This window comes from Electrona antarctica (genome assembly GCF_951216825.1).
Source record: "Electrona antarctica genome assembly, chromosome: 17".
Classification (NCBI taxonomy): Eukaryota; Metazoa; Chordata; class Actinopteri; order Myctophiformes; family Myctophidae; genus Electrona; species Electrona antarctica.
In genome coordinates, this window is record NC_136798.1 from 7,385,165 (window position 1) to 7,457,253 (window position 72,089).

General features: G+C 45.0%; 3 protein-coding genes across 4 annotated transcripts; all 3 read right to left on the reverse strand.

The window, feature by feature from the left end:
- Nucleotides 1-17,681: 17,681 nt before the first annotated feature.
- On the reverse strand, nt 17,682-35,760 carry LOC306941409 (calmodulin-1). The gene is made up of 6 exons (XM_079526861.1): nt 35,626-35,760; nt 28,189-28,219; nt 24,838-24,981; nt 19,694-19,800; nt 18,882-19,017; nt 17,682-18,075 (listed from the first exon to the last, which is right to left on the reverse strand). The coding sequence occupies exons 1-6, from the start codon at nt 35,626-35,628 to the stop codon at nt 18,047-18,049; spliced, it is 450 nt and encodes a 149-aa protein (XP_079382987.1). The 5' UTR covers nt 35,629-35,760; the 3' UTR covers nt 17,682-18,046.
- An 8,904-nt stretch (nt 35,761-44,664) lies between these two features.
- LOC306941404 (26S proteasome regulatory subunit 4) lies at nt 44,665-53,078 on the reverse strand. The gene is made up of 11 exons (XM_079526847.1): nt 52,944-53,078; nt 52,403-52,456; nt 51,884-51,980; nt 51,048-51,172; nt 49,674-49,859; nt 49,214-49,342; nt 49,016-49,112; nt 47,512-47,701; nt 46,250-46,401; nt 46,003-46,157; nt 44,665-45,021 (listed from the first exon to the last, which is right to left on the reverse strand). The coding sequence occupies exons 1-11, from the start codon at nt 52,944-52,946 to the stop codon at nt 44,887-44,889; spliced, it is 1,323 nt and encodes a 440-aa protein (XP_079382973.1). The 5' UTR covers nt 52,947-53,078; the 3' UTR covers nt 44,665-44,886.
- An 8,266-nt stretch (nt 53,079-61,344) lies between these two features.
- On the reverse strand, nt 61,345-71,191 carry kcnk13b (potassium channel, subfamily K, member 13b; the record flags this gene model as incomplete). 2 transcript variants are annotated; one of them, XM_079526856.1, is made up of 5 exons in its annotated part: nt 61,345-61,500; nt 65,056-65,295; nt 66,163-66,294; nt 67,600-68,006; nt 70,855-71,191. In XM_079526856.1, the coding sequence occupies 5 exons, from the start codon at nt 71,189-71,191 to the stop codon at nt 61,345-61,347; spliced, it is 1,272 nt and encodes a 423-aa protein (XP_079382982.1). The 2 variants fall into 2 exon arrangements, with proteins under 2 accessions (XP_079382982.1, XP_079382981.1); XM_079526855.1 differs by having other exon boundaries at nt 65,056-65,298.
- Between the last annotated feature and the right edge of the window lie 898 nt (nt 71,192-72,089).

Here is a 72,089-nt window from a genome sequence, read left to right on the forward strand (position 1 = left end):
TCCATATGTTGATCTGACCTCATCGCACCCTGTACACTCAAGACACGCTCCATATATGGCCAGTGCACGCAGTATTTGTATTTGTATTTATTTATTCAGCACAGTATAAAAAATCACACCCGTGTGAACTGAGTGGTGTAAGGTTTTATATAGCATGATCAGCTGTGGTCTGACGTAATGTCTGACGTAATGAAATAAGGTAAGGTATTATGTAGCCTGATCAGCTCTGATCTGACGTAATGAAATCACACCCGGATGTGATTTCACAACTGGCTTTTTCTGTGCAGAGAAAATGACCATGGTTGCTACGGTCATCCAGTTCACCCGGGTGTGATTTAATTACGTCAGAAATTATTTTGAACATAGCAACCATGCTCATTTTTTTCTGCACACAAAAGCCAGTTGTAGGAGTGGTTTACACCACTCAACACAAAAGCCAGTTGTAGGAGTGGTTTACACCACTCAAAAAACAACAACACAGTGAACATATAAATATAAGAAGGGTAAAGTGCTAGGCTGAGGCAAAAAAGCCCAAGGGGCTTATACGAGGCCTCTACCTATGTAAAACACAATGAAACATTGTACAACAGATATAGAATATCCAGAAAACATGATTGCAGTATGATTGCAGCACACACATTTTCCAGTGCAGGCGTCTTACTGGACTGATGAGACTGTGTGTGCATGTACAGTCTTCACAGCTGGCTGTCCCATCCCCCACAGTCCCCCACAGTACAGTGTACTGCTCCCCCAGTCATCATGTACAGTCTTCACTGCTGGCTGTCCCATCCCCCACAGTCCCCCACAGTACAGTGTACTGCTCCCCCAGTCATCTGTCCCATCCCCCACAGTCCCCCACAGTACAGTGCTCTGCTCCCCCAGTCATGTACAGTCTTCACTGCTGGCTGTCCCATCCCCCACAGTCCCCCACAGTACAGTGTACTGCTCCCCCAGTCATCTGTCCCATCCCCCACAGTCCCCCACAGTACAGTGTACTGCTCCCCCAGTCATCTGTCCCATCCCCCACAGTCCCCCACAGTACAGTGTACTGCTCCCTCAGTCATCTGTCCCATCCCCCACAGTCCTCCACAGTACAGTGCTCTGCTCCCCCAGTCATCCCCCTGTCCCATCCCCCACAGTCCCCCACAGTACAGTGCTCTGCTCCCCCAGTCATCTGTCCCATCCCCCACAGTCCTCCACAGTACAGTGCTCTGCTCCCCCAGTCATCTGTCCCATCCCCCACAGTCCCCCACAGTACAGTGCTCTGCTCCCCCAGTCATCTGTCCCATCCCCCACAGTCCCCCACAGTACAGTGTACTGCTCCCCCAGTCATCTGTCCCATCCCCCACAGTCCTCCACAGTACAGTGCTCTGCTCCCCCAGTCATCCTGGCTGTCCCATCCCCCACAGTCCCCCACAGTACAGTGTACTGCTCCCCCAGTCTTCACTGCTGGCTGTCCCCTCCCCCACAGTCCTCCACAGTACAGTGCTCTGCTCCCCCAGTCATCTGTCCCCTCCCCCACAGTCCTCCACAGTACAGTGCTCTGCTCCCCCAGTCATCCCATCCCCCACAGTCCCCCACAGTACAGTGCTCTGCTCCCCCAGTCATCTGTCCCCTCCCCCACAGTCCTCCACAGTACAGTGCTCTGCTCCCCCAGTCATCTGTCCCCTCCCCCACAGTCCTCCACAGTACAGTGCTCTGCTCCCCCAGTCATCTGTCCCATCCCCCACAGTCCTCCACAGTACAGTGCTCTGCTCCCCCAGTCATCTGTCCCATCCCCCACAGTCCCCCACAGTACAGTGCTCTGCTCCCCCAGTCATCTGTCCCCTCCCCCACAGTCCCCCACAGTACAGTGCTCTGCTCCCCCAGTCATCTGTCCCCTCCCCCACAGTCCCCCACAGTACAGTGCTCTGCTCCCCCAGTCATCTGTCCCCTCCCCCACAGTCCCCCACAGTACAGTGCTCTGCTCCCCCAGTCATCTGTCCCCTCCCCCACAGTCCCCCACAGTACAGTGCTCTGCTCCCCCAGTCATCTGTCCCATCCCCCACAGTCCCCCTCAGTACAGTGCTCTGCTCCCCCAGTCATCTGTCCCATCCCCCACAGTCCCCCTCAGTACAGTGCTCTGCTCCCCCAGTCATCTGTCCCATCCCCCACAGTCCTCCACAGTACAGTGCTCTGCTCCCCCAGTCATCTGTCCCATCCCCCACAGTCCTCCACAGTACAGTGCTCTGCTCCCCCAGTCATCCCATCCCCCACAGTCCTCCACAGTACAGTGCTCTGCTCCCCCAGTCATCTGTCCCCTCCCCCACAGTCCTCCACAGTACAGTGCTCTGCTCCCCCAGTCATCTGTCCCCTCCCCCACAGTCCTCCACAGTACAGTGCTCTGCTCCCCCAGTCATCCCCTCCCCCACAGTCCTCCACAGTACAGTGCTCTGCTCCCCCAGTCATCCCATCCCCCACAGTCCCCCACAGTATAGTGATCTGCTCCCCCAGTCATCCCATCCCCCACAGTCCCCCACAGTACAGTGATCTGCTCCCCCAGTCATCCCATCCCCCACAGTCCCCCACAGTACAGTGCTCTGCTCCCCCAGTCATCCGCAATGAAGCGCTTAAGCGTGAGCTGCAGCGCTTCAGGAAATTAGCACGCCTGTTTAGAACCAGAGTCACCATCAATGTTAAACCGGGACTCCAGGACTGGAGATGATGGCTGAGGCCTGTCAAACAATGTAGAGATGGTTGAGCCCTGTCAAACAATGTAGGCTCATTTGTGGCAGTTGTGGGGAAAATAGTACTCAAATGTTTTACTTGGGCTATGTAGAGTAAATACAAAGGTATTGGTATCAAAATGTACTTAAAATAGCAAAAGTAGATTGAGCAGAATGTCCCATTTTGGCTATTTTCAAATAGCCGAAATGGCTGTACTTACGGCTGAAGTGGTTAATGTATATGGTATGTTTTGTAATAATAATCAAAATCTACAAGTAACTAGTGGTTTTCAAATAATTGTAGTGGAGTAAAAGTATAATATGTGCATCTGAGATGTAATGGAGTAGAAGTAAAAGCACTGGAAATTAGGAATACTCCAGTAAAGTAAAAAACACCTGAAGTGTACTTAAGTACAGACTTGAGTAAATGTACTTAGTTACCCTTTGATTTTTGTCAGGCGGTCGGTTAGTGCCTATGCCCGAAAATTGGTTTTCGGGTATAGGCGCCAGTGCCATCGGTGGCAGGCATTACTCGATCGATCACCCACGGGTCAAACCATGATGAATATGAAACTGAATGATTCTGAGTCAGAATGGTGATATGTACAGATCACACACATCGGAATAGAATAAATATTTATTTGCATGAAACATTTGCAAAATCTAAAAAAGTGCGAGATGCTTTTTGTCTTTGGGCTGGAACATGTGTTTATTGTTTTGTTGTTGAGAAAGCTGCACCGAGAGGAAGCTCGCTCTGTCCTAATCAAGAAAGGGAGCTGCACCGAGAGGAAGCTCGCTCTGTCCTAATCAAGAAAGGGAGCTCCACCGAGAGGAAGCTCGCTCTGTCCTAATCAAGAAAGGGAGCTGCACCGAGAGGAAGCTCGCTCTGTCCTAATCAAGAAAGGGAGCTGCACCGAGAGGAAGCTCGCTCTGTCCTAATCAATGAAAGGGAGCTGCACCGAGAGGAAGCTCGCTCTGTCCTAATCAAGAAAGGGAGCTGCACCGAGAGGAAGCTCGCTCTGTCCTAATCAAGAAAGGGAGCTGCACCGAGAGGAAGCTCGCTCTGTCCTAATCAAGAAAGGGAGCTGCACCGAGAGGAAGCTCGCTCTGTCCTAATCAAGAAAGGGAGCTGCACCGAGAGGAAGCTCGCTCTGTCCTAATCAATGAAAGGGAGCTGCACCGAGAGGAAGCTCTCTTTGTCCTAATCAAGAAAGGGAGCTGCACCGAGAGGAAGCTCGCTCTGTCCTAATCAAGAAAGGGAGCTGCACCGAGAGGAAGCTCGCTCTGTCCTAATCAAGAAAGGGAGCACTGCAAAAAGGAAGAACATAAATAAGTAAATAAACAATGAGAACAGTTTGTCTCTCGTTCTCGTGCCTGTTTCGGTTGTTGATTATTTTTCTCATTCTCTTCTTTAATTAGTCTAGCCTTGTATAGTGTATGCAGAGGTTGGTCCTTGAATATTAATGGCGGGAGGGATAGGTTTTATTTAGTGTTATTATATCAACGGAAATCAATTTGATGTTGTCTTCCATCAGGAAACAGTGACAACACACCCCAATTTGGATAATGAGGTGGACCGGAGCTAATGGTGGAAGGGTCCATATTTTCTCAGCAATGGAACAAGTTTCAGTGCAAGGCGGTAGCAGTGCTCTTTTCTCCTATAGTTTACTGCAGGGGTTTTCAACTGATTGAGAACCAGGGACCACCACCTTGACTAAGAATCAACCTGGGGACCACTGTTGTGTTGCAATGGGATATGGGCTAAGATTAGTGCTTTCGTAACACTTGCTATGGAATACTGTTTCTCAAACGATGGTCCACGGATTTAACAGATATAGTACCGATACATGTGGCCCTACTGTATATCTTGGGCGTGCCTTAACCTTTATCCCTAAACCTTTTTGCCATATTTTCTATCTTGAAAAATATTTTAAAATAGTTCAACTAGCCGATCTACATCCACACATTATGATCTTGTAGATCGGCTATTTGAACTATTTTAATAATAGTAATATATATAGTAAAAATGTCAAATACGTGCAAGATATAGCACATGATGACATGATTATATGGGCACATTTCCTAATAATGATGACTCAATGAGGTAACTGGTACACTTACCCTTCTTGAGATTCTATCTTTTCTGTGGAATTTCTTAACCTCAGACTTCCCAGTAATTCTGACAACATTGACACACTTCCACGGAACAGCGCACAAAAGGTTTAGTGCACTGTTCCGTGGAAGAAAATACAAAATCTTCACTTTGCTACATTACCAAATGCATGGTCAGGGACCACACGCAATACCTTCACGGACCACCAGTGGTCCACGTCCACGGACCACCCTGGTTTAGTGGGTGAATGTGATTTCTGACACAAATAGTGATATGTAGAGTATGGTAGTTCAGTCAGGAACACTATTGTTGTAGAATTTAGTAATTTATTTTATTGTATCAAATGGAATATGGAATACAGCTGATGGCTCCACTCATTTAGACCTGATGCCAATTCTACAAAATGTCTTTTTTCAGTTTTCTAAAAAAAATCTTTCTATGTCAGTGGTTCTCAAACTATTTCATGTCAATGACCCCAGAAATTATATGTAATTGGCCGCCGACCCCCATCTGAAAATATGTTGTTCCAGGGACGCCCCCAGAAGCAAAGATTTGAGTTAAAAAAATTCGCTCTGAAAGAATATATATTCAAAGATGGTGTGCCACATTTTCAAGATTTCTCAAAAATAGCAGATCTACAAGCTCGTAGTGCAGCACTCGGTGCCGCGCTATGAGCTTGTATATCAGCTATTTTTCAATAGCTAAAGTATAACATAATGCTTAAAACACCAAAAGGGGTTCCCGCCCTGAATGGGTTTTAAGATGCACCCTGAATTATCCAACAGCATGGAAGGCTATAAAACAGGGAGCGTGATGCAGAGCAATAGTGGGCCCAAAAGAAAGACAGTCACTGAATTTCAGTCAAATGTTTGAGCCATCATGTAATGAAGGTGGAGGCTGGGGTAGTGCAGCCAAAGCTTCGCTAGCAGCAGTGGTGAGTTTAAGCAATATTACACTTGAGGGGGGTGGTTTAACGTCATTAATTACTTTTTTTTTTTCTCCATAGATTCATGCCATATTTTATTACACACTACAGCGTCACAGCATCAAAAGTAGCAGATCTGCAAGCTCAAATTCTCGCTTTGAGTTTGTCGATTTGCTTTGATTTGAATCCTGAAAAGTGACAGTTTTGGACATTGATTGACAGTGATCGATAAGTAAGTGTAAGCGATTCCCAAACCAGCTCATTTTTGTTTCCTTCAACGTACTGCATTTTAGGCTCTTGAGTGTAGCCTGAGGCGTATCGTTTTAAAACCTTGGTGAGCATACAGACCCCCACAATATGGAACTGTTTTTAGATCATTTTGAAATTTGTTTTAGTTTTACCTTTGTATTTGTTTTAACCTGTAATTCACATGTATACCTTTTTGTTTTTCTTTTCCTGATCTTCTGATGTATTGTGATGTTGTTGTTCTTTTATGTGATTGTATTACTCAACGACACTGAAAATGAGTTTGATTACTCTTGATTACTTAATTTCGAGAATAAATAAAACTTGAATGAATGAATGAATGAATGACTATGCCGTCCCGTGTCCCTGCATGAACTAAAGCAATGCTTTGTTTTCATTTCAAGCTGAGATCTCTGATGATAGTTGTTTTGTCAATATAGTATTATCCTAGTGTAGTGTCTGAATGTTAGACATTGAGCTGGGGCAGTTTGAGACTGTAAGAAAGTGGCGTAGGCCTATTATGCATTAAAGTGCCTCATTGAGAAATGGGTAACTATTTTTCGGAATAATGGGAGGTGGAAGATTGTGACAGCTAACGGCACACCTTTGCACATGGGTCACCTATGTTGGGTGACTTTTAGCTTATTAGGGTCTAGGTGGTGTGCTCTGTTCAGTTCAAGATGAGATGTGTCTTTTTGAAATATCCTTTGTGTGTGTGTGTGTGTTTGAGCAGTGCACGAGTGCATGTTTTATTTAGTTCATAGGGATATAGACTATTAAAGACAGTGCTCTCTTTCTCTATCCGTCTCTCTCCCTTTCTCTCTCTGGTGCTGTATTCTGATATAGAAGCACTGCTGCTGACACTGACGCAATCTGCTGTCACTTGTGTGTGGGAGAGAATGTTTGTAAGAGCATGTGAGTGCTTGTTTATGCCAGACAGTATGAGTGTGTGTGTACACGTGTGTATCTCCATGTGCATGCATGAATGTGTCTGTGACTGTGTGTGTGAGAGGGCTGTCCACTAAAGCCCTCCAAGCATGCATGGCATGCTTTACTGGCCCTCTCAGTATTACGTTGACAATGTCTCCCATTCCAGCCCCAGCCCAGACAATATGCTGCTTTCAAAGGAAGGGGTTAGCACAGCAGAATGGATCGGCTGCATGGTCACAGGCACTGTAAGGCGAACAGGGCCCCACGGCGCAGCTAGGTGGTGGCCCACAGTGCAGGCGGTGGCCCCCCGCGTGGCAGGCGGCGGTGGGCCTTACGGTGCAGGTACTGGGCCCCACGGCACAGCTACGTAGTGGCCCACACAGTGCAGACGGTGGCTCCCCACATGGCAGGCGGCGGTGGGCCCCACGGTGCAGGTGCTGGCCCCACATCGCAGCTACGTAGTGGCCCGCCACAATGAAGGCGACGGTGGGCCCCACAGCGCAGGTGCTGGGCCCCCTTTACTTGAGTATTTTTCCAATCTCCAATTCTACTACATCTCAGAGGCAAATATTGTACTTTCAAAGAGTAGACATGCGTCACCACCCGCCACCCCACCGGGGGGAGGAGGAGAGCCCCTGTGTGTCCCTGCATGGCTGTGTTCCGTGTTGACATTTAGCTCTCAGAGTCATGCCGGGGGTCACAAACAGTGGCCGTCCTCTTGGCCTGACCTCACAGGGCCTGACCTCACAGGGCTCTGCGCCAGTGACGGTTTTGAAAGCAAAATGATGTTTCACTTTTTCGTTGACAAGATATTGTAAGATTTTAGTCTCGGTTGAATGTTTTAGTTGAAATGGCTGGTTTTCACTTTCTGCTGCATCATGCCGAAAAATAGCCGATCTACAAGCTCAGATCGACCGCTTGTACAACAGCTATTCTCTGCCTGTCTTAGTTCTACTGGATCTCTTCTCCCTTCCCCTCCCTAACATTTTTTCCAGGTGCTTGAAAAGCGCCTGGACTACATTTGCACGCACCATTACTGACGACCGTAAAGCCGACCGTACTGGACACTTTTTCATGATTGGTTGCCTCTCTAGGCTGTCTTTAAGACAATGGGAGACGTACCCATAAAACCCATAGTCTGAACGGCATAATTAAAAACCCATACCCTGAACACCACAACGTGGAGCGAGTGGCAACAGAGCTAAAGTTATGAGCTAACTGGAGCTACAGGAAAGCCATAACAAAACACAGTGAGTGAACCGAAAATGTCAGAAAATAACTAAAACGGGCGCTATAAGAGCTTGTTGCACCTGGCAGTTATGACTGAGTCGTTCTTGTTTAGTCTTTCGTTTTTATTTGTTGTATTTGACTATTTGTACATAGTTGTCTTTCTATGTACAAATCTTTCGTAGTCTTTCGTAGTTTCGAAGTCTTTCGTTTTTAAGTGAAAAAAGGCAGTCGACGCACATATTTCGTCATAGCTTTAGTCGACACAAAAACTATGACACTGCTGTGCGCGTGATCACACGCGGGGGGGTGGGGGGGGGGTGCTACTCCTACTCCCACAAAGCTGTCTGTTTGTCTTTGTCATTAGTGTCAGTCTCGTATCATCACTGCTGAATACTGCATGAGAGCTTCTGGGAGGTGGCGCCAACTGTCGTCGTCCTGACTACTACATAATAATATTTCACAACAATCATAATAGATAGATGGGTGTATTCTTCTGGGTAAATGCAGGTCGGAGTTTGTGTGTGTGTGTGTGTGTGTGTGTGTGTGTGTGTGTGTGTGTGTGTGTGTGTGTGGGGGGGGGGGGGGTGGTTGTGTGACAGACAGTGACACTGATGCTCCATAAAGGGAGCTGGTGGAGTAGAGGTGGGAAAGAAAAAGACGACGAGATGAATGATGGGAGTCCATAAAGATGCAAAAATGCAACGTAAGTCGAATGACACCGTCAGTAGAGAGAGTATACAAGTTAATGAGGAGAGGAGAGAGAGAGAGAGAGAAACAGAAAGTGAGAGAGTTATTAGCAAGAGAAGGAAGATGTGTGTGTGTGTGTGTGCCTGTGTGCCTGTGCACGTGCGACGTGCGTGTGCATGTGCGTGCATGCACGTCAGATGGAGCTATGAGAGAGAGAGGGAGAGAGATCGAGCAACAGTGCTCCCAGTAATTGAAAAGGCACAGGGGGTTGATTTAAGGAGGTATATTCTGCCAGCTATCCGGGGTTGGCCTGGGACAGGATGGGTTGAAATAGGATGGGTATAAAATGAGGTGTTTGGTGAGGGCGGGGTGGGGGTAAGGAGGGGGAGGGGGGATAAGGAGGAGGGGACTCGCTGCAATGCAGCAGTCGGAGCCCCCCTGCAGTGCTGCGCTGCTCCAGCAGCCCAGAGTCATCATTAGCACAACATGGAGGGAACGGAACGGCCCTCCACGGCCCTGACACTAATAAGCCACCCGGCTGCAGCAGACATTATGGCTAAATCCATACAACCTAATTACTGTTGGGGTGTCTTATGCCATTCTGGGCGGGAAGGGAACCCCTTTTGGTGTTAGCATTATGTTGTGCTTTAGCTATTGAAAAATAGCAGATCTACAAGCTCATAGCGCGCCACCGAGTGGGGCGCTACGAGCTTGTAGGTCTGATATTTTTGAGAAATCGAAGAACGACTGACATAGAAACATGGCTTTTTCAGAAAACTGTCAGGATGTAGAAGACATGTTTAGAATCTGATCTCAGGTCAAAATGGGTTATGCCACCTATGCATAAATATTTCAGGGGGAATAAAAGCCTGGGAACGCGAGAGAGAGTGTGTGTGTGTGTGTGTGTGTGTGTGTGTGTGTGTGTGTGTGTGTGTGTGTGTGTGTGTGTGTGTGTGTGTGTGTGTGTTGGGGGGGTGTTAGAGAACATTAAAGCGATTAAACAAGAAGAAAGTGGCCCAGACAGTCATTAGACACAATGTGTGCCTGCGTGTGTGTGTGTGCACGCGCGCGTGCGTGTGTCTGTGCATGTCTGCGTGTGTGTCTGCGTGTGAAAAATTCCCCATTTCTTTGTAGCATTTTACTGATAGCTTGGCTCCAGCGCCTTCATTTGGGATGAGAATCCGTCTCTCCATTGTTGTGTTGTCTCTCTCTCAGCCACTCGGAGGCACGAGGAGCGTCCTGACATTTGAGAGAGCCGTGTTGTGTTCCAGTATGTCTGTCCCGTTGTGTTGTATGTCTGTCCCGTTGTGTTGTACAACATCCACAAAGGTTACAGCAACCACTGCGGGACCAATATACAAGACAGGTGCATGATGTGGGCCTTCTGCAAAGGGTGTGTGTGTGTGTGTGTGTGTGTGTGTGTGTGTGTGTGTGTGTGTGTGTGTGCGCGTGTGTGTCACATTAGAAACAGCTATACTGTATAAATGCCTGTTATAATAACAGGCATGTTATGAAGTGTGTCTAAACACGCACACAAGCATACACACATGCTCACACACACACACACACACACACACACACACACACACACACACACACACACACACACACACACACACACACACACACACACACACACACACACACAGTCACACACACACACACACACACACACACACACACACACACACACACACACACACACACACACACACACACACACACTATAAAAGGTTGAGAGACGCACACACTTTTGATAATCATGCGGTACCACACAAATATCATTGCACGCACGCACACTCACAGGCACACATTGTACATATAGGGCTTCAACTATCGATTGTTTTCTTGGCAATTTTTCTATCGATTACTTTTCTAATCGAGAAGCACATTGCTTCTCGAAATGTCATGCAATAATGGGGAAAATAGGAAACAGATTGGCTGTTTTCACTATACATTACATTTGATTTGATTTTTACTTATCTTATCTGTAAAAACATGCCCAAAATTGATTACTTTATTAAATGATCAATTATCTATTGAGAAGAACTGTTTATAGGCAGCAATCGTCCCAAGTATCGTGGGGTCAAGGCGACTCCTCTCGTCAGGTGGATCTTCCCTACAATATTAAAGGACCACTTCACCACTTTTCAACCTATCTTCATATAATAGGTCCTCACTAATAATCATGATAAAATGGCCCCATTTTTTTCTACTAGGTCTGTGTCTCATACAGGGGTTGTGGGCAGTTCAGAGACCCGTCCACCAGTGACATCATCGTTAGGCAGATTTTTTTACAAACATTTTTAGATTTTTATTATCGTGAGAACGATGGCTTCCATTTTCGCATTGCAACTTTTAGAAATAGAAAGCCTGCAGTTTCTATTAGCTTGGATTCCCCATCGATGATGTCACTGGTGGACGGGTCTCTGAACTGCTCACAGCCCTCCTATGAGACACAGACTGAATAGAAAGAAATCGTGCCATTTTATCACGATTATTAGTGAGGACCTATTATATGAAGATAGGTTGAAAAGTGGTGAAGTGGTCCTTTAAGTCCGATCTAGCGTCTTTTAGAGGTAGATTAATGAGTAATCAATGTGGTGCGGCAGAGTTGAGTCGGTTGGGTTTATACGGTCTTGGAATCTTACATTTCCTCAGGGTCAAAGTCTCCTCATTTCCTCTTTCTTTAGTGCCGATATGAATGAATCTGACTGTTCTATCATTGACTGTATGACTAATTATGCTATAGGTTGACCCTGCAGGCGATGAGTGGACACATGATCACACGTCATTCATATCGCTGCTGTCGAGGCAGAAACCTCTCATCTCATAAATTAACACCCTACTGGATCACACAAAAGCATGAAAAGCAGCAGGTCACCCTTCCTCTTCTCATGGTCGAAGTCCAAAGCTGTTTTGTTTTTGTTCCCCTCAGCAATATTGTAAATACTTTCGTTTCTTGGTTGTTGTGGTTTTTTTTGTCTTTGTCTTTTGTCTGCCCACTCTTTCTTCTTTTTCTCCTTCTGAAATGTACACTCTGAAGCGATATTGCCCTTTGCCCCTGTTAAGTGTTGACTTGATGCCATATGTAGTCCTGAAGAAAACAAGGATGTTACAGAGACACTGGAGATGGAGTCACTTGGAGGGGGGAGGGAGGGTAGAGGGGTGAAAAAAAAATCCTGGGAACTGCACTTGTGTCCTATGTATATATATTAAAAAAAAAGAAAAAAAAAAGCATGAAAGATCTGTTAGGCCTACTTATGCTATTTTTTTTAAATTAGAATCCTGAAAAGTAAGTTTTGGACATAATGAGGTTTCTGCCCGACAGAGGCGATCTATATTCCTTCTAAGGGAATTCCCAGACATCACGAGTGGAGGGGGATTCTCTAGCTCCTTTCTAACATATCAACTGTTGCAGCCCTTAACCCACTGGGAGCTGAGACCAGATTCTACAAATGTCTTCTAAATCTGTTTTCTGAAAACACCTATGTGTTTCTATGTCAGTGGTTCTCAAACTATTTCATGTCAAGGGACTCTGTAATTCCAATATGTAATTGGCTGCCGACCCCCATCTGAAGATATGTTGTTCCAGGGAACCCCCAGAACCAAAGATATGAGTTAAAAAATGTTTGCTGTTGTGAAAGAATATATATTCAAAGATTTGCGCACACGTTGCTGCTATTTTTCAACAGCTAAAGTTAAAAAATAATGGTTCAAAGCTACGGTGACACTGAGACGTTCCAGGTCTTAATGGATTAATGCACATACTGTACATATTTCTGCACACACACACACACACACACACACACACACACACACACACACACACACACACACACTCTCTCTCCCGCCGTAATTCACACAGGGGCCCATCCGTCCGTGGTCTCTAACGTGTGTCAGATCTTTCCAGAGGCGGTGACACACGATCAGGGCCTCCGTCTCTCTGCCCGCTCGATCCATCTCGCCTTACTGCCTCCACCACACACACAGTGTGCTGCTTCGTTTACATGTGAAATATTGATGTGCTTAATTTAACCCCCAGGGTGCTCAGGTATCCCTTCCTCCCCCCGAGGGGAGGGGATGGGGAGGGGGGGTCCCAGGCCATTTGTCAAACATTACAAAAACAGTAGAGCTACAAGCTCACAACATGATGACGATGCAACGTGTTGTTACTTGTTAGCTTGTAGATATGCTCTTTATATATATATATATGTTATACATTTGAAAAGTTGAAACGAAACATTCTGCATGAGTACTTTTCCTTTTCGTATTTCGACACCAATACTTTTGTACTTTTCCTCGAGTACATATTGAAGTTTTTTACTTGCAACGGAGTATTTCTATATTTCAGTATTGATACTTTTATAAATAATAATAATCTAAACAAGCAAACCCCACTTTAAATCAGACCTGAACTGTCTGAACTGTACTGTACTGTACTGTACTGTACTGTACTGTACTGTACTGTACTGTACAAGCCCTCCTCCCTGGCCCCTCTGTGTGTGTGTGTGTGTGTGTGTGTGTGTGAGACGTAATGGCTGCTAAAAACTCAGCTTCCCATCATGCACCTGTGCAGTGTGAAGCTCAACAGCGCCACTTTGTCACCTGTTGTTGGTACCCTAAACAGACATAGGGACACCCATTGCTGGTCATTGGAGTGGGCCCGCACCACTCACAAAATAACCAGTAAGGCTCAGTGGTCCAGGCACCTTGGTTGGTAATCCAGTCTGGCAGTGTGCCGCGGGTTCGACTCCTGATCCCGACAGCCTTTACTGCATGTCACCCCCCCCCCCCCCCCAATTCCTGTCAGCCTACTGTCTGTCCCTCCATAAAAAATATAAAATAAAGGCGAAAGCCACAAAAAAACATAAAAAGTAAGGAGAACAAGTAAGATGCAGATCCGACACACCAAAGGTCCGACCTGTGGAAATCACCTGTCGCTACCGACAATGCGTTGGTCCGATATACGTTGCGGCGTGCAAAAACAAAACAAAATTAAAAAGGAAAACTATGTATAATAACCTTGCTCTACTGCAGCGTTTGGGCGTGGCTGGTGTGCCGTGTTGGGTTGTGTAAGCATGACTTCCTATACACTGCAGGCGTCTGGATTTAACCCTGCATGGGCGTGTATGTCACTGCATGCATGAAACCTTGTTTTGTAGGTGTGCGCTGTGCGAGGGAGTGACTGTGAGCGAGGCTGACTTGACACTTTTGAGAACCTGTTTGCATACAAGTGTACAATGTCTGTACAGTGTCTATCATGCCTACAGTGTGTGTGGGTGTCTTCAATGGAAGAGTGCAGTGCAGCTATGTGGGGTGGCTAATGTCATGATCCTGGGCTGAGGTGAGAGGATCTGACTGAGAGCAGAGGTATCAGCGGCAGGCGGCACACCTCTCCCGGAGCTACTTAACATTTAGCGGGAAATGTAGCTGACGCCGCCGTCTCATCCATCCGGGATGACCTGACAGGTGCAAACCCAAGAATGTGATTTCAGGCGCTTTGCCTGTGCTGCATCGTCACGCCAGTGTTGTTGACTTTGTCAACTAAAGCCATGACGAAAAATGTTCGCCTACCTTTTGCTGAAAATATGTGCTGCGGGGCGTTGTGACTTGTGAGCTTTAATATCGGCTATTTTCAGCATGCAACCAAGTCTAAATTCAGCCATTACAACGCCATCAAGGCCTGACAAAATAACGTTTTAGTCGACTAAATCAACTGTAGATTGTATCGACTAAAGTCTTATGATATTTAGTCAACTAAAACTAGAACAAGTTTACACACTGAACACGTTTTAAATCTGCTATTCTTTCCGTTCTTGAGTGGTGGCATATTATATTGTCACCACCAAGTGTAACTGTTGTGCAGCCTAACACACACACAGAGACACATTCACAGAGGCCAGGGAGGAGAGCTTGTACAGTACAGTACAGTACCACTCACTTCAGACAGGTCTGCTTTTTTAAGCCTGATTAAGAACGCTGTCAAAACGTTGCTATTACATAAATCAGTCTGTATTTTTTTTACATCAGAGCTATGAGTGTGCGGCTGCTCTCGTCGCATTACGGTGCAGGGGAAAAATGCACACCATTGTTGAGGTGGTGCCGAGTGCCGAGTGCTGGCCACAAGGCAAACTGTGGACGTGTGAGCTTGAAGTATACCACCATTCACACTCGCTGTCTTCGCACATAAGCCAACTGCCAACATTGAACTGTTTTTAGCTAAAGGCATCTCTCCAACTACTCTCCCGGATCCTCATCCTTGGTCACCGGTGGTGATTAGTGGACTCCTTTCTACACTTGTTCACTCGGTGCTAATGAGGAGAGGACTGGTGGTGTCCGGGATCCATTGGCTCAGTCTAAATGCCATGTGCTGTATGTGTGTACATGATGGATAGCTTTACAGCATGTCAAACTAAGACAGGGGCGTGTGTGTGTGTGTGTGTGACACACACACGTACGTGGAGACTTTCCATACTTCATTGAAGTTCATTCCCAAGCTTGGTTAAATCACTGTCCAAATATGGTCAAACAATGTGCCAAAGTCACGAGACCTTTTATGTAGCATAGTGATGGTATTTAGCCTAGACTAGATGTGCTCAACTGGCCTGGCTTGTAAATCAGACAGTTTTCTGAAGAAACAATGTTTCTATATCAGTGGTTCTCAAACTATTTCATATCAAGGACCCCAAAAATGATATGTATTTATTTGGCCACCGACCCCCATCTGAAAATGTGTTCTAGGGACGGCCCCCAGAAGCAAAGATTTGAGTTAAAAACGTTCGCTCTGAGTCTGAAAGAATATATTCAAAGATTTGCGCCACATTTTTACGATTTAAAAGAAATAGTAGATCTACAAGCTCGTAGTGCGGCACTCGGTGCCGCGCTATGAGCTTGTTAGATCTGCTATTTAAAAGTATAACATGATGCACCAAAAGGGGTTCCCGTCCAGAATGGGTTAAGGTGACACGTTGGTGTGCATCCAATGACTTTGGATCAATGCCTTTGGCATCAACACAGTGCCGTCAGTACAGACCAGTATAGCCTGCTTTAAATTGCCTTACTAGGAGAAGCACAAGCCAACATGGAGTCATCACCGGCAGCAGGAGGGTTTATTCAAACTCCCACTTGTATTATTATTTTTTTTACCCCCCTCCCCCACCCCCCCGTTACAGCATGCTTCTGTTGCTTAGCAACCAGCTGGGCCTTGGGAGAGCTGGATAAGTGTCACTGTTGTGTATGTATATCCACGGATCAGCGAGAGAGCAAACAGTGCTCTCTCTCTCTCTCCCGCTGCTCCCATCACCCCACTGTCACTAGCTGAGCTGAACCTTATCTACCGTGAAGCCCCCCCGATAAATACTGTGCGCCTCTGCGGTGTGGTGGTTGCACTGGAAATCTACAAGCTCATAACCAAGTCGTGCCGTAACACATTGTGAGCTCGTTAGATCTGCCATTTTCAGGTTGCATCATGACACCGAATAGGACGCGACACATGAATTTTCAGGTTACGACATCGTCCATTTCTTGCTTCAAATGTTAAAAACATTCTTGAGAGCAATGTTTAGCTGTAAATGACTGTGTGTTTGTTAACATGGCTGTCATGCTGGATACAGGATAAAATCCAAGCAGCGCAGCCAGGTGCCCTGAGGCTTTGGTTAGGTCATTATCAAGAAATAACACACCGCTGAAGTCAGCGATGGACCAAGCATTCAACCAAGCCGTGTAATAAACACCAGTAAAGCCCTTGGCTGACAAACGACATGTGTAACAATGGATGGCACGTCCTAAAGGATATCCTTGACAATCAGGAATGTCGAGACTTCAAACAACCCGAGACACGACGATGATGCTTAGAACAAACATGACAATACAGACACGGTATATAAAGTTTACGGTCTTTTTTTTTATTTGAAAAAAAAAAAAAAAAAAAAGTAAAATAAGGACTAGCATGTACAACTTGGAATGAATGTAAACTGAACTCGGGTTCGAGCGGTCGCGAAGGGCCCGTGCACGGACCCCTCGGGGCGAGCGGTCGCGAGGGGCCCGTGCACGGACCGCGCACCTCTCCTCCATCCTCCTCACTATGCTCGTGTCCCGAGTCGAGAAACAGAAGAAAAAAATAAAATAAAATAATAAGAATAAGTGAAGGCCAGTGATTCTCTCTCCTGCCAGAAAGAGGACACTCTTCCATCTCAGCAAAGAAAAAGAAAAGAAAAGAAAAAATCACCATAAGACTTTTGAAGCCCCGCCCCCTCTTTTAACAGGGCAAGGACACACAACTAGAAGATGGCTGCCCAAAGAACATTAAAAAAAGAAAGAAAATTACATGCCAAACATTTGAAAATGTCTTTTTTTTTTAAACTCTTTTTTATCTAGCATACAATTAAGTCCCATTCCACCTCCCCCCTCCCTCCCCCCCCCCCCCCACCCCCACCCCCACAAAACTTGGGTCAGAACCGGATTATATTCTCGTCTGGTTTTAACGGATTATGGGGGTGAAGGGAGGGAGGGGGAGGGGGGTGGGGGTTTCCTCTCCAAATACCAAAAAGAAAAAAAAAATCTGTACCAAACCAACAAGAGGACAGCTTATAGTGGAATCAGCACGCTCTGGTTACCCGGAGGGGAGGGGGGAGGGGGGGGGGTAGTGCTCTGGCCTCAAGCTGCATGCATGGAGAACAGAAAACAGAGAAATAAGTAGTAGTAGAACCGAAGAGATGACCAGCCCAGACATTTACCACTAGCAGATGGAACTGCACAAGAGTTCACCAAATGCCTCCGCTTCAGTTTGAAGGTTGTTGTTGTTGTTACATGGTTTTTGTGTTTTTACAGTTTAGTTTGAGTGTTTGTTTTTTTCTCTTTTTGCTGTTGTTATTGTTGTTGTTAAGTACTGATGCTATAAACAGAGGTTAAAGGGAGGGGTGGGGGGGACAGGATCACTAACCATTGTTTTCATGCAGATATTTTTTGTATATTTTTCTCATTTTTTTTTTGTTTGGTTGTTTTGTTTATCCTGTGTGGACAGAAGGATATTTTAAAATTTCAACATTCAATTATTATCTATACAGAAACAGTATGAATAAATGAACATTTTTCTTTTTTTTCCCAAGAGGTAAGTAAAACATTTTTGGATTTTTTTTGTTTTGTTTTTTTGTTTTGTTTTTCTTTTTTGTTGTCTTCTAAGAGGGGACAGGACAGGGCAGGCAAGCTTCACTTTGCGGTCATCATCTGTACAAATTCTGCAGAGAGAGAGAGAGAGAGCGAGAGAGGATCACAGGAGAGAAAGGACAAGATAACATTAGGACAGGAGTAGCAGGGCCAGTCACCTGCTAAATTGTTAAATGCTTTGTTAATTTTTTAATCAACTCGAGCAGGTTCGGAAACACGCGTCCTAATTAGTGTCCCCTTTCCTAACAGCTTCCGTGTCCATCTCATTAAGCCCGTTTCATTTTAAAAAGGAAAGGAAAAAAAAGCTGCTGCTGCTGCATGGTAGTCACAGCAGTCGACTATAATGACACACACGATCAATCAGAACGGCTTTAATTGCAAAGACCATACCAGTCCATAAGTATGGAAGTGAGGCGCATTTATCAACTATCGACGCCCTGCGAGAGAATGAGAGCATCCCCTCATGTGATGTGCCGACTGCCGAGAGAAAAGATATAGGAGGGGGGTTGAGTGTATGAGTGTGAGAGTGTGTGTGTGTGTGTGTGTGTGTGTGTGTGTGTGTGTGTGTGTGTGTGTGTGTGTGTGTGTGTGTGTGAGAGAGTGAGAGAGAGAGAGAGCGCGCGCGCCATGGCTCTTGGCAATGTGATGTAATACAGAAGGACGTCTTTCTCCCATCTCTACATTTAGTATAGCCTCCATCTATACCCTTCATCCAATAGGTCGATATTACGCGTGGCTGGCTGTCTCTTTCTCTTCATGTACCCGTATATATAGCAGAGTCAAGCCAGTCAGTGCAGTGGTCTCGAATATAAAACTATCTGTATTGTGGGTAAATTTGAGCGTACAGTATGCAAATATTTAGTTGATCGTTCATTACCTTCGTAGTTGACCTGTCCATCTCCGTCAATGTCTGCTTCTCTGATCATCTCGTCCACTTCTTCGTCCGTTAGCTTCTCTCCCAGGTTTGTCATGACGTGACGGAGCTCTGCGGCACTAATGTAGCCATTTCCATCCTGGTAAAACACAGGTGAGAAAGCCAAGGTGAGAAATACAAGAGTGGGGGGCGGGGGGGGTGTGGGACGCTGCTGGGTGACAAGTGGCAAGGCGAAATTCCCATCGGCTTGGTTAACGAACCGACATAGCAACAGGTGCGAAGCTAACAGCATGTTGGAGAAACACCTGGGCATATTTGTGTGGCAGGGTGTTTGTTCTCGAGTAGTAGTAGTTGTGACCTTTTTGTATACAACTGGTTTGTTGGGTTCTAAATAACAGCATACCAGTTTCATTGTCTATTCGCAGCGTCTCATGGAGAAATAAAGCCGAGGAAATGAAGTACAGGAAGTACATGTGTTGCCCAGCCAGCTGAAGCTTCCTGTAGTCCCATACATTCTTTCGGCACTAGGTCTTGTGCTTATCCAGCCTATGCCAGACCATTTGTATCGTCCGATTTCACCTCATCGGTCATCATGCTGCAATGTTTCTTTGTTTATTTAGTATTAGCTGATGACACGGTAGTGTCACACATAAAATGAAAAACAAAAAAAATAATAATGCATTTAGTAATTGCTAAAATTGTAATAAGGTTTAGAACAGGTGTGGTTGGTAAGACACATCATCACTGTTATTAAGAAGGTCACGGCGCTGTGTCAACTCGCTGTGACAGGCACTTTAAACATTGACGCGGGTTACCTTGTCAAATACCCGGAACGCCTCGCGGATCTCCTCCTCGCTGTCTGTGTCCTTCATTTTTCTGGCCATCATGGTCAGGAATTCGGGGAAGTCGATGGTTCCATTACCTGGAATGAGAGATTACAAAATGAGCACCTTTAATCAGAGAAATTGCTCTTGCGTAACGGATAAAAATAAATAAATGAGCGTTTAGGTGATTAGATCAATATTTTAATTTGGCCCGCCCGCTTGCCTCTTATAATCATGAACTGATTAAGCCTAAAACTTCTAAATACGTACAAAAAAGGCAAAGGGGTTTCTTCAGGTCCTTGAGAGGCTTTTAACACACACCAAGAGGCAAGCAACTTGAGACCTGAGTCATCGTGGCCCTCCAATGGTGAAGCACTCAGCCCTACTGGTTAGAGCGTGAACTGCAGTCGGACCCGTGGATTTATGACGAGGAAACCCCGTGCAGCTGGGGTTTAACATTGAGCGCTCGTTTGCACTTCCGCATTTGCCAAGCAAAATTTGGTTGGCAAATGCGGAAGTAGACCGTTCTTCTGGGTGCTTCAAAACGCCACTGAGCAACTTCCACTGAAATGAATAGCAGGGGGCAGGGCTGTCGCTCCGGTTCGGTCTCTATCCTTTTATAACTATGGGAACACCCCTCAAATCATTCTCTGTACACAGCTTCCTTCCTGCCTTCCTGGCCTCGCCGCAGGCACAGAAACAGGATTTATATCATTGCCGTTGGGCAGAAACTTTTATCTCCATATTTCATACCTTCAATGCGCTCTTTCTAATCATACCAGTTTCACACAAGCAAAAATGTTGGAGTGAAAGTGGTAAAGTGTGTCTGTGGATTTTATACATGTTGAACCAATGACGGGTATTAAGAGCTTGTGACGACAAAAAAAGTTTGCACGCTCTTAATACTTTTCATTGGTCCAATAATCATTGGAACGCACGTTTTTCCCCCCCCTCCCATTTCCTGAAAGGTAACCGTTTGAGATAAAAGGTTTCTCTGCCCGACAGGTGATGATATACACATCTCTTAAGTAGTAGGTGGTAGTGGTGGTCGTTACACAGGGAGCAGCGGCATGGCATGGCAGGGAGGACGCTGAGCAGGTCATCCATAATGCAGACATACGGCCCGGCCTTCTTGGAACTTCCATAAATCAAAAGGGCTCATTGCCCCTGCTTCCCCCGTCAGGAGAACCTGTTTGTATAGCGGCATCTCTCTCCAATACATCCACCCATGCATCCCCTTTCTCTCTCTTCCTCCACCCAATATGTCCATCCCCCTCCCCCCTTTTTCATTCTGGCATTCCACTCTTTCTACCCTCTTCATCAACACCTATAGCTTCTCTGTTTTATCCGTCCCTATTCTCTTCTATTCCATTCATTCCCGGCACCTAGCTCTATCCCTCTTTTCATCTCCATATCCCTCCTTCATACCAGCCGTCGCCCCTCGTTTTGTTTTGACCCGCTCTGCACTTTGTTCACTCGTGTACGTTTGGTACGTACTGAATGTACGTGCGCCTGTGCGCACGTGACCTTAATGTGTGAGTGGGCTGGAAAGCATGGGAGGATGTATAGGGGATCAGTGGTGCTGGTGGCCACTGCTGTGCTGATGGTTGGTGTGTGTGTGTGTGTGTGTGTGTGTGGTAGGATCGATATCCATGTTGCTGTTGTCAAGGTGGGATTAGCCAGGGATCAGGCCCTGTAGACACAGGGCAGGACCAGTGATCTGCACAGCTCCCTGAAAGACCCCCCCATGGATGGAAGCTAAATCAAATGTGCGATTTGTGAAACCACACACTAGCGTAGTTTCCTAAACAATTAACCCATTTTGGGCGGGAACCCCTTTGTGTTTTAAATATTATGTTATAATTTAGCTATTGAAAAATAGCAGATCTACAAGTTCATAGCGCGCCACCGAGTGGCGCGCTACGAGCTTGTAGGTCTGCTATTTTTTTTTAATCGTAAAAATGTGCCTCAAATCTTTCAGAAAATTGTCATGATTTTGTTTTTTTTTGTTTTTTTTTCAATGTCAAGCCTGAATTTGTTAACACAAGATGCAACATTATGATGTTTTAGTAATATTGCCCCATGCTGTTCTACATACGGTACTGCCAACCAGGTGAAGAAATCACAGACTGGGGCCAACCTTTGCTTTTATATGAAACATCCCAGACTAGTAAGATTGTATGGCTTCCATAGAAGACAGGCTGGCTCCTATGGAATCAAAATGACTGAAATCAGTCATGGCAGGCAACTGAGAACTATAATCCATACCCCTCACAGACAGGAGGAAGTGGGCAGAGGTGATGGGTGGGGTCATGGGGAGGGCAAATTAGTTATGGCACACTAATCTAATGCCTGACAACCTGGAGTACCTGGTTTCCCAGCCGGCCAGACCATTTGTTGCACGTCACTCCCCTACTCTCTCACTCAATGTTTCCCTCCCCTATACAGTGCATACTTGTATCAGGAACGGGGCTAAAGAATGGTTCAGAAGCTGCATTCACGTTCACTCTTCCATTGGAAATAATAAGACTTCCGGTCTCCGAAAAAAAAAAAGGAGGCCACCTACTAGATACAGGAAGTAAACTGGAGATGGCATGTCTTTCTTTTTTTGTGTCTTGTCTAGAGATGCTCTACAGTAAAATCCAGAGGGTTAATTTTACTTGTGTGTACAATCAGGGGCGTAAGACCAAGATAATATATGTTGGGATTATAGGGAAAGGTCAGGGACAGCGAGGTCAAAGGACCCAGTGGGATTAGAGAGGGTGGGACTAGGATTAACCAGCAATACAACGCACCGCAAACAGAGAGAGAGAGAGAAAGAGGTGGTACAATAGATATCAATAGGAGAGAGAGATAGAGAAAGAGGTATATAACAGACATATTAGAAGAGATGAGAGAGAGGGGGATGGAGGGAGGTGTGGTGATGGGGCAGATGGTGATCTAATGGCCCACGGTGGTGATCTAAGGAGCTATTATCTAACGCACAGAGACAGTCGGCAGCATCGAGGAAACACGTGCTGCCATTGGGGATGGGGGGGGGGGGGGAACGATAACTAGAGAAGAAGTGTGGGCCCAGGAGTTGTATCTGCTCTGCTGCTCCACTAAAGCCTGGGGCTCAATGCTACTGCTTCAGTCACTTGGAGAGGAGAAGATGGGGGAGAAGGGGAGGGGGGGGGGGGGGTGGGGGGGGGGTAGGAGGAAGGGTTGTTGGGGGGGGGGGTGACTGAGGCGAGAGAAGAGGTGGGAGGGAAGGAAGGAGAGCGACGTTGTCAATGAGTGAGTGAGTGGGCGAGATGAGCTGGAGTTGGGGAGAGATGGAGATGCTGAGAGGACGAGAGTACGTAAGGAAGGAGCGAAACGTGTGGGAGAGAGTAGTAGGACGACACATGAAGAGAGAGAGAGAGAGAGAGAGAGAGAGAGAGAGAGAGCGCGCTGACGCAAAACTAGACAGGGCTGAAGCATCTCAGTGGATTTCTATATGTGGTCATGGAGTAGAAGGCGAAGAAAGTATCGTCCAACCATGATGAATGCTGTAGTGTGGGGGCTAAAAGCTACTGTAGCTAGCTACCTTGATCTCTCGGACAGACCTAAGCGAAATAGCTGTTGAACCCATCGTTCAGTATCATAAAACATCATGAAATAAATTGCATCTTCATACAATAAGCTGTAGTGTGTGTACTCCACTAATACTGACAGAACTAGTGGTACACGCTGAATATTCCAACCCATAATCAACCCGTAAGTGCATTTGCCTGGTGAAGCAAAGGCAGGCTGCATTTTGGGCAGTTGTAGTTATTGCCAGTCTCCTAAAAAGGGGGTTTCTGGGTTAAACAAAGGGTTCATTGCATAGCCCAATAAGTCATTCCTCATCTTCCTCAATTCTTCCTCTGTCTAAAAGCAAACTGTACCGTTTCTCATTCGCCATCAGTCATTGGCTCTCCGTGGTTGGTAAATAAAGCTGATGTTCAATGGCCAGCTGCCATCCTATTGCTTCCTATGTGGGCACTGGATGTGCAAAGCCTGGAGAGGCCTTATGTAACCACTTTTATTTTCCATTACTAGCTTCATTGCTGTCTGACCTAGATTGCATCAGCCAGGGGAGGCAGAGGCAGAACAAGAGGAGGTTAGCAGTGGTTTGTGTGAGCGCGCGCGCGCGCGCATGTGTGTGTAATATGTGCATGCATGCACAATTGAGTGTGCGTACTTGCAGTCAGCTGTGACAAGAGGGGGGGGGAGTTGGCGAGAGCGACGATAGTGGGAGGACATTTCAATAGGGGCAGCCGAGCCGCGGCGCAATTGATTTCTCCTGATCAATGTGCTCCCCATTTACAGAATCCTATAAGCTGACAGAGCACCGGTGAAATACAGGCTGGCTTTGACAGTTCCCATTCCCCTACCTTACAGCCCAAGGACAGACGGCCAGCTGGCCTGCAGGCATGCTAGCCAAGAAGCAAACACTTGCCTCCTTCTCTTTCTCTGTCCATCTTTCTCCATCTCCATCTCTGTCTCTCTCTCTCTCTGTCTCTCTCTCTCCGTCTCTCTCTCTCTCAGTGCAATTAGAAGGTCCTACAGTAAAGGGACTCAACATTCTCAGAGCATGAAGAGGAATAGAGGAAGAACGCGTCTGTCTGTTTGTGTACGTGTCTGTCTCAGTAATGCCACTCGATGGCCTCACAGCCCTGGCTGGCTCCAACGATGCCACGGTCTCTGACACTGGCTCTCACTTTTCGCTCGCGTACACGATTCTTCTCTGACGTTGTCAACAGTGATGTACCTTAACACACAGTGACTACACTGCTGACACCCATAGCGGGGCGGGGGTGCCAACCGGACGGTTGGTAGGGAATGAAGAATGGTGAGAAAGGAAGGCAACGACAGTGTATTTGCAATAGCTCAGAATGTTCCCATAAATTCCAAGGAGTCACACTTCCTCATTTCATGGTAATCATGAGAATCATTTCCTCCATCTCCATTTCCTAATTTGACAATGTGTGACCATAAAAAAATCCACAATCTCTGCTTCTCCACCGTGTGTGTGTGTGTGTGTGTGTGTGTACTAACCGTCTGCGTCCACTTCATTGATCATGTCCTGCAGCAGTGTGTGTGTGTGTGTGTGTGTGTGTGTGTGTACTAACCGTCTGCGTCCACTTCATTGATCATGTCCTGCAGCTCAGCCTCTGTGGGGTTTTGCCCCAGCGACCTCATGACGGTGCCCAGCTCTTTGGTGGTGATGGTGCCATCGCCGTCCTTGTCGAATAAGGAGAAAGCCTCCTTGAACTCTGGAAGAGGTAGAGAGGAGGGGAAGGGTTAGAAAAGTGTAGACGTGTCGCTTGGTGCAATGGGCTGCGTTAGGACTAGTTCAGACCAAAATGGTCATTCACAAAATGGGAAGAGAACATATGTGACCAAATTTGACTGAGGGACTGCCATTGGATTCTTTTTTTGAATTTTTTTTCACGTCATGTGAAAGCAGGGAATCATAGCTTCAAATTGACATTGGTCGTTCAGTTTGACCCACCAGTTTTGGAGATATGGCTTATACAGTAATGTCTTGCAGAAAACAGCAAGTTGAGAAAACAGGCTTGAAAGGTTCACTTCTGTGGTCTCTAACATTACACCTAGCTACATGTTTAAGCATTTATTTCATATTTACATTCAATTTCAGCTCTGACATTTATTTCAGACATGCCCTAGTATGTGAAGAGTCTGCCTGAAATATTAACTCATTTTGGGGAAAAAAAGAAAAAAAGGTTTTTCTCCTCTGGTGAAAAGCTGGAATTTGCACGATGGCAGGCTCTCAGTCAAATCTGGTCACATATAATGAATAAATAAGTGGTTAATACTCATGGGGCCACAGATCACTTTCTCTTGGAACAAACAATACTATACCTACAAGCCATTTCAAAACAATGAAAATAACCAATTATATTTGTATTGGTATGACCATGACGGGCCACAGATACATAAAGCAGGGTCTGTGTGCGGCTCACAGGCCGCGGGTTGAGTAGCACCGTTTTAGACTAACTGCATAGGTTACATTCCTGACTCATGCCACTGTTGAACATTCTCTCTGTCCCCCCACACCGCCCACCATCACCCTGACAAGCTCGAACTACAAAGGGAGGACCGACTGCCACCTTGTCCAATATTCAGTCCAATATTTTGATCCCTGGCGCTTGACGGCGTAGACGCGAACAGAAACTGGCTAATGAGACATGCATGCGGACTAGGCACGTTAACAATTAATCAACTATTGATTGATTGCCGATTTGCCGTGAAGAATTTAATCGATTTAAATTGATCAATTAAACAATTAATGTAACGCTCCGCGGTTCTTTTTTCCCACCCTTCATTATCGGAAACCCAAAGCTACATAATTATCTGTAGGACGCGCGTGGCTGCCAGTAACAGGGCCGACATTATGTAGCCAGAGCACAGCTCAAACAAAAGCATAATATACCACATTAATTCATGACAGAAAAACAGCAGACGGTCTTTGAAACAGCAGAGCCGTGGGGTCTGTGTGTGTAGCAGCAGTTGAGCCGAGAGCGCGCGGTGACGCCAGCCTCTCACCTCTTAACGAGCCAAAACATATTTCACGTCCAGAACATAACTGAACCACAGTGGCGTGTCTCTACTGATTAACGTGATCCGATTGTTTGCGTATGTCCTGGTGTGAATGCACGATTCGATGCCAGAGACTAGAACGACGCCAAAGCATGAGGCATTTGGACAGGCGGTGGACAACTAAAGCTATTGCAGAGTTTAAAGTCTGCGCTGCACGTCTAATATAGCAGATCTACAAGCTCACTCACAACGCGTCATGGATTTAATTTATTTGTGCGAGGTGAAGCACTACACAATATTAAGTTTAAAGCGACAATTCACCCCTTTTGCAACCAGATCTTATTTTAATGATGTTTGGGAGACAAGAAACACATGTTTTTAGACATTTTAGTATTTCCAAGTGTCCATGATGTCATGGACACGGGGCTCACTTACTTCCTGGACTACATGTTGTCTCAGTAAGACAGCCCTCCCCCTAGCCACAAGGAGGAGCAGTGCACCAAAGCATTATGGGAATTGTAGTCCAGGAAGGAAGCGAGACCAGTGTCCATGACATCATTGACACTTGATACTAAAATATCTAAAAACACATATTACCCACATAGGAGGAAAAGTGTTTGTCTCCCAAACATCATTAAAATGAGATCTGGTTGCAAAAGAGGTGAAGTGGCCCTTTAAGGGATATTGCTGGTTGGAGTGACCATTAGGTTTAATAATCAACACAAAGTCACAGTCTTGACAGCAATGGCACAAACAATTGGTAAATAATAATAATGTAAAAATCACATTCAGTGTTTTGGTATTCAGTTTTCGTGTTTCCTCATTTTGGTGCATCTTCAACCATCAATTCATTGATTAAATGAATCATTAAACGGTTAATGAATGAATTGATCATTTGCATCCCTAATGTAGACGATTACAGGATGGTAATCAATCAGCAACCGTTTTTACGGCATGCCCCTGCAGGGGCAGAGCTGTCTAGAGAGGCTCTGCTGAACCGTCACTTTACACCGGGTGAGACTGGCACAAATCTGGAGATGACTGACGTGACGTCATAGTATGGACAATTGGACATCATAGATTGGTCACATGACATCCGAGAAGAGAAGCCACGGTATTATTATTCCCCATTTTGTTTAACCCATTTTGACCTGAGATCAGATTCTAAAAATGTCTTCTACATCCTGACAGTTTTCTGAAAAAGCTATGTTTCTATGTCAGTCGTTCTTCGATTTTTCTAAAATAGCAGATCTACAAACTCATAGCGCGCCACTGAGTGGCGCGCTATGAGCTTGTAGATCTGCTATTTTTCAATAGCTAAAGCATAACATAATGCTAACACCAAAAGGGGTTCCCGCCCAAAATGGGTTAAAGAAGCAAAAGGCTTAGCCATGCAGAACAGGTTTGTTGTGTCTGTTACTGCATGTACAGTATCGCCCCACAAAACCAATCATAAGCTCACGCTGGTACGTACATGTACCGTACCGTACAGTGCATGTCTGTTCTTCTCTGCCATAGTGAGTTAATTACACCATGCTGCAGCAGAGAATTGATACAGGCATTTGCCAAATGATCCGCATTGCAACTTACGAGGCTTCGTTCACCAACTGCACCCTAAAAGGCAGTAAGTTGCTATGTAAAGATTGGGCAGGGTATGCCCCAAGTCACATGTCATGATGACAGTTACTTTGTAGAATGTCATTGTCTTTGCACTCCGTATACTTGACCATTTACCCTGTCGCTTGTTGACTATAGGGTTCATGGCACATTTCCGATCTTGCACTTTGTAAGGTAACCTGGATAAGAGCTTCTACTAAATGCCTAAATTGAGTTAATTAACACATAGCGGGATTTCAATGTCAAAAGTGTGTGTGTGTGTGTGTGTGTGTGTGTGTGTCTCAAATTCACTGTCTTCCTACCTGCAATCTGCTCCTCTGTTAGTTGGTCAGCCTGTGGTTGGAAAAAACGAAGAGGGAGGGGAGAGGAAAGAAAACAAACAAGTTACTCAACAGGCGATTATTCCAACCATTTCATCATTGCTTCCCACAAAATCCCCACCCTTCGGCCAAACTTCCTCGACACAGGGAACAGTGTTCAGGCACCGACCCACTACTGAACTATGCCTGTATGTGACACTCGCTCTTACAAGGTTTTATTAGGGATGTGAACCACTCAGTATTTGGTGAGTCGACGCGTCGCGGCCATTTACAGATTAGTCGATCGATTTTTCTCTCTTTTTATTTTGTGGCTGCACATCAGTTGACACTTGACAGGAGAACGCAACAGCGCATTGACAAGTTCTGCAGCTGCACCCCTCATGTTTAGAATTTGCATCAAAGCCAGAATAAAAAAAATCTAAGAATCTTTATTTTATTGTTTATTAAACACGGAACCGTTGTTTAATGCGTAGGCTACAACAGTAGCATTCACTAGCCTTGCGTAGCCAGACGAATCTGCCATCGAAAAATAAAATAGTGAGCGGTTGTTTCACATAGGACTCTGTTGACGACGACAGACGCTGTGAGCACAGAGTTATAAAGGATAGAGCGCGGACCAGGTGAGCGGTTGTTTATTTCCTGCTTGCGCATAGTGTGCACAGAGTTGACGGCCAAGATGATCGAGGGGGAAAGGTATCCGTGAGCTGATGGCATTTCTCGAATCGTCTTGGCCGTCAACTTTGCACGCACTATGCGCAAGCAGCTCGCTACTGGCCAATCACAGCGGGGCTGTGATCCACAGTCTAGCTATATCATTATAACTATGGTATGGGCTGCGGTGGGATCCAATCTATAACGACACGGCGAGTTATAAATAACGCAGACGAGAGAAATGCAGTGTGCACATAGATACACTCGTAGAGTTCCCTTTACCATTTGGAATACATTTGATCATTTTTTTCATTACAGTAACGTTCATAACGTTTTTGAACAAGCCCTTCAAAAAAGGGGGATTTTTTTTTGAATGGCTTGTTCAAAAACGTTGAAAAAAATGATCAAATATATATGATCAAATTATATATATATATATATATATATAAATCTTTTTTTGTCCTGAGGTGTTTTTTTCTTAAAGGACATCCATTTGAGGGCGACATGTTTTTCTCCAAACAGAATTACTCCACAGACCACAGCACTCAATTGAGTTTGTCAAGAGAAGAGCCATTAGACCGGCATAAAACTTTCTAAGACCTTTGAAAAGGTCATTTTAATGACCCACCATCGACTTCAATTGCCTTCAAATGGACAGCAATGCTACAAATCACAAGCAGGGAGGGATACTCGGATCCAACTGTTGCAGGTTCAGGGATCAAACAATACTATATTTGTTTTACAACTAAATGAATTCCCCATGCACAGTGAGTGATTACAAATCAGTGTATCACCCTCAAAAGGGAAAAGGGTACTAGGCAACCATGGAAACAAGACATAAAAGGATCATCTGGAGGCCAGGAGAAGATGTAGGCAGGGTTGTTTCAGGACAGCATGGGAGTATTTTCCACAGTGCTTTTACTGCCTACCAACAGAGGGACTGGGCCACCGAGTTTGGTGTGGTTTGATTCCCTAGCCAGGCGGCTGCGCTGTTCCATGCAATAAGCTAGGCTTTCTGTAATGGCTAGTGGTGGTGACTCACAATGGCTTTAAATGGCTTTAGTAGCCTGCATCTATAGTGTGATAGTTGTTCTTCCCCGAGTCTCGCAGCTGAAGACAGGGTGACCGTGACTTTGCCGTCAGGGCTCCTCGACACTGGAACGACCTAACTCAGGCTTGATGAATCACTTCTTAAAATGTACTTTCCAAGACAGACCTTTTCATACATCTAAAATTGTTTTATTTCTCATGGCACTTTTTTTTATAATAATACCAGTCTTGTTTGTATTGATGATGTTATTAGCATCATCATCTAACTGGAAGACCCCGCCCCCCTTGCACAGATGGATAGCATTGTGAAGGAGGAGTCTGTGCTTTCAAACAAACATCCCCAGTAATAAAGTGTGAACAACGGAGCTGGCAGTGCAAATGCCACCTCCCGCAGGTACACACCCTTCCCCCATGTGGGAAAACACAAGCTTATTGTTTATTACGGCAACAGGCCACTGACGTCATTCTACCTGGCAGAAAAACAGGGACGCAAACAGACAAGCACACATGAACAAGACAGACACCCACCACCCTATATGAACCTATAGACCTGCCCACCTACATTATGTACTACCTATACGTCCCCCACACTGACAGACAGACACTAGTGGACACACACACGATCCTCCATTTATAGCATTCTTTCCTCAACAACACCAATGTTTTTGTCCGTTCCCAGAATTCCTGTGAATTAGTCAGAGTACCCAGTTCAGCCCCAAAGCAAATTCCTGCAAACCTCACGCTGGGTTTGTGTTTGCGCAAGGAATCTGGCCTCAGATAAAGCCGAGCACATAAGACAGAACCATGATTACATTTAATTGAAGCGGTTTAGCCGAAAATCATCTTTTTTTTTCTCTTACATTTTTATCCCACAATTTTGTAACCCATTTTTCACCCGTGTCAATTATCTAATGTGATCCTGGGCTCTACACACCCTCCGCCAACCTATTCCCCATATATGGGGAACATGGGGAGAGCAACAGACTTGAACTCATGCTTCCTTCATGCCTGAGTGTCCAAGTTGCTCCTTGACACCTGACAGGGGGGAGTTTCCCTGGTTGGACGTAGCGTGTGGAAGGAACACGTTATTCCAACCAGTTCCTTTCCCCTCCATCAGGCGCCCCGGCTGGAAAATCAGCTTTTAACATTGGTCCGGTTGCTAGGCAACGCCTCCGTCACCCCCAGCACCAGGATCTTTGCACACGGCCCCCATAGACCTCCGGTAATAGTAGGATTTTCACAATGCCTCATAATTCTGAAAATACGAGTGCTGTCCATGGTTTTGCTGATCCATCCGAGGTTCGGATGTCATTTGTGATTTTGTACCATATCGCTCCCGAGTCCCCACAATGTTAACGTTTCTGCGAAAGATAAACAGTGTGAACTAATGCTAATAATAGCCGATCGTTACAATGGCGGCCTCCATGCCGGTAAAGCGGAAATTAATCTATCCGGAAATAGAGAATATGCTCTGGCATACTGGCAACTACCATCTGCAGCCACTAGGTGGCAGACAAAGAGTTAAGGGCACCGTAGGCTCAGCCATGTGATGATGAATAATGAATAGAACTTGGGTTTGGACCGGATGTGATTTCATCCGATTGGGGCGCATACACCCACCAGATGCTATTTTTCTCTAAATCACGTCTGGAGAATTAGCTGTGGGAGGCATCGATCTGCACAGACTTCAATGGCCTTGATAATATTACAGTAGCCGACGTGATTTGATCATGTGTGTGTGTGCCACCACGACCAAGCCTAATGGCCACAAGGCCTTTCATCTCTGTTGTTCCTCCATCCCTGGGCCTTAAGCCTAAGATATTCATTAATTAATTGCATGCAGCTGTCGGGCACTGAAAACAGACAATCTGCAAGCTCACATACACACGTGTTGCGTGTGAGCTTGTAGATCTGTAATGTCAGTACATGCTAGAGTTGTCCCGATGCCATTTTTTCAGACCAAGTACGAGTACATGTATTTCAATTTTAGTACTCGCCGATACCGAGTAACGATACGAGTACTTTTTATTTTCGTTGGGTAACCACTTATTTTACCCCCTTTTTTCCAATTTAATTTCATTGTCATGCCTAGACTTTCAGTTGTCATTTATGCTTGTAGATGTTTTTGGTGATTTGCTGCAGTGTTTGGGGCAGAATTACTGCCGTTGCATTCGTTCAGCCTAGTGTCAATTGGATGTTTTGGTACTCGGGTCAGAGTATCGGGGCCAGTTCCGAGTACGAGTACTTGAGGGTGGTATCTGCCCGAGTATTGGAACAACTCTAGTACATGCACGTGGGTGGGGTGTATGAGCACTGCTAGCATGCTCCTCCTGCTGGGTTCCCTCTCTATCCCCTTTACTTTCCCTCCATCTTACATCCATCTTTCCATGTCATGCTCCCCATTCATTTGCCCTATTCATCGCTCCGTCTCTTCTCCTTCTATTTCTAACCTTGATCCCTCCCTACCCTCTTCCTCTCTACATCCTTTTCCATCTGCCTCCTACTTACTTTCCCCTCTCCGTCTCTCCCTCTGGGTGTGTGTGGGGTGGTTTCAGTGACTCAGTACCGAATGTATATCCTTCCCTGGCTCAGACCCAGGTGCTGCTGTGTTGGGCCCTCGCAACACTGCTGCGCCACCCAGTCCCACTACCGGCCCATCCCTTCCCTTCCTCCCTCCTTCCCCTTGGCTTTTTGGAACTTGGCCCATATCAACTCCTACTCCTTCTCCTCCTCCAGCCTCTCTCTCTACTTCTTCTGACACTGCTCAGAGGAAACTCCCTCTGATTCATGATCCATGCCACCCTATGGAGAGGCATGTGCGTTGCCAGGCCTCCAGCCCTAACGACAGCTTGTAGAGGCGAATATGTGGTTGCGGGAGGGATGCTGGCAACGACTTGTTGGCAACAGTGGGTCAGCCACTCCCGCGGTTGCCTGGGCAGCCAACCCCTGCAGTGAGCCTCCAAAAAAAGCAAGGGGTGTGTATGTGTGTTTGTGGGCGGGTCCTCTGTGAATATTTTGCATCCCTCCCAGAGGGACTGTTTAGTTCAATGTTAAAAAAGCAGAATTGTTTAAGGGAGGGCAACCAGGCAACTTGTCCCATAACAACAAACACAACAACACAACAACTACGAGGTGTTGTTTTGCAGTCTGGCATCGTTGGCATGTAACCACGTGTGGGATACATATTACATACACAATAGTGAAGTAGCAGCTCTGTGTGCAATGACAGTCATGTGAAAGGTGCGAAACCAGCCGTTACTCTGACAGATGGACGTGACACACGCACACACAGTCTCTCACACACACACACACACACCACGTGTTTTTTCCACACACAAAGACTCATTGTGCCAAACACAGCCACGCGCTCCCTTTCTATAAGAGCTTTCAGCTCAACAGAGTGCTGAACGCCTCTTCTCCATTGACCCAAGACAAAAGACAGAAAGGGGCCTGTTGCTTCAGGGGCGCAGGGAGAATGGAAGGGTGTAACCAACACCAGCCTCTCTCCAGTCCATACCCTGCAGGGCCGGGACAGTCCACCATATGGCCTGATGGCACTCGGGGAGTCGGGGTGCCATCAGGCCAGCCCCTACACACAGGACAGCCCCTACACACAGGACAGCCCCTTTACCTTCGCTAGACACTATAACATATAGGACATGGCCGCCAAGCACATCAATTATTCATCGCAGCATATCCGATGTCCTCAGAGTTACTAAACATGCATCAGCAAACAAGGGCGTAACAGGAATAGGATAGCAGCCTCCGTATGGTCCCACTACTTATTGGATACTTCCACCTCAATGGGGGGGGGGATGTTTCTACTTCAGTGGACGCATTGATGAGGACAAGGGGCTTACGCCTGTGGACTATGGCTTCTCAGAGATGCCGATATGCAGGATAGCTCCATAACAATTCCACTTTACACTCCAATTACTGTGTGTGTCGCGCTGCAATGTGAAACTGAGTTGTGGCTTGATACCATATATGGGATATTTGATCAGAGCTGTGTGTATGTCGTGTGTGCGCGCGCGTGTGTGTGTGTGGGGGGGGGGGGTTCTGTGGCTTCTTGGCTCCCATGTGCCATCAATGAGATCCATCAAGGTTGATAATCAATGGATTTGCTTGAAGGCATCTATTCAATAATCAGATCCTGACGACTTCTCCTCGCAAGAGCAAAGCGAGTGGGAAGGTTCACTATGTTCATTATCTGGTCGCAAGATGTCAGAAATGGCTGGTATGATGAACATGTGTGAAACATCTGGTGCAAATGGTTATACTAGACTATATTTTCTGAGCCAATTACGGCTGATGGAACCCACATTATAGGGTTTACTGGCATTTTAGTCAAGAGTTCCAAAGTTACTTACCACTACCAAAAACATACATTACTACTACTAATAATATATATATATATATATATATATATATATATATATATATATATATATATAATAAATAAGAGGTTGAAAAATAAAAGCCATCCTAACTTTACAGCTGTTGATGTTTTGCAGTGCACTAGCAAGTAAGTGCCAGAAAGCTTCTTGGACAAACTGGCACTGCATTTGCATACCGTCGAGAATTTGCAAGAGGCAACCAAATCAACCAGCATATGATGAAGATAAACCTGTAATGCCATGCATGACAGTGAAGGCGGATCTGCACCGGGTTATCGTTGTCGAGCAGCAGCCATATGTAATGCATGTATGGGCCCGCCGGGCCAGGTGACAGTGTAGCAGCAAATTGTTAACATTTGCCATTTAAGAATATGGCCAATTTCCGTTGCGGAACACCGACGATACGATGTTGTAATCGTCTCGACAGGCGCAACATGGTGCAACAGAGGAGAGGGGAGACCTATTCGAGAGTCGACACAGATCATTTCCTCAAACTGAGAGGAGCGCCCTGAAGGCATGATTCACCTCGAGTGCCATTCTAAAAAATTGCCCTTAAATAAACTAAAAACACTGAACATTATGGATGGATCTCGTCCCTGGGGAAGTTGGCTATTATTGGATGTTGATTGATTGATCTGTCGGGACTCTGGGTGGAATCAAATGCCAGCATGGAGCTAAGTCAGCTAACGTTAGTACTACTGTGTGAACTGAACACGCCTGTCACTGTGCTTCTAAGGCGGATTGTAAAATGTAGCCCAATGCACTTATGACTTATAGCCACTCTTACGTTATGCCACAATAACCCAGAATAGCTTAATCCAGCTAGACAGCAATTAATTAAATCTGCATCGCAGAACCACCGAACGAACCACCAGAATCGACAATATAAAAAAAACATAATATCCGTATAGAATTGCGCAGTTTTTTGGGGGGGAGGAATAATAACGTTCCATTTTTAAGGGAGCATCGATTCGTTCCAGAAACGAGTACACTACACACAGACACACACACACACACACACACACAAATAAAAGATCACACACACACTTCACATGATGATCCCATACGATCCCATACAACAACTAAATTACAAACCGTTTTAGACTAGAGGAATCGGGGGGGGGAATGCGCTTTTACGGGCGTTCCTCGATCGTGAAAAGGAGAGAAAAAAATGCCTGCAACGAACTTAAATAACGCAAATAAATCAACACACCATACTACACCGAGACGTGTGCCTACTACAACAAACCGTGCCAAAGAACAGTCGACAAAATAAAAACACATTTGCCCAGCAATAGAGAATGAATGAGGAATACGTTACCATGTTGTCTGTTGGTGGTGGTGGTGGTGTTTGTGTGCTTGGTGGTGTATGGAAGCAGACTGTTCCTTAGATGGACTTCCACCAGCAGCAGCGTGTATATCGGCCGTGGTGTGGTCACAGAACCCGGGAGGGAGGGGTAGGGTAGGGGGGGTGGGTTGCCTCAACAACCCTTATGTATCCCTCCGCCACACTGGCACACAGCACTCACTTCCTTATTATTTCAATTCAATACTGTACTACGGTACTCACTAGTAGTGGTGTGTTGTGGTGGAAAGTAATTTTGAGAACGTACAATGTTGAGATATTTGTAATTATTACTTTCCCAATACTTTTACTTCTACTCCACTACATCTCAGAGGCTAATATTGTACTTTTACTCCACTACTATCTATTTGAAAACTTTAGTTACTAGTTACTTTGTAGATTTTGATTATTAGGCTATTACAAAACATATAGGCCTACATTGACCACTTCAGCCCTATATACATTTGGGCCATTTGAAAATAGCCGATCTACAAGCTCACAATGCGTCGCAAATGTGACGCATTGTGAGCTTGTAGATCGGCTATTTTCAAAATATTTTCAAACATTTGAAAACTTTAATTCAGCATAATAAGTGCTTTCTACTTTAAGTACATTTTGATACCAATACTTTAGTAGTGTACTTTTACTCAAGTAAATGTTGATTATCAGGCTTTTACTTGTAATTAAGTATTTCCACATTGCAGTATTGATACTTGTATTACTTAAGTAACAGATGTGAGTACTTTTTCCACCACTGGTGGATAGTTCACTGACTATACAGGATAGGTGGGCATATAGGGACATCTGGGCACCTCGATGTAAAATTGGCTATTTTGTCCAAAATGTAGGCCTATTTGAAAAATGGACAAGTAATGCTATGTATACATGATGTGAACATTACACGGTATATCATTATCAGACTTAATTTTATCCTTCAACTTCTTGTTAATGCCCCAATTCCCCAAAATGACTGGATGCAGGCCTACAGGTCTTGTAGCAATTGTAGAAATATTAGACCTTAAATGGCAAACATGTTATAATAATGTTATAATACTTTACTTGAAAACATTTTCCAAATATTTATATCCTTTAACATTTTGGAATTTGGCAGCGACACTGTGTCCCTGTCCCTCCCTCCCCGGAGTCCCCGCAATGGAGTATAATAAATTAAAGCTACTTGGCCTGGCCTGGAACGGTTCGGCAGCTGCTTGCTTGCTGCTGCCACTGCCTGCCGGAGACGTGCCAAACACCATGGTGGTGGGGTGCATGTGTTCTTCTGAAATGCCTGCAGTGCAAAATTGCGCACACAGAATCATCAGACATGCTGTAATAAAGCTGACAAGCTGAGTGACCGTGGGCCCGCTTTGTGCACCATGGCACTGTCTGTCTCGGGTGCAGACTAGGGTGCAGATTGTTAATATTATTAGGCTACCATGACGGTGCAAATAGTGCCCCATGCCTGCCTGAAACAGCTTGCTTACTTACTTACTACGTTGTGACTGGGAGCTAGTGTTCAGCCTAATTGCCAAATGTGCCAGTAGAATCTATGCGTATTTTTAATTTGCAGAGTAGGTTATTGTGCTTCCATAGATTGGACCAGGTCTGATATTGTGAAGCAGATCAGTATGTTTTATGTGGTTATTTTCGGTTCCCAAGCCTGCAAGAGCATTGCAAAATTCAGTATTATTATGATTTATTTATGATTATATTTAGCTCAAGCCCTTGAAGCCAGGCTGCTTGGTATGGGGATGTTAGACTGTACTGTACTCAGTTGCTGAAGTAGTAGTACTCAAGTATAGCTAGTGAAGTTTACTGTATGCAGATGTATTCTCAAGCAGTAGCCCTAGGCCTATATGCACACTCTCAACTGATTCCCTAACTTTTCTTCAATATATAATTTATATATATATTATTAAATGTGTGTACTATTACAATTTATACTGTTAAATAATGCAAGCTATGACTTCTTTGCCTCTCCCACCTCGTCTCACCCTGACATAAACAATTGTTTCTACACTATGGGTTAGGGTTCATAAACTTCTGTTTTCTACTATTATCATTATTATTATCTGCACATTATATTCTGCTTTTCCCTCTTCTACCTTTCTCCCCCTCTTGATTCCCATCACCACCAGAGATCGTGTTTATGTTTTAGGCGCTCTAACACTAATTGCATACAAAAAATGTATGTTTTGTGCTAGGCAGGTTGGAGTTTTGAAATGAGATGAAATGAAGATGAACGTTGAATTAATTTTAAAAAAAAATGTGTACGATTTTATAACTGTCTATGTAAATGAATTATTGAAAAAAGTTAAATAAAGTGTATCCTCTATACATCATCATGCGTCATCTCATTCGGGCCAATCACAATTAGCTTTACACACTTTCATCTACAATGTTCTTTGTGTTTACACACTTTTGTCTTCAATGTTTGTGTTTAAACAATGTTTGTGTTTACACACTTTTGTCTTCAATGTTTGTGTTTACAAAGCTGGACATAGGAGGGGCTAGTAGCACCCTTCAAAAATAATATTCAGAAACAATGCATGAAGCTAGCTATGGTAAATAAATAAGGGACACTAAAATTCAAAGCATAGTAAACTTACAATAGCCTATTATCGCTAAGTAGAAAAAAATCACAATCGTGTGAAGTGAGGGGCGCTAATATTATCATCATACATGATCACATTCCATGCTCAGCCAATCAAATCATCACAAATGTAATTCCGGCCAATCACTTTTGGCATCTTCACTTTTCTGCCCTCACTCTTATCCTCAATATGTACTTTGCTCAGCCAATCAACTCATCATGTTTGTGTTCACACAAACAGACAAAGCTGGGCATAGGAGGGGTTAGCGCGCCCCTCAAAAAACAGACTACCTTTAAAATGGGAGCAGATTATTTGGAGGCCAACTAACTTCACTTTCGTCCAAGGAATGCATTTCCACATTGTGTAGGCTACTACATTAGTAATATGATGCATGCATCATTCATATTGTATTGATCATCAATCATGCATGCCATGCACAGCACGAAAGCTTTCATACCATATTGTACATTCACCCATTCGACCGGTTGGTGGCGCCAAAATGAGTTGGGTTGGCCCAGAGCCATAGAGTAAGAGAGAGTTACGACATTGAGGGGGCAGAAAACTGAGCGCTCGAGCGCTGTTCATGCAGCCCTGGAGAGTGACGAGCTGGAGTTTGAAATACATTGTTTTCAACGAGGGCGGCGCAAAATCGCAAATATCGGGCAATTTTAGGCATGTGTGCAACATGACAACTGTTTTAAAGTATTGTGCAGTGACAACTAAGGTATCTGTACTGTTGTAATATTACTAAAAATAAAGGGATTTAAAAATAATTTATTAAAGCCTAGGCTGTTGCCTGAGTCCAGTGCATTCCGCCAATTTCCGGTGCAGACCAGGGCAATATAAATCTATGTAGAATAGCCGCCATTGGACTGGCCCGGCCCATGAAGTGAACGGAGTTGTCGTAATGTCTTACTCTATGGCTCTGGGTGGGCCAAACCCGGGGGTACTAGTTAACAGCGGAAGGACACTTTTAGTGTAAGACGCTGCTTGGCTTGACACTGGAGAATTTGCTGCGCTGTTATGTGACGGGGTTTCTGATTGGCCGCTGCAGACCCGCAATATTATACTCCATGTATTGGCAGCAATTATTGGCTACGTGGGACCTGCATTGCACCAGGCAGTGGCACTTGATGGAAATATAATAAATATAAATATAAGAAGATTAAAAGCCAAAGCATCTTTCTCCTATAATTTTTCTACAATCTTGTTAATTATCGAATAGATGCAATTTTAATTAACAACAGACTAGCGGATAATCCGATGGCTTTTTCTTTTTTCTTTTTATTATTAGCGCTGGGCATTGCTTGATAGGTTCGAAGGGAAATGCGAGACTTGCTATTGGATGATACGCAACCTAGGCTGATATTCTCCTAGACAGACCTACCTGGATTTTAAGAATGAAGCCAGTTTAGATTGTTGTATTTAATCTACACATAACATAACATTTCAAAGGAAATAAGATTCTATTGAGGACGGTTAAACTGAAACAAGCATGAAGTAGCAGGAAAACCCAGTAGTAAAACCAAATGTTTACCAAGACAGCACCAAAAGTGTTAAAGCAGGCGCTTTAGCCTTTAGTGTTATGGTCGTATTAAGCAGTTATGTTTTACTACTTGTGTACACCAGTCCCAAAGCCTGGTGGATGGAGGGTGCAATGTTTCTAACAACAGCACCACCCAATGGACAGTGTTTAGATCTGCACGGTCGGCAGACTGCACTCTTTCAGCAGTGGTTCTCAAACCTTTTCATGTCAAAGACCCCCAAATGTATTATTTATTTGTCCCCACATTGAGAACCCCTGCTTTACAGACACTTAGTCTGCATGTTATGTCAGGATTGGAACACTGACATGACACAAGTTTGTCACTGTATTTTGTTGAACTGTATCTGTGTTCCAAAGAATTCACTATTGTTGGGTGAAATCCAATTGCAATGAAACAGCCACACCAATGCAACTCCTTGCAACTGCCATAGGGGATAATGGTTGCAAGTATTGCATGTAGCAAGGAGTTGCACGGTGACTCATTGGTGTGGAGTGGGCTTTACATCAGACCCAGTGAGCTGTCTGAGCTGCAGCTGAGGTCCTGTGTCCCCAGCAAAATTGGTTAGTAAGCTTTAGCATCAAAATCTGTTCAACCACTTTAACCCTACCTATATATGCAGTCTGCAGATCTACAAGTTTTGCATTGCGACACAAAAAAGAAAGAGGAAAAAAAGAAGGAAAAAAATAATAATTTAGAACACTTAATGTATGGGTACCCTGGCACAGCATCATTTCAGATGCGGGTCCAAGGCCCAATGCACATTCATTTGGGGGTCCTTGACATGAAAAGGTTTTTAGAACCACTGAGTGCTTGTAGTTAGGCTATTAAAGGAAGGGAGAGCAGCACTTGTGCATTCTTCCTGCACATATTATTTTCCAGACAGGTATAAGCAGCTAACGATTTATATAATAGCCTTATACTGAATTGATTAGGTTAAGAGGCTGTCGCATGGGCGGTCAATTATATTCCATTTTAGTATGCTATAGTATAGAGTACAAATGAGGCATTACTGAACGGGACTGTAAACATGCTCTTGTCTAAACTAAAGCATATTCTAGGAAGAAAATGTCTGTTAAAATGTTGAAAGGATATCCTATACTTATATTCCAGTAGATGATTTCCCCTTATAAACAATTAACTCGTTTGGTGGCCTCATGTGGTTAGAGTGTCCGCCCTGAGACTCGGAGGTTGAGATTCGATCCCGGCCGGGTCATACCAAAGACTCAGAAAAATGTGACGTCTGGTGCCTCGATCCCTACTTGGCACTCAGTATCAAGGCTTGGATTGGGGTAAGTCCCTGTGACATACCAGTATCATGTCCAGGAGGTGTATTTGTATATCATACTGTACATGGGCAGGAGCCTCGTGGCTCGGCAAGGCTTACTTTAATACTTAAAAACAATTAAAAGGTTTAGCCGCTATATAAGGCAACTTATAACTTATAAGTAGAGCTATGCCTTTTATGGTGTCCTTTGGTTCTAATGCCAATAGCCGTCATTGTCACACATGTATACCCTGAAATAGTCACAGAGTTGCAAGTCAATATTAACTGCTGATTTCCTGGAGAGAAAAAATAGGGAAGTTTAGTTTCAAAAATAGGATTTCATTACGTTTTAAGTTTTTTTTTAATATTGAAAAAACACAAATGGCTTCACATATCTTACATGATTTATAATCTGGAAGGTAATGCTGCACTTTACTCTCTTAAGCGGAAAACAATCCAGTGAAGCAAATCTGTCCACATCACCATGATTGAATAGTAATGCGAATGTGACATTTCAGAGAATGCCAAAAGCATGGTCACCACAGCCTTAATATCACCCCCCATCAGTAACTCTGCACTTGCGGGGGAGGTTTACAAATACCCAACCAAGATCTGCCTTGAGCTGACAGGGCAAATACACGCACGCATGCGTAGGCACACACACACACACACACACACACACACACACACACACACACACACACACACACACACACACACACACACACACACACACACTCCGCTTCACATCCACCCAGCATCTTTGGTTCAACATGCCACGCTTGATTTAAAAGTGTAGTCTTTTTTTTGCATTATTTGCTGAATGTGCTGCGATGTGCGAACTGTGGCTGAGATGCATGACTGATTTAATAAGGGTAGAGAGTGAGAGGAAGAGAGAGAGAGAGAGAGAGAGAGAGAGAGAGAGAGGGGCTAAGTGTTCGACCATTCAAGCCGAGCAGGCCCCTGATAATGCCGAGATGTAAATGACGGCCAAGCTACACCAGGCTTTTCTCGCTCGTTGCGCGTGCGTTTTCTAAAATAGGACTGGACCTAAATTAAACGCATGCGTGGGAGAAAACGCGCGAGAAACGCACGAGAAAAGCCTGGTGTAGCTTGGCAGTCAGTGGTTCTCAAAGTGGGGTCCTTGGGGGGGCAGGTCCTTCCAGGGGGCAGCTTCCTGCTGCTGGCTCCATTTCAAGATGAATCAAATCAACGTTACTTTTGTTATGAGTACATGTCACATTGTAGTCCATTAATGATGTGTATGTTGGTTGTCTACCCTCTTCTGCTCTGCTGTCATCTGATAGTAGGGGTTGTTTTCCCTTGTGGTCTCTGAACCACTTTCTGTCAAATTCTGGGTTCATCCGAGCGGAGAGAGAGAGAGAGAAAGACTCAGGCTCCTTTCAAGGTTTAGGTTTCATTTCATGAACCCCTGAAATAATTAATAGCCAGCCTTCTGAAAAGCCTTGGATGCCAAGGCAGATGTTTTAATATCAGTTCAGAGGGAAAACTCACTGACATGAGGTCAGCATGTTGACAAGTTTGTTTTCTACTTCAGTGGGCAGATAGGGCTTTCTATACCAGAGGCATGGGAGAAAGCCCATGCCTTGAAGCCCATTTCAATCCCATTAACAGCCTTATCATTGAGAAATACTGTTACGTCACTGAATGTACCACATGTTTACACTGTACACTTCATGAAGACATACCAGGCCCACTCTGATATGTCAGACCAACAATAAAAAATCACACCCGTGTGAAGTGAGGGCCGCTCTTATCATCGTAGTCCTACATCATTTGCTCAGACACAAAATAGCTGATTTGCTTAGACACTTATGACGTAAATTCTCCATTCATTGTCAATGGCATTTAATGTCTGTGTTAGTTCAAAAATCGACACTATAGCTGAATATAGGAGGCCCCTCAAAAAAAGGTTGGTGGCAAGAAGAGTAGCAACAATTACATTTTTTGGCAATTTGATAAATCTGTTGATAAATCCCCCAACAGCCAATTGCCCCACAGTATCTGAACTCATGAACTGTGTTAATACAATACAACTAGCACTTGTTGTAGGTGGTCTCCATACTCTTCCATTGAGAAATGTCGTGTTGGATAGGATAGGACACCCAATGGCAGTGTTACATTCTGGCAAGAAGACCACAATGTCTGATTGACATTGACACTAGATGGCGATGTGCCACCATCTTTATTAGTTTCGGCATGCACTTTACATTTCTGCTGAGAGCAGGTCAGCAGTCAATGTACACAACACTTAATCTTACAATATACCTTAGTTATGGATTGTGGCTTTGAAAAATTGGGAAATAAAAATAGAAAAGATGCAATTTAACAAACTCAATAAGTAGAGGCTGTTCTCTCCACAAAGTTTTGTACCCTGAAACGAATTACATTAGACACATTTACTTTACTTAGTATATGTCTATCACCGCTTACAGTAGAAATAAGCAATTACAGCAATGCACTGGCATTATGTAAAGGAAAATGAATCTGCAGATGCTGCAACAAGGATAGTTTTCTCCCACCCTGTAACCTTCTCTCCCACATTTAATTATGTGCATCTGTGCTGTCAAGTGTGTGGAATATTCTGGCAATTAGTGGTAGAGCAGTTCTTTTAAAAGGAAGAAGGGAGTGAGGAATTAATTTCAGCATGAGGGAGGACAGGCTGTCCCCTCAGGCCTTAGCCACTATCTCAGATGTTTAGCGATGAGAACAGGTACTTCAGTTTGTGAAGTAGGAAAGTAGTGTAAAACAGAGGTGAAACCAACCATGTGACTCCACATACAAAGACGTACTGCAGGTAACCATGTCTGGGACACAGGGCTGACAGCATTGCGCAGTTAACCATGTCTGGGACACAGGGCTGACAGCATTGCGCATACCGTATTTCACGATTATCCACAATTAACTGGAGTTATGCCGCAATCTAATAGTGTGAAGAAACAGGATCATCCGAATGTAGCGTTTGAAGCCATGTTGGACAGAATAGGTTATCACGTGAAACAAGATGAGCGCTCACTCTATGCCGTCCTGGGGAACACGGTACCCTAGGGACATGACCATGGGTACACCTCCTATGCCCTGTCCTGGGGAACACGGTACCCTAGGGACATGACCATGGGTACACCTATTATGCCGTCCTGGGGAACACGGTACCCTGGGGACATGACCATGGGTACACCTCCTATGCCCTGTCCTGGGGAACACGGTACCCTGGGGACATGACCATGGGTACACCTCCTATGCCCTGTCCTGGGGAACACGGTACCCTGGGGACATGACCATGGGTACACCTCCTATGCCGTCCTGGGGAACACTGTACCCTGGGGACATGACCATGGGTACACCTCCTATGCCCTGTCCTGGGGAACACGGTACCCTGGGGACATGACCATGGGTACACCTCCATGCCGTCCTGGGGAACACGGTACCCTGGGGACATGACCATGGGTACACCTCCTATGCCGTCCTGGGGACATGACCATGGGTACACCTCCTATGCCCTGTCCTGGGGACATGACCATGGGTACACCTCCGCAGACACATGTCGCATCCTCTCAAAACAAGACAATGCACCAAGTCAAAGAACCAGCCGTCTTTTCCATACGTTTATTTTCATATTGTGGATAATTATAAGCCAGACATGACATGCACAAAAAAAACAAATATCAAAAACTCTCTCGGAGGAAGACAGACAATAAATACAACGTCTGACTCCCCCTTTACTCTCTCTCTTTCACACTGCGATGGGCGGGTGCCGTAAAGGGAGGGGGTGGGTGGTGTAGGGGGGGCATGAAAAGGGTGAAATGGTGAAAGGTTAGAGGTACAGTCCCTCTGGTGTGCCCTCCTGTTTCTTGTAAAGGACGTTCTCTTTTGACTTCTTGAAGTCCTCGTTGGTGACCTTCATTCGGCGCTCTCGCAGTGCCATCAGGCCTGCCTCTGTGCAGATGGCCTAGAAGATGAGAGGACAAGAGGACGACAGACGGAAAACCATGAGAGACATCATCATTGCTGTCGGGGCAGAAACCTAAATCTAATCGACATATTCCAACTTTGTGTTTTTCATAAATTAACGGCCCTACTTGTTCATACTACAGTGTCACAAAAGCATCAAACTTAGCAGATCCACAAGCTCGAAGCAAAGCAAAGCTTGTAGATCTGAATTTGAATGCTGAAAAGTTAACAGTTTTGGACATGATGAGGTTTCCACCTGACCGAGACGTTATTCAACTTCCCACTCCGTTGCGATTTAATTTGGTCCAACTGTTTCCATTCCAACGTCTCCATTCCCTGCTAAATCCCTTTGGGTAAAACAGAGGCAATCGAATACGCCAAGAGAAAATGGCTTGTATGGACTACAAAGTGGTTGCTACCTATTTGACATATTATTTTTCTATTTTTTTTGGCACAGAGAAAGCTGTTAAAGCACCCTCATTATTTTTCAATTCCAACTAATACGAGTGCCATTTAACGTTAAGTGGGCCACACAGGTGCCTCATGATGCTGCTAAAGGCATATACAAAGTGCCATTGTGAAAGACCCCACAAGAGGGCGGCAGAGTAAGGCAAATAAGTGGGGTTCCACAATGTTGGCTTACACCTACACAACTCAGCAAAAATGACCTCAGCACTGGGATACCTTAAGACAGTGGTCCAGGAGTCCTTGTGGGGGTCCCCAGCCAAATGTGTTAATACAGCATCACAATCATTTTAACGGCTTTATCCATTTATATGCTGGATATATACACTCCACAATTGTGGAGTCCTTGACACACTAACACTGCCTTAAGAAACCTAGACCGTGGTGCTTCTCACCAGGACAGTCCCATGCTGCAAATAATTATTACAAATTAAATTATGATATTTTTTTGGAATACCCCCTGGAAAACCCTGTCATGAAGCATAATTATGCTCTCCCTCTCTTAATATCGCACCTTAATATCTGCCCCTGATAGGTCGTCCTTGGCCAGGATGAGGTCATCAAGGGTGACATCGTCAGCTACTGTCATGCGGCTGGTGTGGATCTGGAAGATCCTCCTTTTGGTCTTCTCGTCAGGCAGGGGGAACTCGATCTTACGGTCGATTCTCCCTGTAGGAGAGGTCAGTGCAGGGGGTCAGTGCACAGAGTCGACACATGAGCAATGAGCATATGAATATCAAAAGGAGCTAGTGAAATGGGACCTGGTCTGATGAGGGCTGGGTCCAGGGTCTCTATTCGGTTGGTGGCCATGATGACCTTGACGTCTCCCCGCGAGTCAAAGCCGTCCAGCTGATTGAGAAGCTCTAGCATGGTCCTCTGGATCTCTCTCTCACCACCAGAGTTGGAGTCATACCTACACCAGACACACACGGACAGAAGAAAGTCAGCCTGGCCTCAACACAGCCCAACATATCATACCTAGGCCTCTCCAATGTGAAGCATAGCTTTTGATTCTGTGCTCTAAACCGTTATTAGTTGCCCCTGGCAACTGCCTGCCCAGTCTCTTTCTTGCCTCTGCAGAGAGTGGCCCTCGAAATGAAGGGCACCCAAAGTCCAAACTTAAGTAGGCTAAGAGGACATGCCAGAATTAGACTCCTGAACTGGACATGTTCTCTGTTGTTAGCAGAGTTTGCAGCAAACGCATTACATTTGCACAACGCATGAATTATGAAAAAGGTAAAGTCACAATTTATGCCCTCGGTCGGTTCCACTGTGGGAGTAGTGGAATCTAAAGTTAAATCAAATGTCAAATGCAATAACTATGACCTATGTCTGCTAATGTATCCAGCGAGCAATGTTTTCCCTTGAGAATACAAAAAAGGACCCGGTCTTGTCCAGGCAGATGATGTTATGGATTTGCAATTCTCCAAATGAGCTGATAACATCTCCTGCCATTTTTCACTGTTTGCACATAAATAAGCAGACAGTGATCAATTCCTGTAATTTGACACAGTAATCCTTCTGGTAAAGGTTTTCGTTAACAAAAACAATGAACATCCCGGTATTTCTACGTGTTGGTAGCGGTTATACACACTGACGTTCGTCATAGCACCGGCCAGACTGCATAGATATGGCCCCCCCTACAGTGTGTGGTCACCTTTAGACAAGCATCAAATCAAACTCCTAAACACCGAGGCATCTCCTCATGACACATTAGCACCTTGCTCTGATGTTCACAAGGCTCTCTCTCACACGGGTACCACAAAGGGCGGCGGTGGCTCAGGGGTAGAGTGGCTGGATGGCAACCGTGAGGTTGCCAGTTCGAACCCGGGCTCCCCCAGAGTTACTGTCGAAGTGTCCTTGAGCAAGACACTGAACCCCTAATTGCTCCCGATGTGCTAGTTGGCACCTTGCATGGTTTCCGCTGCCATCGGTGTATGAATGTGTGTGTGAATGGGTGAATGTAATGCACAATCTCTGTAAAGCGCCTTGGATAAAGGTGCTATATAAATGCACCATTTACCTTTTAGTCCCGATGGCATCTATCTCATCAATGAAAACGATGGAAGGGGCATGTTCCTCTGCCACCCTGAACAACTCTCGCACCAACTTGGGTCCATCTCCCAGGTATTTCTGGATCAGTTCTGAGCCCACCACCCGCAGGAAGGTGGCTGACGTCTGGTTGGCTACCGCCTTGGCTAGCAGGGTCTTACCTGGAACAAAGGGAGCAAACAAAAACATAATCAGTAGCTGGCATTTTAGTGGCTCATGTGTGTGCGCACACGCACACACGTGTGTTGGGGGAGGGTTAATGTCTGTCTGCGAGTGTACCACATAGTAATAATAATAATAAAGCTTAAGCTTATTTGTATAGCACCTTTTAAGAACCAGTCACAAAGTGCTTTTAGGCACAGATCCAACTGAGACCCCATGTGTTTGGATCAATCTCTATACACCCACAGCATCACAACAGTGCTCCTATGTAGAGAGTTTTGTGGAACGTTCTGCTTTCCCCTTGCATATTGCCCTTCAAAAAAGGTCCCACATGAATGGATGGAATTTACCAATGCAGTGTAACGCAAGTTTATACTGACAGGAAGCACTGGAGAATTAAAAGGTTAGACTACGTACAATTCCTGTACTACATATTCATAAAATTAACAGCACATCTCCCTTTCCGTCCCTCACACACATCAACTACCCCAGAGGTTTGGGAGGCTGACCAGAGATGGTTACTGTCTGATAGAGCTCGTCAATAATCACTTACTGTTGATTGAATAGTAAAAACAAAAATCTTTCCGGGAAAGTAAACATTTTCTGATTACGTACACTGGTTATTAGGGTACACCGCATTGGCCTAGAACATTATTTTTGAGGAGATTAGTATACGCAAGATCCAGCAGTCTCAATCTAAAGGATAGCCTACACAAGATCATATGAGTGGAACAAGTGACCAGAATTTGACTGGAGCAGAGAGGATTTTCAAAAAGGTCAGAGCGACATAGCCACCCAGACACAGAAAAATCACTCAACAATGCAACAGGAGTGCTCGATGAATGTTCACTGTGTCAACAGATCCCGCATGTAATGCTGAACAGACTGATTGCCGTCATTAACATGTCTGGTTGTTAATGCCTTGTGTCAGTTATATTTATATCACCAGTCAAAGGCTATGATTTGAAATGGAAGTGTCAGGTTTTCTCTGCCCCACAGGCACACACACTTGCTTTGCGGGTCCTTTTAGGGCGAGAGAGAGCGTGAGGAGAGATATACAGAGAAAGAACGGAAACTTGGATGGCATGTTTTGCATCATCGTTGCACATTGCAGTTAGATAAATGTTGCATATGTGCACTCTAAACTCATTATAGGGGAAAAGAAAAGTGTAAAAAGAAAGGTTACAGCTTTTATTTGGAGCAGAACGTGGGAGGTGTTCTACATCCACGTGTGGGGTTTCCTATACCGTCCATATGAATGGAATCAGTGTGTGCACATGTGAAAATGGGCTGACTTCATTCATAGCACTCACCTGTGCCAGGTGGACCATATAGGATGACACCCTTTGGGGGCTTTATGCCCATTTCCTCATAATACTCTGGGTGTGTAAGGGGCAGCTCCACTGACTCCTACCAACACAACAGAAAAGACAACATACATTTAGTTTATTTTAGGCTGGGCGGCGCCAACGGGCGTTATGTTCAGACTGGAATGAAGCGCATGTGAGTACCTTGATCTCCTGGATCTGAGCATCCAGTCCTCCGATGTCGGCGTAGGTTTCTTGGGGGGCCTTCTCAACTTTCATCACCGTCACCAGGGGGTCTGTATCATCCATCAGCACCCCGATCACAGCATGTACCTACGGGGTGGCGACAATCACAGCAACTGTCATTATCAAAACATTATTTTTTAAAGAATAAATAAATCTGCAATCATGGATATTTTAAGACCAAACAACCAACGAGATAAACGAGACCCAAGGATTATACATTAAAACAGAAGTGAAAGTAGCAGATCTACAAGCTCACAACACGTCACGATGCGAGTGTTCCCAGTGAGCCAACATGCACAATAGCAGCAGCACCCAGACTGTTTGACCAGAATGGAACAGCGGTAAGGAAGTTGGGAAGGGGCCCCAAGTTCTTTCCAAAATGGCGAGTGTGAATAGAACCCATTGCCCAGCCCGTTACCTTGTGGTTGAGCAGTACGGAGCAGCCAGGCTCCAGCAGGTCCTTATCCACGAAGGACAGGATGCTGACGTAGTGCTCCGAGCCCACAGACGTAGACACTATGGCGTGGTTGTCGTCGATGATTTCCTCCAGAGTGCCCACGGACATGGGGGTTCCCCTCAGGTCATCAACCTTGGATCTCTCCTCCTGAAAGAAACAAAATAATGGATGATATTTCAAGACTATCCCAAGACTATCCCCTCTAATGCAGGTGAAATTGCAACCAATCTTTGAAATTGGACAATGGGGGCAAAATTGGTGTAATTCTGAGCCGGCTGAATCAGCAACACTGCCCGCTAGTCATCACTGAACAGCCAGTAAAATGGAGCCTTCCTGGGTAGGTACCCTCACAAAAACATGCAATAATCCTTGTCTCTAAACTGCTTCCCCCTGGCCAGCTGGGGCGCCTGATGGAGGGGAAAGGAACTGGTTGGAATAAAGTTTTCCTTCCACGTGCTACGTCCAACCAGGGAAACTCCCCCCTGTCAGGTGTAAAGGAGAGACTTGGACACTCATGCATGAAGGAAGCATGAGTTCAAGTCCATTGCTCTCCCCAGGTTGGCTGAGGGTGTGTAGAGCCTAGGATCACATTAGATGATTGACACAGGGGTAAAAAACGGGTTACAAAATCGTGGGATAAAAATTATAAAATAAATAAATAAAAAATGGAGCCTTCAGACGAGTCTAAAGCAGTAGGCCAGCAGAGAGCAAGCTCTTGACACACACTGAACACAATGGGAAGTGTTGTCAGATTTTCACTTCCTCCCAATGCAGTGGTTCATGGGGATCCCAGGGGCTCTTGTGGGGGTTCCAGGGGGGGTCCTTCTAGCTGGGCGACCACCCAGCTAAATTATTGATAGTCAATAATAGGAACCAAATGGACCCTTACAGGTCTGTAACTCCAAGAGGGTAAAATTAAATATCTTTTTTTGTCTCTAGGTATGCGATTTTTCCCGATATTTAAGCAATTCCCAAACCAGTTGCATTTGCTTGGCTGCCGTCTCGCCTGAACGATAACAATCGATCTCTGATAGCAGCAATAATAACGGTAATAAAACTGAGCAGAAAAACTAAACTGCAGTGTTGAGGCTGAGTGGAGTCATGGAGTGCATGGAATTGGAAAATTAAATCCCATGACTGAAAAGGTAATGATGGCGTTTCGGTATTATCATTCTAAACCTGTGTTGCTGCTGTTCTACATACAACAAACCAGTTAAAGAAATCACAGGCTGAGGCATTAACCTTTGACATTTCTGAGACATTCATGTTTATGGAAGTTGCCTCTAAACATGTATTCTATTGCTGGTTTTGGACCAGTTTAAATAACTTTCTGACCTCCTGCTTCTCCTCCAGGGGTTTCATCTGCTCCTGGTTCCTGATGAACTCCTCCTCCATCAACAGGTAGTCCTTGATGCGCTCCTGCTTCAGCAGCTTCAGACGGCACTGAGTGTGAGGCGTAACTGAGACACACACACACAAATTGAGTTTATCAATTCATTTCAACTGTGTGTCAATTCATGTAGGGCTAGGACTGCAACTATCGATTATTTTTTGGGGTGCACGATTATGAAATTATATGACAGATATCCGATCTCCGATTATTTGCAGGGACATATCTGCAGATACCGATTCTGACCGATTCTGATATTATACAGAGGACCACAATGGAAACAAGCCTAGGCCCCATAAGGGCTTGGCCCAAAGTGTTAATAAAGTATTCAATCAATCAATAAATATACTCTTTTCCCTGAATGAGACGAGTATACAATTAAATGTAGAATTTAGCCATCGATGTTCACATTATTATTGCGTCATAAATATCTGTGAAAATAATCTGGATTATTTTTAGACTGATCCGATACCGATATGGTATTTTTAGAGCAGATATGGCTGATTTCGAATACACTATCGATTATATCGTGCATCTCTAATTATTTTAGTAACAATTATTTTATTGATTACTTTTCCTACTAATCAAATAATCGTGAAGCAGTTTTTTTTAATGGTTATAAATATATTATTTGAATCCCTTTTTTTATATCGACAACCGATTAAACCACTTTTATACTATAATGACATGCCCAAAATAGGGACATATTATGAATAGATTATTTTACTGTCAATTGTTCTGATTAGTTAGTTTAATTCATACATCTTCTCCAGTACGATACCTAATGGGAGCTTGCTGGCAGCGTCCGGTCCCTTGGTCTTCTTCTTCTTCTTGCCAACTCTGGTGGGAATGGGAGGTTCATACTTCTTCTTCTTGTCCTGTCCAGGTGAAGACAAGGGTCAGAATAGGGGTCGGAAAAATAGTAATATATATAAATAACCCATTTAGGACATTTTTGACAACTTCTGAAAGTGTTTATTGTGCTTGTGCTTCTATTGATTTAGAAGGTATTTGTAGAATCGGCCTCACTGGGTCTTACTGGGTTAAATACAATTAAATTGCAATGTGTCCTCCACTCACTTCCCTACTACCAACTCAATATATGAAATGTCATATCTAGACACATCCTTACACAGCTCCTTTAATTAACAAAAGGTATGTTGGTGTGCTGTGCTCCAAATTGTTTGTAATGGTAGTTATAGTAATTACATGGCGACAATAACAGTCCATAAAGCCATACAAGATGGTCACCAAAACAAGCTGTGAGATTAGCCAGCAGAAGCTGTGTCATTCTCCTCACCTTGTCATCCTTCTTGCCACCTCCTGGACCGTGACCTCCACTCTGACTTTGACCCTGAAAAACACAACATTATATTAGACATCTCTAGACATATCAAGTACCAATTCACAATTGTCAGTATTTAATTGCCCCGTTATGTTTTGATTGCTGTCATGCTAACAACTGCCAAGCTAACTGAGATTCATCATAAGTTTACTTCATTACGAAGATCACGGGTAACAGCTTCCAATTAGGATCATAAATGTGATCAAATTAAAAAAGGGATGTGAATGATTTGACGTATTAATTGGAGGTTCTTACAAACGGACAGTCATCATGATGACCACTGTTAGCAACGAGCTAGCGTCGGCAAGCTCGAAAACACTTTTTCATTCTGCGGTTAATTCGCGTCTGGGACAATCAACATTCCCCCCGGAGCGGTTCAACAACACAGAATGCGTCGTTGTGAGTGCAACGCGCGATGTCATGTGAGCAGAATTCGTGTTAATTTTTTATTCCAAAATATAATCCATAAGGGAAAGAAAAATGCTTGCTCACTTACCATTGTTGCTTGACGCTCTAGAATGACGTCACGTCAGAAAGTAAGGGTCGCTCTGTAGGACAAACCCATACGCACTTACTAGACGCAGGTTAACCTCGCCTCACCAGGCTTTCCACCAGACGCAGGTTAAACAAGTTAACAACTAGTGGTTTTCAACCTTTTTCATATAAGGTCCATAATCCATTCTTTATTCGGCATTTGAGCCACGGACCACCATGACACTTGTCTTATTACTAGCCTCCCAGAACCAACACTTTTAATATTTTGTTTTCGTTGGAAAAGATTTTGTCCACAATTCCATACTGTTGTTGATGATGATTGGTACCATAAGGAGAGACAACAAACAGGCAACTTGAGTAAAGATGGAACGTTAAAAAAAACAATTCTTCTTCTACATTATCTAATTACGGGTCCATTTGGTTTCATTTTACGCTCTCAAGAGTTAAAGATAAGGGTCCATTTGGTTACCAACTCCATCATTGCTCTGGGGACCACCTGGAATCCCCCGTCAAGGTCCAAGGACCACTGGTGGGTTAAAAGTTAAACACCTAACGCAAGTTAAAGTGATGTTATGTCTTGTTGAAGTTCATATTAACAACCTCTGTCAATAGGGTTACTTTATTATTAGTAATGGCTGGTGTCTGTACTGTACACTTCAGCCAGGTTGAAACCTGGGTGAAATTTATTTTAACTTATATGGTTGAAAAACACATAAAGCTCAACTTCCTGGCTGAGTGCTGACCACACAGCTAACAACATTAGATCTCACGTAAAGTAGGCTATATGATGTTTTAATTATGTTAATTATGTTTTAAAAATGTAAATATTTATATAACTATGATGATACAATATTATACTTTAGAATACGTTTAAAAGTTGTAAAAGAAAACTGCTTGCCTTGAAATAAGGCACTCCTGGCTAGCATGAATGAATAGTAATAATTTTAATTATTTGTGTTTTATAGTGTTGGTAGGTGACTGCTGAGTGCTGACTCATCGTGAGAAGGGTTTATCCATTCATTTTTCTTCAAGCTCCAAAACCAGTCATCTGTTCTGCGTTGGACAAGCCACAAGTACGGTGAGCCTAGTCAGCCCACTAAAAAAGAAAAGGAAAAAAAGGCTATAGTATCCTTCATGCACATTGGATAATAATGCCTAATAGCAATAAGTAACAGTAACAGTGCTAATAAATTAGAAATGGTGAAAATAATTTTGACCCTTGGTCTGTCTGTCACTCAACAGACAGCATAAATAGAAATTAATTCTGAGATTTGCAAATTTAGTTATCACGCACGCACACACACACATTCATATAGTCACGATGTAATGCATAACAGCTGATGTCTCTGTGGGTGCATGTTCTATGCCTCCTCATCCTATTTCTGAGCCTATTGTGTATTTTGTGTATGTGTGCGTGTGCGGTACCTGCGTGAGTGCATGTGCATATTGGCAACAGCAACAGAGGCCCCATCAAAGGCCCTTAAAACCAGGCTCCAGACTTCCCAAAACAAACTGGTCAGGCTCCTACTTGATCTAGCCCCCCGAACCCACCTCACCCCTGCCCACTTCGACAGGCTGGAATGGCTTAGGGTCGACGACAGAGTACAGCATCTTGCAATGGGTCTGGTCCACAAGATTCGATACACCACCAAGATACCCATGTACCTGTCTAGATACTTCCTTAATGTTAACGAAGTCCACACCCACAACACCAGAGGGAGTGCAACGAACCATGTACAACCCAGATTCGGCACAAACAAGGGACTAAATTCTTTTCGCTCCTATGCCACCAAAATGTGGAACGCCCTACCAACTGTCATTAAGACATGCGAATCCCTTGACTCCTTCAAAACCGCTCTCAAAGGGCACCTACGGATGGCTGCAATTCGAAACTGGCCCCCGTAAAATCTGAATCCCCCCCCCGCCCCCCCCTTCTTTCCCCTCACTGTATATATTTCTTTTCCCTTTTTACCTCCTTTTTGATGAATTCCTGTTCTGTCTATAAAAGTGTCTATTTGTACGTCTCTAAATGTTTTGATGATTTGAACATGGTGGACCCTGTTGGAAACAAGTGTAATGCTTAATTGGGTCGTCCACTCACAGTTAACAGCCTTTGTATTGAGTTTGTGCTTGAAATGTACTGTAATTCTGCAAACTGTTAATAAATTCTTCAATCAATCAATCAAAAGTGTTGGCAGGCCTTTTTGTTATGAAATGCTTTATCACTGCTTCAGTTAATTTCAAGTGTGATTTTGTTCTTAGCAGCAAGGGGGCCTGCCTACTGCAACAGGCCATTGTAACTCACATCATTCATCAAGTTCCTTTTCAGTCAACTCAAGGTTGAGCTGTTTTGAACAGGCCTAGATGTTGTGGTGGTTATTTCGGTCGGTAACTGGAACGCTGACCCCAAAACACACTCACCCCCCCATTTTGTTTGCGGACCGCTCGCCTGAGTCGCCTCGCCCCCAGCGGTTGTAGTATCATTGTGTTCGTTTTACTGATGTTACGTTTTTAGGCATAAGTTTAGGGTTAGGCATAGTTTTACTGAGGTTAAGGTTAAGAAGCCTTCTGGCTCCAAAACCTTCCCATTGCAATCAGAACTGCAGACTCAATGCAATTTATAATTTAGGCATTTAGCAGACGCTTCATCCAGAGCGATTTACAGTAAGCAGGAACAAAAGACATGGTAATACATCACATACATAAAAATAGTCATCATGAATCATACGTATGCTAAGAACCTAACAGTGGAATATCTATATAATGAACTATACATATATACTATATAGTGCAATGTCTACATAGAATGCTATCTAAGTTAACCTGACCTGTAAGGTCACCGGGGCAATATCAAGTGCTATGGCAAGTGCTACGAGCTAAGATGGAGTCTGAAGAGGTGGGGTTTCAGACTACGGCGGAAGACTGGGAGTGAGTCTGCAGTTCTGATTGCAATGGGAAGTGCATTCCATACGTAGTTTTGGAGCCAGAAGGGAGAAGAGTTTGGGACGTGTGGAGCGTTGTCCCGGTGTTTTTAGTGAAGGTACAGTACCTCCAGCTTCCCTGCGTTGGCTGATCTGAGTGCGCGGGAGGGCTTGTAGGGTTCGATCAGACTAGCAAGATATGGGGGTGCCATACCTTTGGTTGCTTTGAATGCCAGCATCAGAGTTGTGTACTCTGTGGGTGTGCGGGCAGCAACCGGGAGCCAATGGAGGGAGCGGAGAAGGGGGGTGACATGTTGAGAATTTTGGCTGGTTGAAGACTAAGCGAGCTGCGGCATTTTGGATAGGCTTAAGTGCGCGTGCCGGTAGACCCTTAGTAAGGACTAAGGAGGGAGTTACAATAGTCAAGTTTTGACATGACTGATGTCTGGATAAGGAGCTGGGCTGACTCCTGGATGAGGAAGGGTCTAATTTGTCAAATGTTATAAAGTGTAAACCTACAGGATCGAGTGATGGCTGTAATGTGTGCTTTGAACACACGTTTAGGAATACCTGGTGGCGACCGTTCCGAGGTCACCGGATTTGACAATCGAGTTTTGGGACGAGTGTTCTTGTATTTATTATATTTCAGCTGTGTTGTGTCAGTTGCTGTGGTGTGTACTGTGTTGTGTCAGTTGCTGTGGTGTGTTGTCTGTTGTGTCAGTTGCTGTGGTGTGTTGTGTCAGTTGCTGTGGTGTGTTGTGGGCAAATTGGTTGTTTTTTGTGTTGTATATCCCCCCCTCCCCACACACACACACACACACACACCACACACACTCATGGGAAAGATTGGATTGGCAGGGACTACAATGGAAACTTTATTGTGTTTGTATCCTTGACGCTTCTCAGATGAACATGTACCATGTTTTTCTTGTATCATAAAATCAAATCAAGATTGTTCATGTACAGTACATGCAACTTATCATGCAACATAAGTGCAGATGGCCAGACAGACACGCACGCACACACGCACGCACGCACACACGCACGCACACACACACACGCACACACACACGCAGTTGTGAAGCACTTACTCCCAATAGGATATTCCCCCAACTGATGTGATGTGATATTATCATAATACCAATGTCATTTCTACCTTCAATACACAAAATCAACAAGACAGGGTGTACGTTGATTTATTTGGACTATGTCCTCAGTATTCTACAAGTTGTTCTTTAAGCTAGTCACGTACTGTAGATTGGGAATGGATTCATTAAATGAGCAAATAACATTCTTAATAGATTATTAATTGAACATGAATAAATAAATTGCTCAGCATATGCTTTACTAACTTTATTTGCTATCTGACCCTCAATTGTGCCTTTCCAAAGAAATCACAGTAATGAGATGGCTCACAGAGTTGGTATTTCTACAACAATTTCTTATTTCTTTAGATAAAGCAAATAATTGACCCATACAAAAATATTATAGCACATTCTCTGCTGATTTATACTGTAGGCCTCGGTAGGTACACTTATTCATCCAGAACATGACTGTTTTCCTGGTCAGCGTGTTTACTATAAAGCTAGTTTCCTCTTGGCTATTTCCTTTTGCTCTCTTGGGACTAACAGATCCACTATAATCAGACACACACTATCTGCAGAAAGCGCATCCTGGAGTAGCCTCACACTGTAGTCAGTATGCAACGACGACAGTCTGAGGAAATGCACATCGTCACCCTAAAACCATGTAGAGCAAGGGTTCCCGAACCTTTCAGTCCGCGACCTCCACAAAATAAATCATATTTGAACTGGGGAGCCCCCAAAATAATCATATTTGAACTGGGGAGCCCCCAAAATAATCACATTTGAACTGGGGAGCCCCCAAAATAATCATATTTGAACTGGGGAGCCCCCAAAATAATCATATTTGAACTGGGGAGCCCCCAAAATAATCATATTTGAACTGGGGAGCCCCCAAAATAATCACATTTGAACTGGGGAGCCCCCAAAATAATCATATTTGAACTGGGGAGCCCCCAAAATAATCATATTTGAACTGGGGAGCCCCCAAAATAATCACATTTGAACTGGGGAGCCCCCAAAATAATCATATTTGAACTGGGGAGCCCCCAAAATAATCATATTTGAACTGGGGACCCCCCACCCTGACAAGCACTTGGAATTGTATGCATTACATTTTGTTTGACTCGGTTCCACAGATAAATATTGTGAAAATAAAAAACTACAAGCTACAACCTGCATGGTAGATCGGCTATTGTAACAGTGTTTGCCTCTTTCTAACGTAATATTTGACAATTTGGCCAATTTGGTATTAAAAAGGTCTTAAGTCATTAAATCGTTACTTTATAAATGTGCAGATACCCGGTATACACTTACAGTATACTGTATGTCGGTTTGTTTACTTAGTGAGAAAACAATGTTACACGTTAATCTTAAATGATCTTGGGAATGAGTTTGGGAACCACTGAATTCACCATTGTCTCTTTGTCCCTCTGTTTTGCTTCTATCTTTAACCAAACGTAGCCAGCCTGGAGCCAGCCTGGCTGTGGCTTCCTTTAACCAAACGTAGCCAGCCTGGAGCCAGCCTGGCTGTGGCTTCCTTTAACCAAACGTAGCCAGCCTGGAGCCAGCCTGGCTGTGGCTTCTATCTTTAACCAAACGTAGCCAGCCTGGAGCCAGCCTGGCTGTGGCTTCCTTTAACCAAACGTAGCCAGCCTGGAGCCAGCCTGGCTGTGGCTTCCTTTAACCAAACGTAGCCAGCCTGGAGCCAGCCTGGCTGTGGCTTCCTTTAACCAAACGTAGCCAGCCTGGAGCCAGCCTGGCTGTGGCTTCTATCTTTAACCAAACGTAGCCAGCCTGGAGCCAGCCTGGCTGTGGCTTCCTTTAACCAAACGTAGCCAGCCTGGAGCCAGCCTGGCTGTGGCTTCTATCTTTAACCAAACGTAGCCAGCCTGGAGCCAGCCTGGCTGTGGCTTCCTTTAACCAAACGTAGCCAGCCTGGAGCCAGCCTGGCTGTGGCTTCTATCTTTAACCAAACGTAGCCAGCCTGGAGCCAGCCTGGCTGTGGCTTCCTTTAACCAAACGTAGCCAGCCTGGAGCCAGCCTGGCTGTGGCTTCCTTTAACCAAACGTAGCCAGCCTGGAGCCAGCCTGGCTGTGGCTTCCTTTAACCAAACGTAGCCAGCCTGGAGCCAGCCTGGCTGTGGCTTCCTTTCACATGGACTTTACTTTAACCAAACGTAGCCAGCCTGGAGCCAGCCTGGCTGTGGCTTCCTTTCACATGGACTTTACTTTAACCAAACGTAGCCAGCCTGGAGCCAGCCTGGCTGTGGCTTCCTTTAACCAAACGTAGCCAGCCTGGAGCCAGCCTGGCTGTGGCTTCTATCTTTAACCAAACGTAGCCAGCCTGGAGCCAGCCTGGCTGTGGCTTCCTTTAACCAAACGTAGCCAGCCTGGAGCCAGCCTGGCTGTGGCTTCCTTTAACCAAACGTAGCCAGCCTGGAGCCAGCCTGGCTGTGGCTTCTATCTTTAACCAAACGTAGCCAGCCTGGAGCCAGCCTGGCTGTGGCTTCCTTTAACCAAACGTAGCCAGCCTGGAGCCAGCCTGGCTGTGGCTTCTATCTTTAACCAAACGTAGCCAGCCTGGAGCCAGCCTGGCTGTGGCTTCCTTTCACATGGACTTTTCGTGCACTTTCGTGCACTTTTGATGCATTCAGAATAGAACAAACACTTCCGTGGGAGCAACAAGCTAAATACTGACAAAATAGCCAAAGGCAAAGTGTGTCCCTCCATTAAAGCTACAGGCCAAGAAACCTAAACTAGTATAGAGGGTTGAAGGTCTGAAAAGATCCTGTAGTATTTACCTATCAGCCTGGGCATTATTCCATGCTACATAGAGAGAGAGAGAGATGTTCAAGATGTGGGAAATAACACGTCTCAAGTACCGTTAATTTTCAGAAAGCTCACATTCAGCCAAACCCTTGACTGAATTACAGTCTGCTCATGAATGTACACCTCCTGACCTGTGCACTGATAGCCAAGCAGTTAAGGCGCAGACAGACGAGTCCCGCCGGGTTCGATTCCCGGGCCCGGTGAACCTTTGCTGCATGTCACTCTCTCTCCCTGTTCCCTTATCTCTACACTGTGAGGACTATTAAAAAAGGGCTGAAAATCCATCCATCCATCCATCTTCAACCGCTTATCCGTAGTCGGGTCGCGGGGGCAACAGCTCCACCAGAGAGCTCCAGATTTCCCTCTCCAGAGCAACATTAGTAACTTCCTCCTGGGGGATCCCGAGGCGTTCCAAGGCCAGCGAGTCGATGTAATCCCTCGCTCTCATCCTTGGTCTGCCCGGGGGTCTCCTCCTCCCTCGGGGACCTCCCTAGGTCGGGGACCTCCCCGAGGACCTCCCTAGGGAGATGCTCGAGAGCATCCTAACCAGATGCCCGAACCACCTCAGCTGGCTTCCTTTCCAGAAGCAGCGACTCTACTCCGAGTCTCTCTCACGTGACTGAACTTCTCACCCTATCTCTAAGGGAGATGCCAGCCACCCGTCGAAGAAAACTCATTTTGGTCGCTTATTCGCAACCTTATTCTTTCGGTCATGACCCACACTTCATGACCATAGGTAAGAGTAGGAACGAAGATTGCTCGGTAGACAGAGAGCTTTGCCTGTCTTTTCGTCACAACAGTGCGGTACAGCGACTGCAATACCGCCCCTGCTGCTCCGATTCCCTGGCTGATCTCCTTCTCCGTCCTCCCCTCACTTGTGAACCCCGAGATACTTAAACTCCTTCACCTGAAAATATAACTTTAAAAAAAAGTACACCTCCTATATAAATTTAGTTGAATATAGACATTCAGGAAACTATAAACTACTTCTCTTGGATATGATTGGGCTGGAGAATAGCCAGATTATTTCCAGGACAGCCAGTTGAATATAATCATATAATGACAATGTTGGGTCTTGGTGATGGACAAGGCGGTAGAGAGGGGTCAGAGGTGCAGCACAGCGAGCACAGTCAAGGTTTATGGTCAGCGTTACTTAAGACACAAAGTTCCCCATCAGGTCTGAATCTGAAACGCGTGGATAGGATACAGGGTCTACGACAGGCTGTGCCGTCTCCATGGAAACTGCTGTCCCCCATGGGGGAACGCTCCTGGCACGTTGGGGTCCTGTGAGACTCCGGCAGATTATGATGCATCTTTCAAGTGTCTGCATTCTGTCGCGGCGCAATGTGATTCCTAAGTGTATCCCGTGGGGCCGGCTCGCCGTCCAATATCATGTGATGGAAATATGATGTATTCATTTATTCACTCTGACAACGCCCGTGAGACGATGATGTTCCCCCCGTAGAAGGCAGCCCCTTGGCTTTGACAACCCGCCCGGTGTGTCTGTGTGTCTTGTCGATGTCCCCTTTGCGTCGCTCTAAAATGGACCCGAGTGAGTCCTTTTGACCCTATCTGTCCTCACTGGTCTCTGCCAGTCGGTTGTTCATGATGCCAAGGGCGCCCACCCCTCCAGAGAAACCGTTTTGTCGCGAGCTGGAGCCGGACGGGCGAGGGTGCCCGTTGGCCATCTCTGACAGCTGCTTCTGCATTATGGCGAGGTTCACCTGTGGCATGGGGAGACGAAAGGAAATTAATAGACAAGGAAGGAAGCAAATACTGTCTGTTTCTGGCAGCGCTGCATGATTCTGTCGATGTGAGATAGTGTATAAAGGCATATAAGGTGTATAAAGTTAATTCAAAGTTCTTTACACAAAACAAAGCATTGAGACTTTGAAACGTTGAAATGTGCTATATAAAGAGGTCTGTCTGTCTGCCTGCCTGCAGTGAAGCAAATAGCCTGCATCCTGTATCCTTAGACTCACTAAATTGTCATGTCACCCTCCGGGGGTCCTGTGATGCAATACTGTACTCAGTACTGTACTCTAACGTTGTTGAAGTAGGACTCATAAGGCCAAGCAAAAAAGAACTCTGGTCTCCGATTGGCTGTCATTTTTGGGCTGAGTAGGTAGGGAATTTATTTTATTTTATTTTTTTATTTTATTTTTTTGTGGGAAGGAGGGTAGCAAGGAATTTATTTTATTTTATTTTAATTTTTTCCCCCTATGGCAATGATGGATAGGCATCGTAACTCAGGCAATATTTGTTTAAATAATTCTTCTAAAGTACACTGTAGGCTACTTACAAAAGAGTGTCAGAAACATAACACTGTATGCCTACAGCATTTGAAAACTTTGAATAGAATGTCCACACACTGGTTGAATATTTTTGAGTTTTAACTTAAGTAATGCTGATGTTTAACAATAATTCAACTCTTGAGAGTGGAAAATGGAACCCATAAGTGTCCACTTGGTTTCATTTTACACTCAAGAGTTAAATATCTACTGGTATAGGGGTTCATTTGGTTACCAACTCTCCATTATTTAGCTGGGGACCACCTGGAACCCCCTCAAGGACCACTGGTGGTCCCCGGGCCACTGGTTGAGAACCACTGAATGAAAGGAATGATAGACAGTATGTAGAGCACAGGCTGGGGCTGACAGAGGAAAAACAATGGTCTGGACTCAGTGGACTGGTATTAGCAGAGGGGGTGAGAGAACTCCCTCAAGGACCACCTGGGTCACTGGTTCAGAACCACTGACTTGAACAGATCGTTTTTAAGTTTTTAATACACCTTACAGGCTCGCGCGCGTGCACACACACACACACACACTCTCAGACCCCCCCCTCTCACTCTCTCCCGCACGCACGTCAGTATGTTGTTAGCGTTAGCAGTCAACATTAGCATGAGTGTAGCTTCAAGCTTTCACAACTAACTGCTATCTTTGTCAAACAAAACTGTCGGAGCTTTTGTTTTTGACCAATGCCCACTTCAAAGATCATCTGATCTTACACGTGGAGCAAATTAATTAATAATGACCTACTGACAGTTTTGGGTAAAAGACAACTAGCTCCGCGATGAGTACACTCAGAGAGCAGGCAGCCCTGCCTGCTTGCTGCACTGCTGCTGAATGATCAGAGCGGAGAGAGAGAGAGGGAGGCATGCACTCTTTCAAACTTCACCGTGCGTTGCGTTAATCGCGCGTCAATGAAATTGACGCCGTTAAAAGGAATTTGCGTGCGTTAACTTTGACAGTCTTATACAAATGTAAAAAAAAAAGTAATAAAGCTGAAACATGATAGTGTTTTGAAGCAGAGAGCTACTGACTATCTGGTTTGACTCGCTCAGATTATTTTTTTTTTTCACCAAATGCCAATAAAAGTATTTGGGTCGGAAACCGGAGACCAATCTTTTTTTTTGCTCGGCCTAAAATGTCCCTGGGACCCATCTAAAAGGCCACCCCTGGGTCCCGGGACCCATTACATTGAAAAACTATTTACATCACTGTGCCTGTCTGTCTGTCAGTCAAAGTGCTTTGCACAAAACAATGAGCACTGAGACATAAAGATGTTGGCCCCAAACCATTCAATGCTTTATAAACCAATAGTATATTTTGAAATACATTTTTGACAGACAATGAGCCCGTGGAAAGATCTAAGAACTGGAGTGATATACCGGTAATCCACTTCCTTGGTATTAGTAAGGACTTGTCTGGAGTAGCAGTGTTCTGAATTAACTGAACTGCAGTCATTTGATTGAATTTTAGGGAGACCTGTAGACACTGTTATAATGGTCACGTCTACTACTGATGAATGCATGCAAGTTTCTCCAGATCCTGCTGGGACATAAATCCTTTAATCCCCATTTTTACACCAAGATTTCTTGGCTTGTGGTTCTTAAAATTACAGATTAAAGCTGTGCACTGACTTTTAATCATTGTTCCTCCAAAAACAATTGCTTTTTTTATCTGGCATATCCTCATTTACTTTTATGGTTATGTAAATGTGTGTGTGGTCTGTATAATAATTATTACATCATATTTTGTGGTTTTATATAATAATTGGGAGTGAGTCTGCCGTTCTGACTACAAGTTTTGGAGTTTGAGAGCCAGGAGCTAGAAGAGTCTAGGTCTAGTAGGTTGTGTGGAATGTTGGCCAGGGTGTTTTAGAGAAGGCTCTATTCGCTCGAACCTTCCTGCTGATCTAAAGTGAGCGGGAAGGCTTGTGGGTTGGATCATGTCCTGACCGAGTCAGTGACTTTGGTTCCCTTGTAGGCCTTCACCATTCACCAGCGTTTTGTACTGGGTGCAGGTAGTAGCAACTAGTGATGGCCAACCGTTAACCGTTAAGAAATTGGTAACCGGTAATAGTTAACCGTTAAGAAAGAAAAAAGACGATGCATTAAACTGAAACTTCCATTTCTCTCCAAAAGGTTACCGGTTAATAACATTTCTCCAAATGGCCATGACTAGTAGCAACCCAGAAGCCAATGAAGGGAACACAAAATTGAGAATTGTGGAGGGACACTTAATGACCATGGCCCCTGATTAAATTTTTTAGTTATTAACCCCTTACTAGCCTGTGTGCAGCCTGAAGTCTTCAGGCTGGAACTTGTTGGTTGTTCCTGAGTCGAGTCTGAAGACAAAGGAAGACAAAGGTCTGAAGACAAAAGTCATTCTGGCTCTCAGGCTCTCAGGCTTGATGAATCAATATATTTCTTTGTTAAATCATTTATTAAAACCTACTTTTATTGGAAGGCCTTGCTATTAAAAAAATTTGACTCCCTTAATTATTTCGTATATTTTGTACATGGTATCGTGATTTCACTCTGTTGCATGATCCTATTTTGTCTTCACTTTTATGCACTTTGCAACTTTGTTTAGATCTGTGTTAATTCTTTCAGAATATTTTTATTTAGTCTTTTGAATAACACACCATTTAGTATTAGTCCTATTTAGTCTTCTGAAGTCTCTTAGTCTTAGTCTTTCAACAAAATGAACACTGGACTGGCTTAGATCAGAGCCATATAGAGTATAGACATAGTTGCGACATTGAGGGGGCAGAAAACAGCCTGGTCACGTGGTTCATGTACTCGCGCGAGCCCATAGACTCCAATGCAGTCCGTAAACTTCCAGGTTGTCCCTTTTCAATAGACGTCTATGTAGAAGAGCCTGGCCCCATGAAGTGAACGGAGTTGTCGTAACTCTGTCTTACTCTAGGCCTTGTAAATAAAGCTATTATCATTCATCATTCGCTATTGTCCTTATTATTAAACGCTGTACCTTGTTGGCGGCCAGGAAGTCCCTCATGGATATCATCTCTCCGGACATTCTTCGCCCGGCGGTGTCCGTCTCGCTGACCCCGTCCGTCTCGATGGAGGGGTCCCGGCGCGCTCGCATGTGGCCCGGCGCCACCACGTTGCACCGAGGCTGCCGGTGCGGGTGGTGGTGCCCTCCGCCCTGGCCCGCGGGGAGGCAGCGGCAGCAGGGCGCCTCCAGCCGCCGGAGCAGCCAGTTGAGCACCTGCAGTGGTGGGAAAGTCAACTATATTAATCTATGCATAGTCTAGTATAGCAGATTTAATAGAAAATCACATAGATCAGCAGATTAGTGGAAAATAAGAAAGTACATCAGAATTGGAACACAAATGCATAGAAACTCATGCACATTTACTTACTTAGTGTAATTTTGAGGTATTTGTACTTTAATTGCGTAATTCCAATTTCCAATACTTTTAGTTCTGCTCCACTACATGATCTCAGAGGCAAATATTGTACTTTTACTAGTTACTTTGTAGATTGTGATTATTTAAAGATTTTTTTTTTTGGGGGGCTTGTGTATGCCTTTATTGATAGTTAACAGTAGACAGACAGGAAAGGGGGAGAGAGATGGGGAGTGACAAGCGGCATAGGCCGTCGGGCTCGGGAGTCGAACCCGCGGCACGCCGTTTGGCAGCCTATAGGTGCCCACTGCCCAGACGGTTGAGCTAACCGTCCGGGCCAGATTTGGATTATTATTACAAAACATACATTGACCACTTCAGAAATACATACATAAATACATCAGCTATACTTCATACATCAGCCATACTTCAGCCATACATACATTTCGGCCATTTGAAAATAGCAGATCAACAAGCTCACAATGTGTCGCATTGCGATGCATTGTGAGCTTGTAGATCTGCTATTTTCAAAATGTTTTTTATACAGTACAATGAGTACATTTGAAAACTTGAAACAGGACATTGTGCACAATGAGTACTTTTACTTTTGGTACTTTAATACAAACACTTTTGTACTCAAGTACATTTTTAATTCCGGACTTTTACTCGTAACGGAGTATTTCTATATTTGCAGTATTGATACTTGTTTTTTTTCCACCGCTGAGCACCTGCTTGATGATGATGGAGATGACGTTGAACAGGGAGTAGATGCAGCACACGCCCGTCAGGATGAGCAGGAAGTTGCCCAGCCGGTAGGCAGCCGTGTTCTGGCCCTCGTAGCTGGCCTGCTGGCTGCTCACCTGGTAGGGATGGGACCATAGTTATGAAAATGACATGTCACATTCTCCCCGTGTCCCCTAGTGTAGGTACCCTCACAAAAAACATGCAGTAATCCTGGTCTCCAGTTCCTTTCCCCTCCATCAGGTGCCCCGGCTGGCCAGGGGGAGGTAGTATAGACTCTCTATACTACCTCCCCCTGGCCAGCCGGGGCACCTGATGGAGGGGAAAGGAACTGGTTGGAAATGGGAATAACTTGTTCCTTCCACGCGAACGTCCCAAGTCCCACTTGGCACTTTATGTAGACTTGTATCCAAGTCTACATAAAGTGCTATATTTAAAATACTATCTAAGTCTACATAAAGTGCTATCTAAGGGGCTAGTGCTACGGGCCATGGTGGAGTCTGAAGAGGTGGGTTTTCAGACTACGGCGGAAGATTGGGAGTGAGGCTGCAGTTCTGATTGTGATGGGAAGTGCATTCCATAGTTTTGGAGCCAGAAGGGAGAAGAGTTTGGGACGTGTGGAGCGTTGTCCCGGCGTTTTTAGTGAAGGTACTTCCAGCTTCCCTGCGTTGGCTGATCTGAGTGCGCGGGAGGGTTTGTAGGGTACGATCATACTTGTAAGATATGGGGGAGCCATGCCTTTGGTTGCTTTGAATGACAGCATCAGAGTTTTGTATTCTGTGCGGGCAGCGACCGAGGGCCAATGGAGGGAGCGGAGAAGGGGGGAGACGTATGAGAATTTTGGCTGGTTGAAGACCAAGCGAGCTGCGGCACATGCCGGTAGGCCAGTAACTAGTAAGGCCCTCCAGCATCCCTATTCTGGAGGGAACTCGGCAAGTGGCGAGTGAAGCAAGAAGCTCTCTTGCACTTCTTTACAGGTCCATTTCATCACGTCTAGAGGGTTTAAGTGGTACTGAATTTGCAGCTCGACAAAAGCGAATTCATCCCAGTGTGTAGCCTCGGAAACACAGACGTTTTTATTTCCAGGGAGGAAAAAAAGTCTGGGGCCCGAGTCCACTTCAATTCAGCATAGAGTAGCGCAAACGTCGCTCACTCTCTTATGATTTCTGATCGTCTGCACCTTTTGTTAAATTGACGCAGATACACACACGTAGACACACACTCCTCTCTCTCTGTCGCTCTAATTAATTAGTCTCATGTCCAGCAGCTGTGCCTAGTTTCTCCCGGCGGATCCTGCCGGGAGCTGCCTATGCCATAAAAAGCATAGGTGAGTTCCAGTCTACACACACGATTACTGTGAGTGGTTTGTTTTAATCACGATAAACCCTAATACCGATTATCGTCCCACCCCTCTTAATGCTCACCATGTCCCCGAAGCCGATGGTGCTGAAGGCCACGAAGCAGAAGTACAGCGAGTCCAGGTAGCCCCAGCCCTCCGCCGCCGAGTACATGAGGGAGGCGCAGCAGGACACCACGACGGCCGCGATGCCCAGGATCAGCATCACGCAGTAGACCGAGGGCTTCCAGCCCGCCAGGCCGTCCCCTCTGCCTCCTACCCCGCTGCCCTCCGAGACCCGGCGGCCGTTTGGCGTCAGCGCCGCGGCCTTGCTCTGGCGCCGCTCGTGGCAGGACTTGAGGACGTAGGCAATGACGGTGATGACACGCTCCAGGAAGAGGTTGAAGAAGAGGATGGTGGAAGCGCAGCCTATGAGGCCGTAGAACATGAGGAAGACTTTGCCGCCGATGGTGGCGGGAGTGGTCATCCCGAACCCTATAGGAGACACAGGGCATTAAAACGTTTACGTTTAAGGCATTTGGCTGAACTTGAGGTATTGCAGTACGCATGTACTGTTGTATACTGTATCTGCTATTTCTGAATAGCCAACGCAAACATCTAAAATGACAGCTGCTTTCCCGGTCTTAATTAAACCCGTCAGAACTGGATCCATTAGCTGGATCCATTAGCTGTTGGTGTACACAACTTAGCTGTCTAAATTAAACCAAATATGCGTTTAACGAAAAAGCGAAATCACTCTGATTTCTAGCGACACTAGATTCTCTTCCTGCATGAGCACATTCTCAAAGCCTTACTGTCACAAAAGGATGTCCTCTCTGCTGCTTTTGCTCTCTCTTATTCACTCGCTGTCTCATGCATACATGCATGGGTGTGTGTGGGGGAGGCAGAGAGATGTTCCATAGAATCAGCTGCTAAAACCTAACCTTTTACAAATACAAGAGTTGAACTCGTCTAATTACTGACCTCCCCCTCACTCTGCCATCGTCCTTGACTCAGACATACATCAACAGATATCCTTCCTTTTCTCTATCCGTCCATTTCCCATGGTCACGAACGAACGCACGCACACACACACACACACGCACGCACGCACGCGCACACACTCACACTCACACACACCCGTACACTATACTGTATATTGTTCTTGCTCAACCACACAACGATTCGTGTTTTCAGCCCATGGGTCCAGAAAATCACTACCATCATTCCCACGGGGTTTGATTAGTCTCGTTCTATGTTGCCATTGAATTCTCTTTAATTGTTTTGCAATAGCTTTCGCTGCAGGCTTTTTTTTGTGTGTACTCTTTTAAAACAAGGGCCCAACACTGGTAGACAGAATTAGGTGTACAGAAATGACAATACAGAAACATGCACGCTACGTAATATTTGAATGTTTAAGCATCACGGTTGCAGTTGTAGATGGACTCTTCCCACCCAAATGCCCACTCTTATTGATTTCAGGTCAGAGAGTACAGCAGCTGAAGGCAATGCTAAGTTTCACCTCGGTAGTTTTCAGTATTCACTCAAATTCAATCATATCAACCCATTCAGACCTGAGGCCGATTCTACAAACGCTTAAATCAGTCGTTCTCTCACACTTTCAAGATTAAAATTAAATAAATTAAATAAATAAATAGCAGATGCACAAGCTTGCAGCACAGCAGACGTGTGACCCGCACGTCACCCGCTATGTGAGCCCGTACATCTGCTATTTTTGAACAGCCAACGCAAAAATCTAAAATGACACAGATGCGTACCCCGGTTTGTACTCTTTTTGCTGATTGTAGTGATGATATCTTACTTGTTTGTTTGTACTTTGTATGTGTGTTGGTTGTGGTGTAATCACAGTATCAGGTCTGAAGGCGGATGATATTGATATTCAACCAGCTCCAAGCAAAAATATAAACGTCGTCTTTTTTCATCCGTTATTGGAACACCTGATTGCGCTGCGTGAGCCAGACCCCATGCACCTGCTGCTCTCTCCATCTCTCTCTCTCTTCATCAACGAGTATACTGTCTGACTGTTCCCATTAAGTACCCATTCTGGGCGGGAACCCCTTTTGGTGTTTTAAGCATTATGTTATACTAGCAGATCTACAAGCTCATAGCACGGCACCGAGTGCCGCGCTACAAGCTTGTAGGTCTGCTATTTTTGAAAAATCGTGAAAATGCGGCACAAATCTTTGTATATATATTCTTTCAGAGTGAACGTTTTTAACTCAAATCTTTGCTTCTGAGGGGTCCCTGGAACAACATATTTTGAGATTAGGGGTCGCGGCCAATTAGATATAATTCTGGGTGTCCTTGACATGAAATAGTTTGAGAACCACTGACATAGAAACATGAGGTAAACTGTCATGATTTAGAAGACATTTGTAGAATCGTCCTCAGGTCTAAATGGGTTAAAGTCGTCTGTGAAACGATGTTTACTAGAAACATGCACTGAAACACGGCGTATACTCTTAATGTCACAAAGACACTGGCTGTGCATTCAACAACCCTGACTGACAGGTGTAGCACCAGCTGTGCATTCTTCGACATTGGCTGCACTGTTGCTGAGCTACAGAAAAGCAAAGATAAGTGCTATCTTGCATCATAAAATAAAAGCATACTCCTCAACATGGCTTTGTAAAACCATTAAAGTACAACACGGACTTCTTTGGAGAGGATGTGATTGCGAGTTTGCGACCATATAATCATTGGCTCTCCAGCCACAAATTGAGAAGGATTTCTGTCTGCGGAATAATGACGACAAGCAGACAAATGGACTGTACTGTTTATTTGCAGAGTGTTTGATGTGCCAGCTGACCTATTGAGTACAGTATACATACCTATACTGTAGGCTACACAACGAGGTCAAACTCAAGTTGCGTTATTGTTGGCTAAATGCATCTTGATGTAAAATGTAGTTTTAAAGCAGCCTATAGTGATGGATTTAAATTTGTATATATGGAACTTTTATACTTCACAGGAATTGCTTGCATTTACAATTTTTTCTATAAATTGAGATTATTGACCATTGGATTCAGCTTTATACCCCACCCCGTGGTGGGGTATAATAGATATCACCCAGAAGAGTGTATTGTGAAGGAAGATAATTTCTGAACGGTATGTCCAGTCAAAATGTGTATATAATATGATCAAAGTTACTCCATTGCCCAGTGTAGCCGACAAAAGACGAACTCTAAACTTACTAAAGTTATTTGGTTTTCTTTGAGTTTGATTGGAAATAGTTTGTTCACAAACAAACACTGCTTAGGTGACGACAAACGGTGCTTTAATAAATAGCCTACCAAATAAACGCGGTGCCGTCTCATCTCACCTATGGTGGAAACCACGGTTCCCACGAAGTAGAAGGCTCCGGGGAAGTCCCAGCGAGGTCTGATGGCGTCCACGCGGATCCCGGCGACGTTCGCCTCCTCGTAGCTCCGGAGGAAGTCGTTGAGCTCCGCGGCGCTCAGGTTGTACCTCTGGCTGAAGCGCTCGAACCTCTGCGCCCAGCGCGCCTTGGCCTCGTGCTCCATGGGCTGCTCCAGGGCCGAGAAGACCGCGGCGCCGCACAGCAGGTAGCTGATGATGAACAGAGCCAGCATCAGGAACCTGGCGTTGTCCTCGTTCAGTGGGCCGACGCCGCACGCACAGCCGCCTCTACACGCCATAGTATGGTGGTGGTGGTGGTGGGCTGCCGCCTGCTACCGCGCAGCTGCTGTGAGGAACCTGCTGCTCCTGCAGTGACATGGTGATCTCACATTATTAATACGCACTACTACACTACTGCTGTTATTATCGCCCACCGCCGTAATGCGCTTCATGGAGAAGGAGAAGAGAAGGAGCGAGCATGAACAACGAGAAGATGCTCAGTTCGTGGTGGAGGAGGGAGGGAAAAAACCGCTGCGCAGTTCAATTACTTTGAGGATGTTGAGAGAGAAGCTAAAAAAAAGCGAACAGAAAACGGAGGAAGTTTAGCTCCGTCACAGCAGGCTCCTCTCCACCTGGTGGCAATGATGGCATTCTGCTTCCTTGCGGGAGGGTCTGTCTGTCTGTCCTTCTGTCTGTCTGTATGTCGGTCTGTCTGTCTGTCTGCGCACGAGTCACGAGCCAAATCTATACGCGAAAGTCTAAAGCGTTAAGCGTCTAATAACGTCATCAAGCTCGATCCGCGGATAGCAGACGAAAAAATATTGTTAACCAACTGGCAGGTGAAAGTTGTTGTCAGTGACAAAGTTGTTTGGAGCGGTGAGGAGGGTGAGATTTGTGAGAAGAACAGATCGAGCTTGCGCACACACACACACACGCGCGCGCACACAGACACACGCGCGCGCGCGCGCACAGACACACGCACGCACTTTAACGGAGCCGTTTTGTATATTTGTAAATTCCTCTCGAGTAAAATGAACACTGGATGATTGTAGCCTCCTGTGAAAGTTGGGGGTTTGGCTAAAACATAAAATCAATTTGTGTTGTTGCGTATCTTGTGTTCCTGTTCGCGGAACGGAGCCTTTGATAGTTGCCCTTAATTCCTTCACAAATATTGCCAATTTCAATTGATAATTTCTC

Coding starts and splice junctions, on each gene's coding strand:
- LOC306941409 (XM_079526861.1), bottom strand. Junction 19,018..19,693: donor CGTTCCGGGTATTTGACAAG/GTAACCCGCGTC, acceptor GTGTTTTACCAG/GATGGAAATGGCTACATTAG. Junction 18,076..18,881: donor TGGACAGGTCAACTACGAAG/GTAATGAACGAT, acceptor CTCTCTCTGCAG/AATTTGTACAGATGATGACC.
- LOC306941404 (XM_079526847.1), bottom strand. Junction 51,981..52,402: donor GTGGCAAGAAGGATGACAAG/GTGAGGAGAATG, acceptor TCACCTGGACAG/GACAAGAAGAAGAAGTATGA. Junction 49,113..49,213: donor CTCAGATCCAGGAGATCAAG/GTACTCACATGC, acceptor TTGTGTTGGTAG/GAGTCAGTGGAGCTGCCCCT.